At 34.8% G+C, this 69,345-nt stretch overlaps 5 protein-coding genes, 1 long non-coding RNA gene and 1 pseudogene across 6 annotated transcripts; 4 read left to right on the plus strand and 3 right to left on the minus strand.

Moving 5' to 3' along the window:
- Positions 1 to 2,083: 2,083 nt before the first annotated feature.
- LOC127904990 (uncharacterized) lies at positions 2,084 to 10,870 on the minus strand. Its single transcript, XR_008058520.1, has 2 exons — positions 9,605 to 10,870; positions 2,084 to 2,200 (listed from the first exon to the last, which is right to left on the minus strand). It is a non-coding gene; the product is annotated as an uncharacterized LOC127904990 (long non-coding RNA).
- Positions 10,871 to 12,247: 1,377 nt separating this feature from the next.
- On the plus strand, positions 12,248 to 14,917 carry LOC7453941 (squamosa promoter-binding-like protein 8). Its single transcript, XM_002301220.4, has 4 exons — positions 12,248 to 12,493; positions 12,764 to 13,479; positions 14,145 to 14,302; positions 14,518 to 14,917. Exons 2-4 carry the CDS (start codon positions 12,818 to 12,820, stop codon positions 14,673 to 14,675), a joined length of 978 nt encoding a protein of 325 aa, XP_002301256.2. The 5' UTR covers positions 12,248 to 12,493; positions 12,764 to 12,817; the 3' UTR covers positions 14,676 to 14,917.
- Positions 14,918 to 22,426: 7,509 nt separating this feature from the next.
- LOC7453942 (squamosa promoter-binding-like protein 7) lies at positions 22,427 to 25,334 on the minus strand. The gene is made up of 3 exons (XM_002302476.4): positions 24,387 to 25,334; positions 24,056 to 24,174; positions 22,427 to 23,118 (listed from the first exon to the last, which is right to left on the minus strand). Exons 1-3 carry the CDS (start codon positions 25,025 to 25,027, stop codon positions 22,682 to 22,684), a joined length of 1,197 nt encoding a protein of 398 aa, XP_002302512.1. The 5' UTR covers positions 25,028 to 25,334; the 3' UTR covers positions 22,427 to 22,681.
- Positions 25,335 to 29,623: 4,289 nt separating this feature from the next.
- On the plus strand, positions 29,624 to 34,309 carry LOC112326447 (metalloendoproteinase 4-MMP-like; annotated as a pseudogene).
- An 8,040-nt stretch (positions 34,310 to 42,349) lies between these two features.
- Positions 42,350 to 43,762, minus strand: LOC7453943 (uncharacterized). The gene is made up of 2 exons (XM_002302477.4): positions 43,354 to 43,762; positions 42,350 to 42,913 (listed from the first exon to the last, which is right to left on the minus strand). Exons 1-2 carry the CDS (start codon positions 43,449 to 43,451, stop codon positions 42,616 to 42,618), a joined length of 396 nt encoding a protein of 131 aa, XP_002302513.1. The 5' UTR covers positions 43,452 to 43,762; the 3' UTR covers positions 42,350 to 42,615.
- A 9,453-nt stretch (positions 43,763 to 53,215) lies between these two features.
- LOC7483818 (T-complex protein 1 subunit alpha) lies at positions 53,216 to 58,890 on the plus strand. The gene is made up of 17 exons (XM_002301221.4): positions 53,216 to 53,476; positions 53,569 to 53,633; positions 53,852 to 53,941; positions 54,054 to 54,140; positions 54,256 to 54,315; positions 54,456 to 54,506; positions 54,703 to 54,798; positions 55,443 to 55,508; positions 55,620 to 55,837; positions 56,047 to 56,143; positions 56,436 to 56,522; positions 56,982 to 57,116; positions 57,284 to 57,388; positions 57,494 to 57,622; positions 57,716 to 57,819; positions 58,182 to 58,272; positions 58,369 to 58,890. Exons 1-17 carry the CDS (start codon positions 53,404 to 53,406, stop codon positions 58,453 to 58,455), a joined length of 1,641 nt encoding a protein of 546 aa, XP_002301257.4. The 5' UTR covers positions 53,216 to 53,403; the 3' UTR covers positions 58,456 to 58,890.
- Positions 58,891 to 64,633: 5,743 nt separating this feature from the next.
- Positions 64,634 to 65,998, plus strand: LOC7453944 (GATA transcription factor 4). The gene is made up of 2 exons (XM_002301222.4): positions 64,634 to 65,205; positions 65,351 to 65,998. Exons 1-2 carry the CDS (start codon positions 64,975 to 64,977, stop codon positions 65,858 to 65,860), a joined length of 741 nt encoding a protein of 246 aa, XP_002301258.2. The 5' UTR covers positions 64,634 to 64,974; the 3' UTR covers positions 65,861 to 65,998.
- The last annotated feature ends 3,347 nt before the right edge of the window (positions 65,999 to 69,345 follow it).

Consider the following 69,345-nt stretch of genomic DNA (forward strand, 5'->3'; position numbering starts at 1 on the left):
TTTGGTGGCCATAATTGTTAATGAGAAGATTTAGACAGAAACTAGTTATTAGATTCACGCTTTGTCGCGAGTTGAGTATTTTTTTTCTTTCTTAAAAAAAAGTTTATATGTAGATTTTTACAACGTGTTTTTGTGTATAAAAAAATTTCAAAAGGAATTCAATGCATACATCTAATTACATAAATCGAGAACTATTTACGCAACAAAAAATTTATCAAGCCCGATCCCTACCTAACCAAAGTTAATCAGTCAAACATGTGACCCGGATCATGGACTCAATTGAGTTTAACAATTTTTTTTTATCTAAGATAGACAACTATTAAATCAAGAGTCGAAAAATATCAAAGTGATTGGAAAAAAAAATCAAACTGAAATAAATTACGTTGTTTAATTAATAATCCATCAAATATTAAGTGATGAAATTGAAAAAAAAAAAGAAAAAAATGCAATTGTAACGTATAAAAACAAAACAAAAAAGACCTCGTCTCTCTGGCTAGGAATGCCCAAATTTCCTAAGCCTTATTTTTTTATATAATTTTCTTAAAGCAATGCGTCATCTGTACTGCCTAGATTCTGGTGACCTCTGGTCGCTGAAAAATCAGGCTAGTCTGTTTCAGATCAAGAGAGGCTCATTTTAAACTATATTTCAACCCGAAAAAACAAAAAAAAAAAAGTTTACCTTGAACACTTTCTAAAACATATCCATAACTTCTAGCAACTTAAAAATTAGCTTGAAATCCTATAATCAACTTGAAATAAAAATTATTTTCGGATTCAGATATGCAATTTCAGGCAAGTTTAAGGAGGGAAAACATCGTATATAAACTTTTTCTGTTAAAAGGAACTCATTAACATCAAAACCACCTATTTTTATGATCAAAATCGGTCTCAACCGAGACTTTTTCTCTCTACCTTTGGAATCCAGCGACTTTCTCTCTCCTCTCTCAAAGGAGGACTAACAAATAAGAAAAATAAAGTTTATGATCAAAATTGAATTTCATAAATTTTTAAGAACCGAAAGTTTATAATTTAAAAAAGTTAAAGGCTCAAAATGTTTAGAAAAACTATCTTTTTTATTTGTTTTTCTAATCTTTGTCCGTTATCTTTAAATCTTCTTATTTCGTAATAAATATGCTGTCATTAATCTGGTCTAGAATGATGTAATAAACAAAGAAGAGGGGCTAAAAAAATCAAATCATTACAGCAATCTATAATGAATTGTTTTTTTTTTTTAATAGCGGCGTGGATAACAATATTTTTCCGACAGCTGTTATAGTATTTTTTAATATTTTGGGGTGAAACCAGTGCATATGCATACGGTGTTGGAGACTTTATTATTTAGAAATCTTTACAAGAATAGAGAATAAACAATAACTATCAATTGTTAACTTTCAAACGAGATATTTACATGGTTTTCACGTAGCCTCTTGGATTTCTTTCTTTACCTCTTTCATTTGTTGAACGTTGTTATTCAGCCTGCAACGAAGTGAACCTGATTTAGGTTTAATTAAACATGTCGAAGTTTAAGTTAATCTGCCCTGTCATCACCCAATTTTTGGTGATTCCCCAAAATTCACTTTTTTTCAAAATAAAAATCAAAAAAATAAAATAAAGGCTGGCAATGCGGAGAAAGCCGACCAAGAAAGGCTGCAAAAATAGGCGAAAATCAAGCTGCAATTTTCGGAGGAATTTCAAGGCCCAAGTGTACGCTGTTATGCCCAAAAATAGAAAAATGCAAATTCAAAGGTCAAATTAAATGAGTATTGGACGAATTTGCATAAAAATTAAGTCCAATGACATAATTAAATTTTTAATGGGTCAATTTGATTTAATCATGGGCCAAATTAAATTTTAATTATGTTCAAGTATTAATTTGGGTCCAATTGAAGGAGTTAATTAAGTGTAAGGACTTAATTATACTTTAAGCGGGTCAAATTAATTTGAGGGCTTAATTGGTGAAAAATTAAGTTTGTGAGCTTAATTTGGACTTAATTGAAAAATCAGAATTTTAAGATACCCAATTTAATTTTTACCAAGTGAATCGATTGAAATCTGGGGCCAAACACAAAACTTGAGGGACCAATTTTGAAGCCCGAAAAACTATTTTGCCTATAAATAGCCTTCATTTTCAGCTAAGTAGGGGGGGCAATTTTGACAACATCAGGAAAAAAATACAAAAAAACCCTAAACAAAAAAAACCCTAAAACCATCACTCTCTTCTCCATTTTTGGCAGTAGCCGCCGCCCCCCTGGAGGATTTTCGGTTTTTTTTTCCTCCTCAGCCCGGTCTTCTCCCCTTTTCCAGCCGCACACAAGACCCCCCTCCTCATCAGATTTTTCCCTTCTTCTCGCCGGCCAGGAGCTTGGCTTCTCCCTCTCCAGCCGGTTCCAGCATCTTCCTCTTCCCTCACCGGCCAGCGGTAGTCCTTCCTTCACCAGCAGCCACCGCAGCTCCCCTTTCTCCATTCTCCCCCCCAGCTGCTAGCCAAGACAAACCCATTTTCTTCATCATCTCCTTTGGCCGGCAGCAGACCCAGCTCACTGCTTCCAACAGCCTTCATCGTCTCCTTCGGTGCCGTCTCCAGCTCCTCCCCCAAGCGCAGCGGCAGCCCCGCAGTCTTCTTCTTCTCCTTCAACCGACCTCAGCAGTGGCAGTTTCTGCCCACGCGACAGACACAACCGCCCAACAACTCCTTTCTCCAGCCCAGCGGCGACGCCCCTCCTCGGTCGTTCCTCCTAGAAGCCGGCAGCCACCTGAAACAGAGGAGATTAGGAAAGGAAAAGAAACGAACAGATCTGCCGCAAAACGGAGAAAAAGAGCAGAACAGAAAAAAATAAAGAACAACTAAAACCGATTGCTTTGTGTGTGTTTTTCTTGCTGTTGCAGGTGACGGTGACTCTCACCGCCGGCGGAGGAAGACAGGGAAGAAGAAGACGTTCCCGATCCACTGATTTTTGGTCTCCATCAGCGGCGGCGCGTGGCCCCACGCGCCGCCAGTGACGGTGGCGCGTTGGAACACGCGCCGCAGCTGTTCCTGCCTCCAATTCCTGTGCAGAAGGGTTCCCTTGCAATTTCTGGAGTTTTGGGGGACTGACTTGTAAATTTGGATTATTTGATGTAGTTTTTGATTTATTTTTGAATTATTATATTTGTATTGTGGATGTAAAAAGAAACAGAAAAAAGAAAAAAAAAGAAAAAGAAAAAAGAAAACAAAAGAAGAAAAAAACATAATAAAAAAATGTGTGTTTGTGCTTGTTTTTTTATTATGTTATAAAAAATAAAAAAGGCAAGAAAGAAAACAAAAAAAAAAACAAAAAAATGCATGTTTATGTTTATTTCAGGGATCCTTTTATAATGAGACGACAAAAGAATAAAGAAAGATTTAATATTTTGATCGGATCACGGTGTAGAAGTACAAACTTGTACGAAAGTTGTATTTCTAAATTCCGACGAAAAGACAAAATTTTTAAAACTTCTTTAACACATCATATCCACAAAGCAGCTTACCTCAGGTAGGGTGTGTTAGGGGTGCTAACACCTTCCCTAACCACAATCAGTCCCTTACCCGCGAATTTCTGACAAGACCAGTCAACTTGGGTTTCCTAGTAACCCTCAATTAAATACTAGGTGGCGACTCCTAACAAAATCAATTTCAATAACAGAGAGAAAAAACCGTTATCGCCAGGACGGAGACGCCGCGCGGATTTTGACGTGCGACAGAATGGCGATTCCACTGGGGAGGTATTGTTTCTGACAATATTGGACTAAGCTTTGTGTATTTGATGTGTTTAAATTTTGCCATTTTTGTCTTGTTTTATTTTATCCATCTATTTTTAGAAATGTTTCATGCATCACTTGTATTTATTTTTGAAAGCACACACAAGCTTCTAAGCTAGGTGGGGAGTAGCGGTCTGCCTCATGACTTTCAGTCGGGGTTTAGATTCGTGAAACATCCAACTATGAGCTGAGTGTTTACTCGGTAATGGCGGTCACAGGGTGCCCTGACCATTCCTTGTAAACTCCTATACTGCCTTCACGAGTGGTGGTCACTGGGCAGCTCATAGACCCTTTTGAGACCAGGTAGAAAACCCATCCATGTTCACATAATGAATAAAACTTGTCCTGAGGTTGTATGTGCTATCATTTATCTGCATTAGGGCGAACCCTTCTTGAAGCATCTTGAATTCAAGACTTGTGGGTGACAGAATGATCGTCACTCTGAAAATTTTCATTGTAGAGTTTGGGCAAGAATCAAGATTCTTGTTTCATCATACAAAAGTGACGATCATATGTCACCCCTCGAAGGGCAAGTTCATCATATAGATTGCATGTTCATACATTTTCTCATGCATGCACCAGAATAAAAGGTGTGTCCCCTATGAATCTGCAACACCCAATTTTGAGCGAAAAACATGGGAGATAAAAAACGTGCTCGTCGCAGCACTCATTTTCAAAAAGAGTTGGAGTCTCTGAACGAAAGCTTGACTCGCCTCTAGCTTACTCGAGCAAACACTTAAAAATACCTTTGGTGAAGGTCCTTCCAACCGGTTTGCTATCTTTGTTCAAACCCCAACAACTCAACCCAAAGAAACTGGGGGGCAAACATGGTCAAAAGCCTCAACACAATCCGAAGGGGAATTGCACTGCAGAATGGAGCCAGTTTTTGTCCTGCTCAAAAAAAAAAAAAAAAAAAAATTCGAAGGCTACCCCTGCTTGACCATGCCTGCAAAAATTTCTTGATTTTTTCAACCTATTCCAGTTTTTGTCGATAATTTGGCTCAAAATTCCACAAGATTTTCCTTGTCCAATGAGCCTTTCCTGTTAATAAATCATGTGTTTTCTTTTTTTGTGTTCATGCAAATAACATATTGGGCACACCTTTGTACTTACAAAACCATTACGCCAAGAATCTTTGGGCGTGTTTTTCCTTTTTCCCAAAACAACAAGCATGACCCTATGTTTTCACAAGGATTTTTGGGAAATCAAAGTTTAGTACAAAAAACAGAAATCATGTTGGTGTTTGTTCAAACAAACAAGTTCTGGAAATTCAGGTGATTCCTTAGAGAGGTAACCATACACCTAAAAAACCCAAAAAAAAAACAATGAAGTGACTCCAAAAGCTGAGTTTTATTTGCATGAATAATGAGAAATCACTCTGCATACTCGCATGAAAGCAAGGCTTACCGATCCTAAATGCATGCATTTGAGATGAAGAAAGGCCATCTTTGATAATCCTTTCACAAGGCTGAAATATATCCTTTGCAGTCTCCTTTTGAGCCTAATGCATTTTTCTTGAAATAACCTTGACTAGGATCACACCCTACACTGGGGGGGCAAGTGCCAAAAATCCTTAATGATTGAAAGTGCCCAAACAATACTGGGGGGCATAAAAAGTCTTCAACGATGAAAGTGCCCAAATAACTCTTGGGGGCATGAAAAACCTCAACGATTGAAAGTGCCCATACAAAGCTGGGGGGCATGAAGAAAAATCCAAAGGATTCAAAACTTTTGAGCAAAAACAAAAAAAGAGTCAATGCAATGGTGCTCAAAATCAAATGAAGAAAACAAAAACAAAGAGAAAGAGCCCAAGCCCAACATTGGGGGGCACCGTGGACCATTTTACAAATCAAATTCCAAGGTCCAGAAATGTATGAAAAAAAAAGGTTGGGATATAAGCACAAGTGATCTTTAGTCTTGAAATCCCTTAAACACCTTTTGAGCCTACAAATATCCTTTTCTTCATAGCCAAGAGCCCAAGCCTACATTACGTGCCTAATCAAGCCCTTTCTAATCAAAGGCAAGCAATCTGGATTGGTAGGCAATGCTTTCTCATGCGAAACAAAATCATTATTCATGCAAATAAAATGAATGCTTTGAAACACAGTTCTCAATGACCCTCAAATTGAAATTTAAACCTTTTTGACCAACCTGATGTCACTTCGTGTTCTTCACATTTTCATCGAAACACGGTTCTCATTAACCCTCAAATTGAAATTTCAACCTTTTGTGACCAACCAAATGTCACTTCACATTTTCACCAAAATCAAAACAAAACGTTTTCATCATATCTGAAAAACTCTCCATAGGAATCATTTGAATTTCTTCAGAATGAGTCTGCTTTGAATCGATGTCAAAATGATTTCTGTTTGTGGAATAGCTTTGAAATTCCAAAAAATTCTGCATGAAAACAACTCCTTGTAAATAACCAAACCTTCCTTCATATAGCCTCATCCCCAAACCTGATTTGAATACTTGCGGACATGATCAAGCTAGGGGCAATCAAAAACATCTAGTATAGTTGGCTCCATGATTCCCTTTCTAAGAAACATCGGGCAAAATTGGCAACCCTTGAGATAAAAAGGCGGAGGACAAAGAAGTATGATGATATCAAGTCTTTCCCAGGGGTTAATATCACAAGAGATGACTCGAGTAAGCAAGAGCGAAAAGAGCCATCGAAGCTTACTATCAGAGACTCAAACTTTTGAGAAAATGAGAACTCCATGAAGAAAAGAGAACTCCATGTAGAAAAGGGAACTCCATGAAGAAAGGGGACCTACATTTCTCAGGTAAGTATACATGCATATTGATCATGATACATTACTTTCATCCTTGACAGATCAGTGTCTCACCATCACCTCTTTGAGCGGGCTGTTAAGCCCTCACCATTTAGATAGTATGCTTTCTAGCCCTATCTGCCTCCATTTTTTAGTGGGCTTTCGAGCCCTCACACCTTAGATAGTATGCTTTCTAGCCTTATCTACCCTCTTTAGTGGGCCTTCGAGCCCTCACACCTTAGGTAGTGTGTTTTCTAACCTTGCCTCCATTTTTGAGTGGGCTTGCGAGCCCTCACACCTTAGGTAGTGTGCTTTCAAGCCTTATCCACCTTCTTTTTGAGTGGGCCTTCGAGCCCTCACACCTTAGGTAGTGTGTTTTCTAACCTTGCCTCCTTTTTTAGTGGGCTTTCGAGCCCTCACATCTTAGGTAGTGTGCTTTCAAGCCTTATCTACCCTCCTTTTTTTAGTGGGCTTTCGAGCCCTCACTTCTTAGGTAGCGTGCCTTCTAGCCCTATCTACCTTCTTTTTAGTGGGCCTTCGAGCCCTCACACCTTAGGTAGTGTGTTTTCTAACCTTGCCTCCATTTTTGAGTGGGCTTTCGAGCCCTCACACCTTAGATAGTATGCTTTCTAGCCCTATCTACCTCCTTTTTTAATGCGCCTTAGAGCCCTCAACCACCTTAGGTAGTGTGTTTTCCAACCCTGCCTCCTTTGTTAGTGTGCCTTCAAGCCCTCACACCTTAGATAGTATGCTTTCTAGCCCTATCTACCTCCTTTTTTAATGCGCCTTAGAGCCCTCAACCACCTTAGGTAGTGTGTTTTCCAACCCTGCCTCCTTTGTTAGTGTGCCTTCAAGCCCTCACACCTTAGATAGTATGCTTTCTACCCCTATCTACCTTCTTTTTGAGTGGGCCTTCGAGCCCTCACATCTTAGGTAGTGTGTTTTCCAACCATACCTCCTTTTTAGTGGGCCTTCGAGCCCTCACATCTTAGGTAGTGTGTTTTCCAACCCTGCCTCCTTGTTAGTGCGTCTTAGGGCCATTAACCACCTTTTAGGTAGCGTGTTTTCCAACCCTGCCTCTCTTTTTTTTTAGTACGCCTTAGGGCCATCAACCACCTTAGGTAGTGTGTTTTCCAACCCTGCCTCTTTTTTTAGTGCGCCTTAGGGCCATCAACCATCTTAGGTAGTGAGTTTTCTAACCATACCTCCTCTTTTAATGTGCCTTCGAGCCCTCGCACCTTAGGTAGTGTGTTTTCCAACCATGCCTCCTTTTTAATGTGCCTTCGAGCCATCACACCTTAGGTAGCGTGTTTTCCTAACCCTGCCTCCTTTTTAATGTGCCTTCGAGCCATCAACCATCTTAGGTAGTGAGTTTTCTAACCATACCTCCTCTTTTAATGTGCCTTCGAGCCCTCGCACCTTAGGTAGTGTGTTTTCCAACCATGCCTCCTTTTTAATGTGCCTTCGAGCCATCACACCTTAGGTAGCGTGTTTTCCTAACCCTGCCTCCTTTTTAATGCTCCTTCGAGCCATCAACTACCTTAGGTAGTGAGTTTTCCAACCATACCTCCTTCTTAATGTGCCTTCGAGCCATCAACCATCTTAGGTAGTGAGTTTTCTAACCATACCTCCTCTTTTAATGTGCCTTCGAGCCCTCGCACCTTAGGTAGTGTGTTTTCCAACCATGCCTCCTTTTTAATGTGCCTTCGAGCCCTCACACCTTAGGTAGTGTGTTTCCTAACCATGCCTCCTTTTTTAGTGCGCCTTAGGGCCGTCAACCATTTTAGGTAGTGCGTTTTCCAACTATGCCTCCTTTTTAGTGTGCCTTCAAGCCGTCAACCACCTTAGGTAGTGTGTTTTCCAACCATGCCTCCTTTTTAATGTGCCTTCGAGCCATCACACCTTAGGTAGCGTGTTTTCCTAACCCTGCCTCCTTTTTAATGCTCCTTCGAGCCATCAACCACCTTAGGTAGTGAGTTTTCTAACCATACCTCCTCTTTTAAGTGCGCCTTAGAGCCAACAATCACCTTAGGTAGTGTGTTTTCTAACCATACCTCCTTTTTAATGTGCCTTCGAGCCATCACACCTTAGGTAGCGTGTTTTCCAACCCTGCCTCCTTTTTTGAATGTGCCTTCGAGCCCTCACCTCTTAGGTAGTGCGTTGTCCAACCCTGCCTCTTTTTAAGAGCTCTTTCGAGTCCTAACCTTAGGTAGTGTGTCTTTCTAACCCTACCTCCTTTCGAGTACGCTTTCTAACCCTCAAGAGGATTCATCATTCCTCAACAAGATGAGTCAATCATATTTCATCCTTGTTTTTCTTCTTTACAATGCTTACTATCTAAATTCTCTCACGAGACTTTCTACCGTAAGCATTGTAAAGAGGGGGGCAACTGTCATCACCCAATTTTTGGTGATTCCCCAAAATTCACTTTTTTTCAAAATAAAAATCAAAAAAATAAAATAAAGGCTGGCAATGCGGAGAAAGCCGACCAAGAAAGGCTGCAAAAATAGGCGAAAATCAAGCTGCAATTTTCGGAGGAATTTCAAGGCCCAAGTGTACGCTGTTATGCCCAAAAATAGAAAAATGCAAATTCAAAGGTCAAATTAAATGAGTATTGGACGAATTTGCATAAAAATTAAGTCCAATGACATAATTAAATTTTTAATGGGTCAATTTGATTTAATCATGGGCCAAATTAAATTTTAATTATGTTCAAGTATTAATTTGGGTCCAATTGAAGGAGTTAATTAAGTGTAAGGACTTAATTATACTTTAAGCGGGTCAAATTAATTTGAGGGCTTAATTGGTGAAAAATTAAGTTTGTGAGCTTAATTTGGACTTAATTGAAAAATCAGAATTTTAAGATACCCAATTTAATTTTTACCAAGTGAATCGATTGAAATCTGGGGCCAAACACAAAACTTGAGGGACCAATTTTGAAGCCCGAAAAACTATTTTGCCTATAAATAGCCTTCATTTTCAGCTAAGTAGGGGGGGCAATTTTGACAACATCAGGAAAAAAATACAAAAAAACCCTAAACAAAAAAAACCCTAAAACCATCACTCTCTTCTCCATTTTTGGCAGTAGCCGCCGCCCCCCTGGAGGATTTTCGGTTTTTTTTTCCTCCTCAGCCCGGTCTTCTCCCCTTTTCCAGCCGCACACAAGACCCCCCTCCTCATCAGATTTTTCCCTTCTTCTCGCCGGCCAGGAGCTTGGCTTCTCCCTCTCCAGCCGGTTCCAGCATCTTCCTCTTCCCTCACCGGCCAGCGGTAGTCCTTCCTTCACCAGCAGCCACCGCAGCTCCCCTTTCTCCATTCTCCCCCCCAGCTGCTAGCCAAGACAAACCCATTTTCTTCATCATCTCCTTTGGCCGGCAGCAGACCCAGCTCACTGCTTCCAACAGCCTTCATCGTCTCCTTCGGTGCCGTCTCCAGCTCCTCCCCCAAGCGCAGCGGCAGCCCCGCAGTCTTCTTCTTCTCCTTCAACCGACCTCAGCAGTGGCAGTTTCTGCCCACGCGACAGACACAACCGCCCAACAACTCCTTTCTCCAGCCCAGCGGCGACGCCCCTCCTCGGTCGTTCCTCCTAGAAGCCGGCAGCCACCTGAAACAGAGGAGATTAGGAAAGGAAAAGAAACGAACAGATCTGCCGCAAAACGGAGAAAAAGAGCAGAACAGAAAAAAATAAAGAACAACTAAAACCGATTGCTTTGTGTGTGTTTTTCTTGCTGTTGCAGGTGACGGTGACTCTCACCGCCGGCGGAGGAAGACAGGGAAGAAGAAGACGTTCCCGATCCACTGATTTTTGGTCTCCATCAGCGGCGGCGCGTGGCCCCACGCGCCGCCAGTGACGGTGGCGCGTTGGAACACGCGCCGCAGCTGTTCCTGCCTCCAATTCCTGTGCAGAAGGGTTCCCTTGCAATTTCTGGAGTTTTGGGGGACTGACTTGTAAATTTGGATTATTTGATGTAGTTTTTGATTTATTTTTGAATTATTATATTTGTATTGTGGATGTAAAAAGAAACAGAAAAAAGAAAGAAAAAGAAAAAGAAAAAAGAAAACAAAAGAAGAAAAAAACATAATAAAAAAATGTGTGTTTGTGCTTGTTTTTTTATTATGTTATAAAAAATAAAAAAGGCAAGAAAGAAAACAAAAAAAAAAACAAAAAAATGCATGTTTATGTTTATTTCAGGGATCCTTTTATAATGAGACGACAAAAGAATAAAGAAGGATTTAATATTTTGATCGGATCACGGTGTAGAAGTACAAACTTGTACGAAAGTTGTATTTCTAAATTCCGACGAAAAGACAAAATTTTTAAAACTTCTTTAACACATCATATCCACAAAGCAGCTTACCTCAGGTAGGGTGTGTTAGGGGTGCTAACACCTTCCCTAACCACAATCAGTCCCTTACCCGCGAATCTCTGACAAGACCAGTCAACTTGGGTTTCCTAGTAACCCTCAATTAAATACTAGGTGGCGACTCCTAACAAAATCAATTTCAATAACAGAGAGAAAAAACCGTTATCGCCAGGACGGGGACGCCGCGCGGATTTTGACGTGCGACATGCCCTATGGATTTCAAGGTTGTAATAGAAAGATCATTTAACAGAATATTTTGAAAACAGTTGATTCTAATCACGGTTTCTATACTGGGTGCATGATACGTCTCATTGATTCATAATAAACCAGAAGGACCATTTATAATTACAGGCATATATATCATGCACAAATAGTTTGGTTCTCAGCACAAAAGGTATTTAAAACAAGGGAAAATGTGGTTGCGAGAAGGGACAATCCCATCTTGCAATTATCTCAATTAATGTTCTTTTTTTCTTTTTAACGATGAAGTGTTTTTTTTTTTTTATTCGAGGAAACTCCACACCTCGGAAAACATATTTTATGGGCCCAGATGAACGAGTAAAACATTGATTGTCCCAGGATTTTACAAAAGATACACGCTCTGACTCGAACTCGAGACCTGTTATGCAGATCTCAAGCCCTTTACCATCACGTCACGCCTCTTTAAGACAGATGAAGTGTTTTTGCCCACTCCTTACAGTTATGGAATATGCTTGATAGAGTCATGGTGTTGTGCTTGTCCCTTTCGAAACACACAAGGTACGTAGAGTTTCTAAAATGAAAGCAGGGATTAGAAATAATAGATCAGTAGAGAATGTGGAGCAGAAACTTAAACACGGACAGTCACAATGACGACCCTTCCGTGCGACTTGATCAAGATCAGCAAGGGCAAAACAGCAAGTAGGCCCCCAAGTTCTTCAGCAAGAAACTGCGTTGCTTTTTAACCCTTTTACCAGAAACAACAACACTGTTGTTATTGTAGCTAGCTAAGCATTCACTGCAAGGTAGCAAACATCCAGATTTTCTATAATTAAATCCTTACTGGTTGGGGGCTTGGCTTGTGGGTTTTTATTCCATAACTTCCAGGTTATCATAACCTCAATTAAATTTAACTGAATTACAGGCACTAGGTTTATTTTTCCATAACAGAAGAGTGAAGCCACCGAATGACTTGAAATCATTGTAAAATCACCCTAATTTCTGACCCCAGCCATTTATTTTGAACTTCGGCACAGAATTTGATTTCAGTGGCTTTAACAACAAATATGTTGCCATCAAATGGGTAAAATGGTAGTTTTGATATTCACTTGCACACGACCCACCTACCTCTGCACAAGCCGCCTCATAACTCAGTTTCTCTCAGCCTCGGAGACTCTCACCTAGCTAGAGAGAGAGTGGTTTTTTTGTCTTGAAAGTCATAGACAGGGAGCTAAATGAAGAAAAGAGAGGGGACGGTAGAAGATTGAGACTTTGAGAGTTTAAATTATTGTGCACACAGCACACCCCAACCCCAGTTAAATAGAAATTCGCATCCTCTTCTTCTCTTTTTCAGTTCACTGACTGAGTTTTTCATAGGTGAGAGTTTTTTATTTATTTATTTATAACTTACAAACTGTTTGTGATATGCCATAAAAACCCACCTTAACTCCAACATGTCTCCTAAGGACACTCCTACCTCTCAGAAAGCAGAAACTCCACATCAACAAAAACCAATCAAAGCAAAATAATAATAATATTCAAGAAAGATCAAATCTTTCCAATCTCCTTTTCGTTTCTTTTCTTTATCATCTATAACCCCCCTCCTCTTGATCATAACTTCTTTCTTTCTTTCTGTGTCTTTTACAGGTAAGGTAGAGCTAGCTAGATTGATTAAGCTTTCGATATTATCTTGAAACAAAAATGTTGGAGTACGAATGGGGAAACCCATCAACAATGATGCTATCAGGAGGCGATGAACAAGCTGCGACCAACCAAGAAGTACAGCACCTAAATCGTCAAGCCAACATTTTCGATCACTACACGCACTCTTTCAACGACAACCACCTCATCCCTCAACAAACCTCTTCGACCTTAATGTTTCAGAACCACCCCACTGCCACCAACTCTGCACATCATAGTTTCAACTCTCTTTTCGACCCTCGCGCTTACACCGGTTCCGGTGCCTCCTCTTATTCCGCCAACGATACCTCCCTCCTTTCTCTTGACTCAATCCCAACAATCACATCAGTTGCAACTGCAACCCCTTATTTCCTTATACCAAAAGGCGAGGAAATTTCTCGGCCTTCTGATTTGATCACTTCAAGGATAGGACTGAATTTAGGGGGAAGAACTTATTTTTCTTCGGCTGAGGATGATTTTGTGAAGCGGCTATACCGCCGGTCTAGACCACTTGATCCCGGTTCTTCGTCAAATGCTTTAAGATGTCAAGCTGAAGGATGCAATGCTGATCTTACCCATGCTAAACACTACCATAGACGCCATAAAGTCTGTGAGTTTCACTCTAAAGCTTCTACTGTCATCGCAGCCGGGTTGACCCAGCGATTCTGCCAGCAGTGTAGCAGGTTCTTTTGAAATTACATTATTGCCCTCCCCACTAACTTTTCTCCATTTCACACCACGTTTTGTAGATGCTGACAGTAATGAACTGACGATGAGGATGACGACCCTGTGATGAAAATTACGGGAATACCCCTGTTATTATTTCATTTTTTAAGTGTTTATGATGTGGCCGATGACTGGTTCGGAATGCATGGGGTAATCCCGAGGGCATTTGAGTCCGTTGCGCATACCATTTTGTTTTTTTTTTTTTTCCTGTTTCCTTGTATAATAATGGCAGCATTACATATTTTGAATTAGTCTAATTTAATTAATAAAATGCAGTTTAGTAAATTGAAATTACAAAGACAACCTCCATATACTTTCTTATTTTCAATTGTCCCGTCGAGTCCTTTTCTGTCTTTGACATCCCGACATGCTCACAAAACGACTCACCTGACGATAATACCCCTGGACTTATGTTTTGCTGCCAATGATTGCTTGTGCCGTACATTTGGAAATCCCGAGGGCATTTGTGTCCGTATGTTCTTATAGAGACAACATGAGTTTCTTTTACGTACTACTGTTCGTTTTCTCTTTATATATATATAGACAATATATAACTAATTAACAATACTGAGTAAGGTTTTGATTAATTAATTGTGATTAGTTACATTAAGATCTTGTACAGGTTTCATATTCTCTCGGAATTTGATAATGGAAAGCGTAGTTGCAGAAAGAGATTGGCTGATCACAATCGTCGCAGGCGAAAATCACACCAAGTTAATCAAGAAAATCAGAGATCACAGCTAGAAAATGCTGCTAATCCCTCATCTGACATTCTCACAAGTAAGCTCCATTTGCAATGTTCACACACACGCACAGAGATATATATATCTAACAATTTCTTCTTTGCAACTAATGTCACATTGAATCATCTATTAGATATTTTTATGATTCGTTTATGTTTTTGTAAGATCAATAAATATATATATAGCCTCATAATCACAATCAACTTCGTGATTCTTTTTTTTTAACTTTGTTGGGGGTGGGGGTAATTATAGGGTCTCCACTTGACTCTGGTGCTCACTCTACTTCATCGGCGACTACCGTAGCGATATCGCCACCTCGAATGTCTTTGGATTGTTTCAAGCAAAGAGCATATCAAGCTACGGCTCCCTCTTTTACATCATCAAGCTCACCTTTTATCTCGAGAGGATAAAAAGGGTCAATGAAATGAAGAAGGATTTAGTGGATTAACTAAGCAGTAACATATATAGTGTTACTCTCAAGTGTTATATACTTACTTTTCCTTCTTAACTTGCCCTCTCTTTATTGATTATTGTTCATTTAATGCTCACTCTTAGATTGTGTTAGTAAAATCAAATGTAGTATCTGCTCTCTGCTAATGTTTTTTCTCTCCTCAAACGATAAAATAACTATTTATGTAGAATACCTTCCATATGTTTTTCTGTATTTACTAGAAGGAATCTCCAGAAAGGAAAAGGGTTTTCATTGCCGGGAGGACTTTTCAAATAGAAGTATCTGTTTCTTTCAGAAATGGTTAGGTAGGCACGGGGATGCACGATTAGCTAGTATCATTCTGGGCATTCCATTATTATCCCTTTGTCGGATCCTGACCTTGGAAAAGGGCAGGAATTAAACATGCATAAGTAAACACAAAACAAGATGCGTTGCAATAGAAATTTAAAAGAAGATCAAGTCGTCTCTGTGAGCTTGTGAGTAGGGATAAAAATTTAATCTACACCTATAGGAATGAATGAGTGGTTTTTTTGGATTGTTATATTAAAGTAGTGAACAAGTATAAATATTGTTTTGGTAGTGATGAAGTATAAGTATGGTGAAATTCAATTCGAAACTTAATCAATTCATTATAATCCATATTTGTGATATGCTGCAGTAAAGCATATTTAGAGGGTGTGTGGCACAATTTTGTTTTTGTTTTTAGGTAATTTTCAAAATTATTTGTGGTTTGAAAAAATATTAAATTAATATTTTTTTAGTGTTTTTTATAGTTTTGATATGATGATATAAAATATATAAAAAAAAATTGAATAAAATTTCGTTTTAAGTGTATTGATTAATTAATTAATACCAATCAATGATTAGAGCTTAGAACAAATGAGCTCATCTCCCTTTTAGCTATCTTTTTCGCTCTCTCTACGTGGTTTTTTTCCCTCCGTGTGGAATTTAGTGCTGTAAATGTTAAGACAGCCTATTATTAGCCACGTTACCTCTAGCTAGCTGCACCTACCAGGCCAGGGGAAAGTCTTGCAAGGTTGGGTTTAGTCTTTCGGCTTTTGGCTCAAGTCTTGCAAGATCGTGTTTAGTCATTCGGCTATTGGCTTATAGATGTTGGACACCAAATTCAGTGGCATTATCGGACAAGAGATTTTGCCTACCTCTTTTGCAATTTTCTTGGCTTGGAGGTGACATTTGATCATGTGAGGTTTTATTGACGCATCGATCCTTTGGTCTGTAGCAAAGAATAATTACAAGTGAATTCAAAAAAACTATCTGACCATAATCATATGATTACTTACTTCGCGATGGCTAGTAAGTATCCACCCATCAAAGTGTTTTGGTGAAACATAATCCAGGTCGGGTGATAATTGTGGGTCCTTACCTCCTCCTTTTTGTGCTTGTTTTAGTATTGTTTATTATGATTTCTTGGCACCGTATTTTAAGAAATTATTGTAATTATAAGAAACTCTAAAAGACAGGTTTTTCATTGTAGCAATTCGATGTTTCTCTAGTTTTTTTTTTTAATTTGGTCTTTAATCTTTGTTTTTCTTTAATTGTGTCCTTCTATCCCAAAAAATCATGGCTAATTTATTAATAATTGTTAAGGAGGGATAAAATTTAAACAAAAGGAAAAAAAAGTGTAAAACAAGGAGGAAAAGGTGGCGGTTTCAAAAAAGAAACCAAAAGTATACTTCGGTCCTCTTAAATAACAAATGATAACTTTTCGATCCCTAAAAATTTTAAAAATTCAATTGTAGTACAAAATGTCATTTTTCTTATTCTTTTAGTTTCTAGTTTGAGGTAGAAGATAGAAAGTCACTAGATTCTGTTGATTGGAAAAAAAAATATCGTTTGATAAAGATTTTGACCATCAAAATAGTCGATCTTGGTGTCTACACATTATATTTGATGAGAAGAGTTACAGTAAAATGTTTTTTCACCTTCAGATTGTCTGGAAAAAAAAAGTAGATCTAACCAAAGAAAGCTTTTGGGTTTTAGATTGATTTTTTTTTTGTTATTGGACTTTTATTTGTATTATTTGAAACATAAATGGGTTTATTTAGGTCACCAGAATGTTTTTGGGTCAAAAAATGGTTAAAATAGATTTTTTGGGTGTTAAACACCCTGATCGACTTTCTTGTAACATCTTGTCGCTAGAATCTAGGTAGAGTAGGCGAAGCGTCACCTTTTTTTTCAAAAAAAAAAACAAGGGCGGACGACTTAGAAAAAAAAAGTAGGCCTAGGCATGCGAGCTGCCTCAACCACTGCACGAGGGCCTTTTTTTGGGAGCCCAAGCACACGGGGCCACCCGAGCCTACATGTTATGCCTTTTTCCCCTTCTTTTTATTATTTTTTCTAGATTTTTTTATAATTTGATCATTCATAATCGGGCTTTTCTTCATTTTTTGGATTGGTTTTTTTCCCAATTTGATCCTTTCCAGTTGGCCTTTTTCCCTTTCTTTCAAATTGATCATTCAAAATTGGGTTTTTTTAGTTTTCATCCTTATTGTTTTCTAATTTTATCCTTTAATATTATATTATTTTTTATTAGAAAACATAATTTGTTTCAGTTTGATATTTTTAGATTTATCGCGATCACAAACAAATGCCTCGATATTTAGTTAGTTCTCTGTTTTGCGAGTGTCTATTTTTCTATTGTTAAACCCGATTGAGTTCATGACCTGAGTCATGGATTTGACTGGTTAACTTTAATTGGTTAGGAATTGGATTTCATAATTTATTTTGGTTGCACAAATAATTCTTGATTTATTTAATTAAATTCATGCATAAACTTTTCATTTCAATTGAGATTTTTCTCAAGTCACAAAATGTGTAGGAAATGCTGACATATTCATTTTTTTGTATTGAAAAAAAAGAAGAATTTATCTCATTCATGGTGGAACACCAATTAGATATCTAGTTACCTTAATAGTTAAAACAAAATGGGATTGAATAATGTAGATATTATAGCTTTTTGTTTCTTGTCTTCAATTTTATTTTCAACTCAATTTGTAAATTTTTGTTGATGAAGGAAAAATTCAATGACAGGGGTTAAAAGTGGAGGACAAAGAGAAAAGTCATAGCGGACCTATGTTTTGGGGATAAATATCATTTTCTTCCTTTTACTTATATTTTTTAACCTTGATAATCCATCAAATTCTTCAAAATTCAATTTTAATCCAAAAATTTATTTGTCTTATTTTTCAATGAATGGGTTTTAAAGAGGTGGGAGAAACTTGTCAAATTCTAGTTAAGAAGAGAGAGAAAAGTTGGTTGAAACAAATTCAGCAATAAAAAAGGTCTATCATGGTGTCAACAAATTCAATTAAGAGAGCTTGATAATGATTGTTTTTGTATCTAAACATCCATAGAAAAGAAGATCGGGTTCAGATTATATTTTTTCCAGTTAATTTGGTTATTTCAAGTGACTTTTGATTTCTTAAGGTTATTAGAATGTTTACAAAGGGTTTTATGGTGTTTTGAGGTGTTTTTGGGTAAAAAATGATTGGAAAGTGAAATATTTAGTAAAAAAAATCAGCTCCCCTTATTGTTCAGCCACTTCTTTTGTGATTGGATTCTAAGCAACAAATAGGTTCGGTTTTTTTGGTTATTTCTTTTTTATTTTTCTCGATTTAATCGGTTTTTTTCTCACCCCAACTTTATATATATATATATATCAAGCCTAGGCACTTTCAAGTTTTCTTTGAACATGCTTGCTTTCATTTTATTTTATTTTGTCATCTAAGTTTTTTTTTTTTTTTTCATTTTTTGCTAAAATTTTTTTATCTAACCTCCATCATATAGCACGTGAAGATTTCCCGTTTGGTACTAAAAGAGAAGACAAGAAACTTAAGAAGATTTGAAACGGAATCATTATCTCTTAGTGATTCTAACACACGTGGTTATTTTTAACCCGAAATACAATGTCTCAATTACGAGAAATTGTTTTGAAGCTTGATTTGGCCCAACATCATTGGCCCCCAAAAGACGTCATAAAACAAAAGGTGTAAAAAGCCTCTGTCAAATTAATTCCTAGCTAGCAATATGATGAGATCGAAGTATTTTTTGTATTCGGAGGAAGATTCAATGAACTTTAAACTTATATATATATATATATATATATATATATATATATATATATGCATGAATGAAAAAATAACCTGAAAAGAACTGATGGGATAGGCCTCCATTAATTAGATACTGGTAAGAAACTTCTGCATGAATTCATCTCCCACGTGATATTAGGTCCTTTTTAAATATTTATAGAGAAATTACAATATTTAACTATTATAATTAATTATATAAACAAGAATTCTAATTAACTGGACCAGACAGCTACTATTTAACAAAGATTCGTATAACAGGGGGTTAGGTCCTTGTTCCTTAACGCGGTTTGTTTGACCAATCAAGTATCAAGTTTGAAAAGGGAAGTACTTCACTGCAATTCAAACAGTTCTCCTCTTATGCTTTTTTTATTTTTTAAAAAATAAGGGGATAAAGTTCTTCAGTGCCGTTCGGTTGCCCAAATAGAATTTTACAAAATTTTAAGTTTTTTTTTAATATTTTTTATGTTTTTAAATCCTTTGAATATACTATTATTTAAAAAAATAGAATAAACAGTTCTTAAGTGTCCAGATCCAAGGCTTTTAATTATTATTTTTAAGAAGAGCGAGTGTGGATATTGCTACAGTTAATTTGCCTTCAGTGAGAAGTGATGGAAACAGATACCTTCGATTGGTCAATACAAATAAATAAAAATAAATAAATAAAAGATGTGCAACTGAGTCCACATTCTGCAATGGACAAAATAGCTAGCTAGTAGGTGAAATTAATTTAACAAGTCACGGATCCTCTCTCAACTATCAGTAGCTAGTAGTGATCGACAAGTTTCAGTCGAAGACGTGGCCACGATTTTGGTGCCTTTTTTTTACACGAAACCTCTTTGTCATACAGAGGCATGAAAGGCACATTTGCCTTGCCTTGCCTAACCTCTGGTGTGAAAGCTCCATTTGTCCTCTGCCTAACCTCTTTGTTTTACAGTGGTGTGAAAAGTACATTTGCTTGTCTTGCCCTGCCTCATGAAACGACTGCAGCATTTGCATTAGCTCCCTCATCCCCGACTTCCGACTTCTAATTTTTTTCTTTTATTTTTGGAATAGCATGAATGTTGGATTGTTTGTATATATTTTGATTAATTTTATAGTTTTTAAAGATAACGATCATATAAGATTTTAATGATTTTAAAGTTTGTAGGACTCGAACTGGTGATCTCTGGAGAGCAAACCCAGAGTCTGACCAGTTAAGCTACACCCTCAGAGTTTTCTGACTTCTAATGTTTGTCGATATAATAACGATTATTTTTTAAAATATTTTTTGTTTTATATTAAAATAATATTTTTTATTTTTAAAAAATTATTTTTGATATAATATATTAAAACAATATAAAAATACAAAAGAATTAATTTTAAAAAAAAATTCAAATTCTTTTAATAATATTTTTAAAAAGTACTCTTGATTTTATTTTTTTTCCTCTTTCACCGACGCGGCTGGGCCTTTACTCTGATCATCATAAACTTTGTGAGGAGAATGTGGAGCCCATTAATAAATGCGACTGCGACCTCCGTTGCCTCAGTCCATGGAGAAGGAGAATACTTTTCAAAGCCTTTGCACGTGGAGCCTTCTGCAGGGTTGCAACTGATTTCTTGGGTGATACGTGTTTGAAGGTTCACGTGTACCGCACGTGATCAAGAACTTAGTGATTGTCCTCTGCCTCCTTCGTGTTGGCGGGACTTGGTCCACAGCTGGAGAGAAATGTGGCAGTTTGTGAGAGGTCTCTGTACCTTAGTTATCTAGATACAACCTAGGAGGAGGAGATCAGGGTCTATTTCTATTTCTATTTCTATTTTAATTTTATTTGTTAGTGGCATCTTATCTGTGTTTTTTGTTTTTTTTATTTTTCCAAGTGTTAAGATATCTTCAAATTAGTTTTCAAGCATTAATACTGAATTCCTATGGGTGATGAAAAAGAAACGTTTCTTTTTAGATGTGAGATGATATCATGGAAAATAGATTTATTTATTATTCAAGGATAAAATATATTTAAATTGTAGATTTAGGGAAAGATCTTGTTTAGATCCTGAAGTTGTCTAGGATGAGGTTTTGTTCAAGTTATGGCAAGAGTTTCTTAACTTCTACAAAAATGGGTTTGATCTTCAGGCCTTAGCATGCTATCATCGGCAATTGAACTAACTTGGTTAGAATAGTAAGGTGAGACTTTCAAAGATGCAAATAATTAGAGACTGTTTGGCCTCTCTTTTTTTTTTAGTTTCCATTTTTTTTTTTAAGCAAAAAAAAGCCCAAGAGTTTTTGGTCAAGATTTTAAAAATTAGCTGCTTAATTTTTAAAAATGAAACGTGCTTTCTATATATATGTAAAAAAAAAAACAGCCTAAAGCTTCTATTTTGAAAAGTATGGGAAGTGAAGGTTTTTTAGAAGAAAAGTAGCTTACTTTATTTAAAAATATAAGGATAATTACCTTAAATACATTAAAATCTAAGAAATTATCCCATGAGTCATTAAATTTTATAAATTCAAGTTTCAGGTGGTAGGATTTAAGTAAGAGAATTAATTTCCCTAAATAAATTAGATATATTCAAGGAGATGAATCCTTAAAATCGTTTGTAAATAATACTAAATTAGACTCCATCAATACACAAAGTTGACAAAAAAAAACTATTCCCACCCATGAGAACGAACTCCTATTAGATTTCAGTGATGTAAGATTTCAGCAGAAATTGATTTGAAACAGTTGATCAGGCCCTGCAAATTCAACAATCTTTCTCATAGGTACATAATTGCTAGGTTGTCAGTAATCAAGTGCATTTTTGTTTTTATATTTTAAAAATATTTTAAAAAATATTAATTTTTTCTAGTATTTATATTTTTTCAATATCTTATTAAATAAAAAAATTTAAAAATAATCACTATCACATTTCAAATCAACCCGTAAAGCAATTATTGCTTTCAAAATTCATGTACAGGGATTCATTTTGTTGGCAGGTAGCATCTGTGCGCAATCTCTCTCTCTCTTGTACCGTAAAATGTAATACTGTGGTCCATATATACTCCACAATATTGATCAAATGAGTGCAGTATATACCATTAGCGACATGACAAAGATCAACAACGCATGGTGTGTGGCCACACTACAGTTGTTTTTTTGTAGACATGTGATGATAATTTCCAAGAACGAAGCGACTTGCAACCAGCCAACCACCTAGTCTTGTAACTGTCAACATACTACTTCTGGTTAGCGAGGACACTTACTCAACTTTGCAACTGTAGGCATGACTTTGAGAAAGAAACTTGGCTGCCTCTAATGAATTTTTGCTACGTAACGTTCCTATTTTTAATTTCTTAAATAACATCTGGTTACTGATTGAGAGTATTGATTGCTAATTTGATCTTACATGACCGAGGAAGGTAAGGAAAGAAAAGATGACGGTGATGCGAGAGAGAGCAGGGGAAGGATCTAATTTCTTAGATGGGCTTGACTCCGGGTCTAGGCCTAATTCTTTCTACCTTTCCAAGAAGAGACTTGCATGTAATTTCTTGGAGCCCCAGAGGCATGAAACCTAGCAATTGAGACTTGGACTCAACGAAACCTTGGAATTACTGACAGGATGTATGAACGATAAGAGATTATCCTTTATGAGGAAATTCGGAGCTCATTGGGCCTTTCATTAAAATAAAATAAAATTATAAAGGGAGAGTGCAAGACTTTATCTCAGGCTAGAAAGAAATACAGAGATTCAGCTGGCAATTTGTTCCAAATGCATTGATTATTACAATCACTCTGATATTTGAATTGAAGAATGAAACTTGCGGTACAAAGAATTATACAAGTAGATCAACTCAATGATCCACCCGCCTAAATGCAAGAGAATGGAAGTGTTGCAGATCTTAAACTGCATGGGCTCCTTCCAATGTACTCCATAACTGGGAACACTCTCCTCCCTCTTCTTTATTCTTCCCTCTTGCGGACAAGAAGCCGAATGCTGAGCTTGGAGCCTGCATGAGGTCCAAAGTCACATGCATGGTGGTGCCGTTGAACCGGCCCCAATTGTGCGGCTCGGACAACATTTGTTGCTGATGGGTTATGAAAAAATTGGAGCTCGGTTGGGACTCACCCATTGCATGGTTGTGCGAGTGTTTTTCAAGGATAAGCTGCCTAGCTGGGATGGCTGCGCGGTGTTCTGCGATCAATTCGCGTAGCGCAGCACTTGATCTTGAGGAGAGATCAGATGGAGAAACCCAAGAATCAGCCTTGGATGACAGAAGAGAGAGAGCACATCCTGTCGGTGACGCTATGTATGGAAATCTCCCAGCTATCAACTTGTCTGATGAGGAGGAAATTGGATATTCAGATAGTTTCATGTTCATAGATTTTCAACTGCATTATGTCCATATCAATGCAATTCCACTGATGATTAATGAAAGCAAATAAAGCATAAACATTATTAATACATTTAATCACCAAAATCACTTGTCAGCTCCCCCTCGGAGTACACTTCTACTTTAGCTGATTAATGTAACACATCTGGATAATAAGGTTTGCCAAGCAATCTCTGCAACTTGAGCCTTAAACTTAACCTAGTTTGCATCCTCACCTTCCCCGTTAGGTTAGGCGAAAGCCAGTAGTTCATAATTGGAGGTTGAAAATTTAAACCTCTGCTCTTCGAATGCTCAAGGGGAAAAGGTAAAATCTCTTCCCTCCCTAGTGTGCACTATGAACAGAGTTGAACCCAGGTCAATTGATATCATCCCAGTTCAAAACTAAGTAGTCATAATTGCACTGATACCATACAGGGAGGCTATCCAACCAGCCTAACCATAACTAAATGCGAGTATTCCATTGACAAATTTAATTATTAAACATAAAGTTTCCTACTTTAATGGCTCATCTTTTTGTGATAGGCATCCATACAAGCAGTCTCAAGTACACAAGCAACAAATGTCATGAACGAAAATACTGCATTATCAGTTATCATCTTTTTATTACAAGGAAACCCTCACAAAAGCAGTGCTGGAGACCTTTGATTCAAAATCTGATGCACCTAATGGATACTTCATTTTTATATTCTCTGCTTCATGTTTGGAATCATTTTCAAACTAATTAAATGTTGGACTTTAAAGCTAAAACATGATTTGAGAAATACAAGGGGAAAATGGGGCCTTTTTCATTTTCCTGATCAAACAACAAAAGGGTTTTTCTTCAAAGAGCTGTCAATAAAATTGCATAAAAACAAGTTAATTTAAAGGAGATCACATACGTACCATGAGAAGCATTCCTTGAAACAGAATCTAGAGAGCCCTTTCTTCTTCTTTCATTGTGCCCTGCCAATCTCCTCCTGCAACTCCTCTTTGCGTCATCAAATTCTGAAACTACATGAAACCTACAAAATAACCAGCCAAACCCACTTTAGTCTCATCACAAGCCCATCATGCAATTACCATTACAGGCTAAAATGTTGCTTTACATCAAATTTTGTGAAGATGAGAGAGCTGAAGAAAATCCCAAAAATCCAGGAACAGTTACTATAGGTTAAAACAAGACAGCTGACTGTAATTGAGAATCTGTGAGAAGCGCCAGTAGGCCCAGTACTACCTGCTACACTGCTGACAGAAACGCTGCTCCAAACCTAGAACAATTACTTTAGCAGCCTTTGAGTGCATTTCACATACTTTGTGCCTCCTGTGATAACCCTTAGCATTTACCAAAGCCACATGGCACCCCTCCACCTGACACCTCGGCACATTCACCGACGAGGAAGAGGAGGGTTCGTCGTTAGCACCACCACTGACGGTGTAGTAGGGTTTGCCTCTCTTGCCTACAGAGAACCCACCAACAACGTGTCGATCACTTATTGGGTTGATATTGTTATTACTAGTACTGTCTTCAAAGTAGTGTCGCTTCCCTAGCTTTAAGCACATTAGATGCGGGTCCGGGTGCAAGATGGACCCGTCTCCAGCATAGAGAGAGAGCTGCTGATAGCTGTTACTGTTGTTGTGGTGGTAAAGCCAACTGTTTCGGTTCGGAAACAAGAATCCATGTGCAGAATTGGCTTCTGGGTGGGTGGAGCTGCCGTTCTCCACCACACTAGCAGTGGTGGTGTTAGTAGTAATTCCAGCAGCAGCAGTAGTGTTATTACTGTCAACCAAGTCAAATCTGGAAGTATTAAGCTCCCATATGTCCCAAGCAAGATTTGCATGATCATTTTCTTGACCTTTGTTCCCGCCATTTTCCATTTTTCTTTCTATAACAAATTTTGTACTGCTGCTTGTTTCCAGTGTCCCTTCACTCTCTTTCCAGGACAGTACAGTTGTATGGGATTTTGCTGTTTTTGAGTATAGGAAAGATGTAAGGATTTAGGAAGGATGTAAATTGGTAGAGAATTGGTTGGGTTTATTAATGAAAGAAGAAAGCAGTGAGAGAGACAGAGCATTGAATGAATGAAAGAGTGTTGTCCTCAAACGAGTGATAAGAGAGCTCATCAGCTTCGAATTAAAAAGCTGTGATATCACAGAAGAAAGTAAAAGCTACAGAGGTGGCATGTGTGAGGGAGGAAGTGGTACACGTGGGAAGATTTAAGAGGGGACTACCCAAGTGCATTCAAGTGTCAAGTTAGGGAGAAAGAATCAGTTCTTGTTACGGTATATACTATATACAGCATGTTTTGTAATTGTGATATTGTTTTTTATTTATAAATATAATAAAATATTTTTTTATTTTATAAAATTTATTTTTATATCAGCCTATTAAATCATTTAAAAATTAAAAAAAAAATTGATATTATATCATGAACCATGTATCCGGATGCATTTAATAATTTTTAAAAAAAATTAATTATTAATTTTAACTTAATAAACAATTACGAGAATGTGATCGAATAATTTTTTTTCAAAAAAAGAACCCTATTTAGGGTTGCATAAAAAAATCATGTTATAATATTAAAAAAAATAATAACCTTATTTGAAAAAACAGGTAAAAACTAAATGATATTATAGGAGATATTGTTGACAATAATAAACGGGCTGTAGCACGGTGCTTTACTTTAAGATCCAGGTGATCTTTCATCGAGCCTTGTAAACTGGGGAAGATCAAGCAGCAGCAGCAGCAGCAGCATCATCATTTAATTATTTATTGTGTTGTATGCTAAATGTTATGTAAAGTTTGGCTTTTGGAATGGACCAAACAGATCAAACTGGTTCTGGCTCTCAACATAACATGATTAAATAGTTTCTATTTTTAAAAAATACCCGTATTGATGGACTCTTGTATGCTTTGCTAATAACTAGCACGATTTACATGTAAGAAAATTATAAAATAAACTAAAACTTATGGAAATTTCCCACAATAATTCACACAGCTGTTTTTATTTTATTTTTGTCATCAAATTTCTTTTCATCTTGATTGGGTCTTTTTATGGCCAAATTAAAGTATGATTACTTCTAATTTGTTGAACAAAAAAAAAATTAAAAAATATAAAACTAAATTAAAAAATATAGAGAAACTATTTTGCCATTTCAAAATTGACTTTTAAAGTTGACTTCGAATCTTTTACTTTTGAAACTTACTTATTTTTAGTTTTTTTAATTTTCAGAAATTCATTTTTCATCCCATCCTTTATTTTTCCTTAGAACCATAGAACCAAAGGTCTAGATACATAGAACCATAGTTTTTAAACCAGACCCGGTGGTCGACCCGATATAATAATCGGGTCACGGGTCAGATGGGTTGATCTGGGTGAACCCAGGTCAACCCAGGTCAACCCTATAAAACATTCCAATGCAACGCCTTACCAGCAGCTTCAAGCATTCATGGTCTTAGTGTTTAGTCATTTTACTCTTTCATCAATATGTACATGTTGAACAATAACAAATTATTAAACTACATCTTATATATTTTGCGCTTTTATTGTTGAAGACAGAAATAGAAATTATGATGAGTTCCTTGTAATAAAATGGTTTAGATCCCCTTGTTTCGTGTTTAGATTATTCCATTAAAGAGGACTTGCGTTTCTACTTTCGCACATTTGAGCAACACAAACAAAAACCAGCAATTAAAGTGAGCAATTTAATTGATGGCTTCTTGAAACAGGTATGGCGAATCAGAGACTAATTTGCCCAAAACCGGGGAGATGCAGGTAAAGAACTAATTCATGAAACATGAATTTCCCATGCAATTAAATAACAACAAATTAATTATCAAAAAAACCAGAAATCAAAAAAAGCCAAAAAGCCACAACAAAGATCCATTGGTGATTTAGTAACCGTGGAAGAATCAAGCAATGAAAAACAGAAAACTAAAGAGAAAACATGTAACAACAAATGGTTTTGTCATTTGTGTATTATCCATAACTTAGGATCTGTCGGCTCTGCACCTTTTAACTATGGCAGCATCTTGTTAGCATCTCTCTTCTCATTGCATGCTGAGAAGATTTTAAGATTTGAGGAGGAAACAAAGACAAATAGGCAGGCTTTGAAGACTAAAAGATTAGGTTTTCTGTGATTCTTTTTATGTTGCAAATGGTTTGATAAATCAATAGTTAAAAGCTAAAACGCTAACATTTTATTTCTATATATATAAAAAAATCATTCGGGTCTAGTCGGGGTTTACCCGGGTCAGCTGGGTTCCTGGTCGACCCTCCGTGTCGACCGGGTTTGGCTGGGCCAAATCCTTGGCTATTTTTCTTAAACCCGGCCCGGTTCCAGCTCCGGGTCGACCTGGTTCCAGGGCGACCCGCGGGGCCGGGTTTTAAAACCATGCATAGAACTAAGCTTACAAACTTGCATGTTTGGGCCTCTTTATATTAAGACCCAAACATTCTTTTAATTTTATTTTTTAATATTTAATTTATTTTTAATTGATCTTCATGATTTTTTTTATAGAGTTATAACAATCTCAAATAAACATCTTATTATTTTGTTAGTGCTTCATTTTACAAATTTTTTTTATGTTAATTTTTTTTTTGTTTTTTAAATTATTTTTAAACTCACAAAGTCGAATAAGTTAAATTGAATTAACTCTTATATAATTGTTTTTTTCTAGAAAACATTAGCAATTACTATCTATATTTTTTTATTTTTAAAAAAATAATCTAGGCTACCACATGAGCCAACAATTTAATTCTTCACTATAGAGAATGAAAAATTAATTAGTAAAACTTTGGAATTTGATGTTAAATTGTTCACACAATAATGAATTATCAAATTGTGAACCATTGTTTCGGAAATATTTGAAATTGTGGTACATTCTTTACCGTAAAAAGAAAAGGTAAACATTGTGAGTAACAAACCTTTTTTTATCGAATAGCACTGTGAGAGTATCAGTTTTGGTGCAATGTTGGATTGGAGGAGGCCATACACGTGTTGCTAAAGTGGGTTCCACCTATAGATCTAGACCGCAGAGATTGACCAGATAGGCTTGATGGTACTGACCACACTTTCTTGTTCATCTTGATCTCCAAAACGAATAAGATATTTTACGAAGCTAAAACGATAATTATTGGGATCTGTTACAAACTTTCAGTTTAATTTTAGATTAATTTTAGGGTTTATAGAATTAATTGTGTTATGCGTAAACTAAACTAAATATTTATATTAAACTATAAAAAAAAATCTGAAAAATCAACCATCATTTAGGTGGCACAGAGCTCACTAACATTAATGGCTACCGTAGACTTTTCTAGTTGGTAGTTTTAGAACAAATAAAAAGTAGTTGTACGAAGATAATAGGAGACCCTATCATTGGATGAAGCTTAAACGTTATCGAATGATTCTGCATGAAGTTTTCCTGTGAGAAGCATTGTGTTATTTATTGGCCTTTATATTTAAATTAGGTTCAGAAGTTATTATTTAGATTAATTTTGTTATTTTTCTTGATTTTTATTTTTATTTCAATTTTATATTAAATTTAATATTTATTAGGACAATCACAACATTTAAGAAAGTTATAATTATTTAAAAGTTGTTATAATTCAAAACCACGGTATCATGAGTTGTCGTGAACAACTTATAATACTGGGGTTTATAATGATATCTTGTATAAACAGTACAATTTTTTTTTTTTTAAGTTATACTAATTCATCAATATTTTTATTTTACTATTCCAATTTAAATTTTTAAAAATTATAGTTTCAACCATGTTTCTAAATATATTTTTTCACCATGACATTGATGATGGTAGATGGCTGTTTGCTGATGGTAGTAATTATTGATATTTTTTAAAATATTTTTTATTAAAAAATTAAAAGTGAAACCCAATAAAGCTGCGCGTTGCTGCTGTTTGGTTAAACATTTATTGTTTCTGGAAAATAAAGGACTTTGCAGCAGTTTTTCCTAGCAATGGGATAAAAAAAAGCAAACAGAGTAGCTGACATTGATGGACACTAGTCAATATCAGGCGCTTAACTCAAAGTAAATTCACTACTTTTCAGTGGGGTGAATAGTCGCTTTTATTTTAATAATTCACCAATTAACTATTTCGTGTTTATCAGTGATCTGAAAGAAACAATCAAAACATGTAGAAGATGGCGCGGAAAAAGATTTCTGGAAACGCACGCATCTAAATAATTTGGTCTTGATATGCTAAGAACTCGTGAAAAAAACTTGATTTCGATGTGCTAAATAAAGTCTAAAAACACCCGAACAGCGAAATTAAATAAACATATAAGCATAAGCTATGCATAACTGGATGCTTTGAATTTAAATTACAAGCACAACAAATTATTGGAGGATCTTCTGGCATTGGGTATTCGATCTTGTGGGATCCATCTGGTGGATCAGTGCTGTGCAAGAAAAAAAGAAGAAGAAAACGCTGGCAAGATCCCTTAAACAAGGGAGATGAATGTTGCTGTGTACGTGGTTAAACGGGGGTTTGACACATGTAACTCAGCAAACTTGATTCCCAGATTCTTGTATCTCTGTACGAACTAGAAGCTTAGTCTCTTCAGCTTTAATATTGCAACTGAGATATACCAACTACAAAAAAGATTGCAAGAGGAAGGAAAGGAGATAATAAGAGGGGACCAGCTTTAATCTCTCCAGCTTTCTTGTATGTTAGAGGGGACCATTTATAAGGAATAATCGTATTGTGAACTCAGAGCATTCACAAATACAGGTTCTGAGGAAGGTGAAAGAGGATATCTCATGGAAGGAATTTGTCGAGCACATAAATTCATTAGTAATCGTGACAGGATCAATATTCAATGGTTCTCTATCAAGAATCAGATTCTCAGCAATATTCAATTGGAATTCAAGGTGATGAAGCTGCAAAATCCAGAATGTCAGGGGAAGTTATTTTTCGCAATGTTTGGATGATAAATGATCATGTTTTCATGTTTATTTTCTATTTTTCATAATCAAGGATTTTTATAAGTTGGTGATGTAAGCTAGATTTCTTGCAAAATAATTATTTTTTGAGATTTTAGAGATCATCTGATAATTAAATCAGTGATTTTATTATAATACGTAGCAATAGATGAACATTAAATTTTAAAAATAATTTTTTTTCCAGTATTATAAGGGTTGGACCTGATATTTTACCAGATTTCCTTACTACGAGTCTTGATCTTTATTGAGCTTCTATAATGGATCTTCTTTCTCTTGATTGATGCATCAATGTAACTTAGAGCATGTTTGAAAATATGACATCGCAAATCATGTTTCTTTAAATTTTAAATTTTTTTTGTTAAAAATTATTTTTATATATATATTTTAAGATTATTTTGATACGTTGATATCAAAAATAATTTTTAAAAAATAAAAAAAATATTATTTTGATTTTTTAAGCAAAAATAACTTTGAACTGCAATCGCTATCACAATCCCAAAGACACTCTTAATCACTTTAATCACCAGACTCCGAAAAGACTTTCCTTTTCTGCAAGCTTAGGAATTGAAAACTCAGCTGGTCGATTTGTACAAAATAAGATTTCAACCATTTTTTATTCCAAAACTTCACACTCGATTTGTAATGTCAAAACATAATTTAAACAAAAAAAAACGAGTTCAATTTTTATTTTAATCAGAGGGATGTGGTGTAATTTGAGCTTACTAATTTTTTAATAAAAAAACACTGATATCATATTAAAATTCATAGTATAAAGTTGAATAACGAAAAAGAATTATGAAAGAAAAGGTAAAGAAGAGAGAATATGAGAGCATTCTTATCAGAAGTATTGCTTGCTGGAAAAGAAGAGAAGTGCCCAGGAAGTTCCATCAAAGCCGAGTCAAGATGGGGGGCCTGCCTCTTTTTATTGCATCGGTCAGTGAACTCATAAAAGAAAAAAAACTGGGCGTTGATTTATCTGTACAGATGGATCTGACGATCATAATGGGCCCATCTTCTTCTAGCACTATTATATGATCACCATGAAGGAAAATTGCCTCCATGATTTCTCTCCAGGCTGGTCCCTTACTAGTTCTTCCCCTGTATGGAGGCTAAGAGGAAAATCGTTGCCCAGACCACATGAATTCTGTTGATCAGATGCCAGAGTGTTTTTATTGAAGTCAACTAGTGAATTGTAAGGTCATGATTGATTAAAAGTAACAAGTATGGTCAGATCTTCAGCAAGAAACTACAGCACTGTGTGCGCTCTGTTTATGCATGCTGTTACTTGTGTATTTTCTTGCAGTGCACATCAATAGCCATCAACAAGATAAGATGTCATGGATATTTTATAGATAAATTTCTTTAAAATATGAAAAAGGTGGAAAATATAAAATCATTGATATTAAGATGTGGTTGTGGAATATGACTATTGTATCTATTTACAATATCAAATTATATCAAAATAATAAAATCAAGAGATGGGTTTGGTAGTTGAGAAAAAAATAAATATATTTTTTAAATCTCTTGATTTAATATATATATATATATTAGGAAAATTTATAACATTTAGGACAGTTTAGGTAGATCGAACATAAAATCATCATTAATAATGATAAAATCTTTTAGAGATTCACAAGCTTAATTATCATGGATGACAAGTGATTTTGTTTTCTAAATTATTATTTTAGATTTGAGTCGGAGAAATGACGTGAGAATTCTCATGGATAAATCAATCTAAATTGTTTGTAATCCAAGCTAGGTGAGATTTAGTCTCAGGTCATGAAAAATAAATTGGGTTCGTTAGAAATAATAAAAGGAGATTTGGGTTTTATCCGAAATTGTTATTTGGATTTTAGAAGCGGACCGTTTTGTATAGACAGTTGTCTACTTTGACCTAAAAGGATCTCACAATATCAAGAAGAAATTTTATTATTTGGATGTTGCTCGGTTTGAAAAAATAAAATTTTATTTTATTAATTTAAAAAGGTTGAAATTTATTGAAAATAAAAGAATTGGAAAACTAATAACTAAAATAGGATAAGTGGCAAAGTGGAAGGATCTTTTTTAAATAAATAAAACTCCCTTTTAATGATACCATGAGTTTTGAAAAAAAAAATCAAATGCACCAAAATGACATTGTTTTGGTGCATGACTAAAAAGAGCTCTGCTTCTTTCTTGGTCATTTGTGCATGCTTGTTTCGTTTTCATTTCCTTCATTGTTTTGAGACACATTTTGGCTTTTGTTTGTCTCACCCATGCCACCCACAAATGCTAAACAAGACAGCAATCTCCTCACATGCATGTCTAAATTTAATTTGAGAAGGTGAATGACATGTTGTTTGTTAGTTTACACCTATGTTATTTACAGTTTTGGTTGATTAAGATGGAAACTTTAAAGGTGTGAATGTGGAGATATATATTTTCAAATTGAGCAAGGCTAAATCCAAATGAAAAGTGTGCATCCACTCTACCAACTTCAAGTAGTCTCAGGAGATGATGACATTGAAAGTGCTTCGATGAGACCTCGAAAGTGGACAACTCAGTCAGACACGACAGTATAACTATCATGCAAAAAATGATTTGGTTTTCGTGTGTTCATATATAAAGGCTCCTCAATGAGTTCTTATTAAGGGTTCACAATAAGGATCTTTTTATTAAGAATAACTTTTCTTAACAGTTAGAAAACACAATTATTTCTTAGTTTATATCAGACAAATAAATACAATTTATCTCAGGTAAGGCGTATTAAATGCGCTAACACCTATTTTTTACACAATCAATTATCTTTTCCAGATTTTAAGATTAGTTTAGGTTTTTAATGATCAGAATATTAGATAACGACTTTCATTTTATTTTTTCTATGTATCAATAAAAATAAATATTCCTTTTGTTTTATACTCGCATTATTCCCGACTAACCTGATTCAAAAACATAATCGGTGCACCGCCGCACAAGTGAGAGCACAAAGTCCCCAACATCAACTGATTACCTTACCAAGCTTCTGTATTTTATTTTCTCCACCTTTCTTCCCCACTACTAGACACCATGCACGGCCGCCCGACCAACGTCTACATTCACCACCACGCCTGCAAAAGAAGCTGTAACTGTCAAAGATGTCAGCTATACGTGGCAAAACTTTGCGAGCTTCCTCGGTGCAAAACAAATACAGCCATGTCAATGGAATATCGGAGCTGAAAAGATACGTCCATCATTTTGGCTACCTCCCATCACAAGTTCTCGAACATAACAGATATATTCGATGCCCGGTTTGAAGCAGCGATTGTTCGATATCAAGCTAAACTAGGCCTTCAAATCACTGGTAAGCTTGATTTTGACACCCTAAATCAAATAATGGCACCAACGTGTGGCGTGCCTGATAATATAATGTTTCATAAATTTCACGCATCTAGACATTAGGTGTATTTTCCTGGAAAACCTCGGTGGACGCGTAGCATATATACCGATGGCTTTGACATACTCATTCTCTAAAGAGAATTTGATCAAGTCATTGCGTTTTCGGATGTCAAAGAAGTGTTTAAAAGTGCTTTTGCAAAATGGGGATCGGTAATACCAGTGAGTTTTGTGCAGACAGATGATTATGTTTTCGCTGATATTAAAACAGGGTTCTATAGTGAAGATCATGGTGACGGAGAACCATTTGATGGGGTTTCAGGAGTTTGGGCTCATTCATTTTCACCTGAAAGCGGGAAATTTCATCTTGATGTAGACGAAACATGGGCCTTTGATTTTGGTTAGGAGAAGTCAAAGGTAGCTGTTGATTTGGAATCAGTGGTTGTCCATGAAATTGGTCATTTGTTAGGATTGGGCCACGCTTCTGTTGAAGAGGCTGTCATGCACCCTAGTTTGAAACCTGGAAAAAAGAAGTTGGATTTGACTATTGATGATATACAAGGAGTGCAAGCTCTTTACGGATCAAACCCTAATTTCATACTTGGGTATTTATTAGAGTCTGATATTTCTACAAACCATGCTGTTGATTTAATTAGAATCAAATTATCTAAGTGGTGGGTCACAGTGATTATGGCATTGATGCTGAGTTTCGGCGATTTTTTTTTTCTTTGTAATGGTCAATATCATAGTGGCAGGAGCTTATAAATAGACCATTCACACTTAAATTAGCTTTCCACTATTCTTAGGGACCATAGACAGGGCCTTGATTACACCACAAAAATCTGATCCAATATCATGTCAGATGATGTCACATGATTTTATCTACTAAACTAACTTGCCACAGCGCCCCTCGTCTTCTTCTTCTTCTTCTTCTTCTATTTTTTTTTATTTTTAATTTGGTGTTAACCTTGTTGTACGAGGGACATATGCACATTCATGGATAATTGCAATTTGTAATTTTATCCGATGATCATATTAACAATATATATGGTGGATTTGTTTGAATTAATCCCATAAAAAATGCACTTCAACACCTAAAAAACCAACTTTAGGTCAATTTTCCTTTTTCAAATACAATCAATCTCATCACTTTTGGTTTATGAAGAAATAAAACATCTTATCTTGTAAGATTTCAGTTGGTTTATTCTTAACTAGATTAGACATCATATTTGTCTCTGGTCTTGGGATCCCCCAACAAAGTAGTTGTTTCTATCCCAAATGCTAGCTCCAATGTGACTAATTAACTAGGGTGATCGAATATAGATGTCATTTATGCATGCCTAGCCAATTTCTTAAACTACAAAAATTGGGTTGATCAAATGCAAAAGGGATGGATGCTAGCAAATTCACTTGGTTGATGAAGTTATTAAATCTACCCAAGTTGTTGGCTTTAAATTGAACACCATGATCTTGTCTACACAATATAATTAATGAATGATTTTTTTATTATTAACAAGAGTGTGCGGATCAGTTTACGCAAACTTGGACTAATCCTACAAATCCTGAAGTTAACAACTATGTAAATTTTCAGTGACCCTGAGATTTGTGAGACTCGAACTAGTGATTTCTAAAAAGTAAATTTAGAACCTCACCAGTTAAGTTACACTCCTTGAGATTATTTTCTAATGAATGGATATGAATCTCAACCACTTAACAAAAAATAAATAAATTCAATGGGTAAATTTATAGAACATGACTAGCTAGATCGTTCTTAAGAAAGAAAAAAAAAAAGAACATGAAATAAAATCCTCATTTTTCAGTTTTGAAATCCGACAATATTTTTTTCTTACCTTCTAATATATTAAAATAAGGAAAAGCAACATAACTATCAAATCTCAGCAACAGTTTCAAATTAGATTTTAAAATGCCTGTCTTCTATATTTTTAATCCCTCAAAATTTTAAATCAATGTTTTTTATTTTTTATTTTTTCACAACTTTTAAAAAGTATTTTTTATTTAAAATGAAAAAAATATTTTTCTAGAAATTAAATAAGGTTTTTTTAACTGTGAAATATTTTCTATTAACCAACTGTTTAAATGATAAATAAATAAATAAAAATTTAGAAAATAATATTGATGAAACAACTTTCTTGAAAACAAACCGACCTGGTGGGTTCAAACTTTCTGTTGTGGCAAACGGTCTCTATCTTACATAATGGGAAACACATGGATGAAGCTACTCATGATCAAAAACTCCTTGCGTAGAGGACTTGAACTCTTTATAATCTCCAATACCAGGTAAGACGGTGAAAATAAAGAAAATTTATTTTGTTTTACATGTTCATTCAATCTGGAAATTAAGAAAATTTCCATCCTCTCTACATGTTTTACATGTGTTTTTTCTTTTTCTCGTAGAAATCGTTTTCCAGAAAAAATCAAATTTAAAGATTTTTTTCCTAAAAAGGAAGTTCTTTTATATTTGAATATTACTCTAATTCATGTATTTACGAGGATTGGAGCTGTTAAATATATTTTTATAACTTTTTATGTATCCGAGTTTTTAGTATATACTTGAGAGTCATCTTATAAGTCATGGAACACGTATATGTACTATAAATATTGTAAATGAAATATTCTCATAATTAGAGTTTTAGTTACGAGTTTTGAAATAATGCTTACGATTTTTTAAGTACACTATATTTTCTTTATTGAATTTTGTCTAGTTATTTACATATTCCTAATCTAGTTTAACTCGTTACTATAAATATCATAAATATTTCACTTGTAATATAGTTTAACTCATCATTATATGTTTTATTCCTTACAATTTTAAAATTGATTGGTCTCCATTAAACACTTTGATACAATGTCCTTTTTCACAATGTTGTTATTTCATAACTACTATTTCCACTCCATGAATATATTCAATTTATGTTAATATTATTATTTCATAACTCATGGAATTTACTCCATAATTCATTTCCTCAACACACATATAAATCATATGATCTTTTCCTCTCTCAACTAGTTTTAATATATATCGTAACTCATTGCATAAGTATATCTAATATTTTACATAATTATTTAATTTACAACATATTTAATTTATATTGTCTTTTTACTTCCCCAACATTTATTTTATCTATAATACATTATACTTCAGTTCATGTAACATCTTTGTTATGTTGAGAAATTCTCTCAATTCATTATTTATTCCACTTATTTCATGTTCATTTATATTATTTATAATTTATCACATAACCTTCCATTACTTTTATACTTGTAAGACATGTTCAAATCATCTTTCTTTCACAAACTTTATCGGTATTGAATAGTCACTCATTAACATGTCAACACAATCAAACTCATATGCACCTTACTCCATTACATGTTATTGTTAATACCAAATACATGATCTATTACATGGCACGATACTGCGAGGTACCTGAAAATTTATTTAATATAGAATATAATCAGCTTTATACACAATAATTATTTGATATGATCTCTTCTATATATTTACCACATCAATTAACAAACAAATAATTTTTTATTTTACCCTTAACCTTACAAATCAATACAATTAGCACAATTTAAAGACTCGCCAATGCCCTCTCTAGCTCAAACTGGGCATTTGTTCCATTACTAAATTAATAGATTTCTCTCATTGTCCATTTACCAAAGCACTAGTTCCATTAACTAGGGTAACTAGTTTCTTCGATTATTCATTAACCAAGGCAGTAGTCTCATTAATCAGGGTAACTAATTTATATGATTACCCATTAACCAGAGCACTTGTTCATTAACTAAGGTAATTGATTTCTCCAATGACTCATTAACCAGGGCACTAGTTTCATTAATTATGGTAACTAATTTCACACATATTAATATGAAAATAAGAACATATCACATTTAACGTATTTTTTTCATTACTTGACATAATGAATTTGTTGAATAAGGTATCTAGGTGTCAAACACCTTTTCCATAACAATACATGCTTACGTGTCAGTTATCTCACACGTCAGTTATTTTAAAGTTTTTGTTGTATATTATTTTTTTCTAATATTAATTTTGTTGTAGTGGTCTAATATGAATTACACACGATTTCTATTGTTTCAATCGGTAATAGATCACACATCAGATCATGTTAATGCGGTCGATAATAACTCTTGCATAACAATTCTGTCATTGCAGTCAAAAGTAATACATACAAGATTTTTCCTCTGTTGAAATTTCCTACATAGTATTTCCCTTATCATCATCATCAAAGGGTTTACATGCCTCATTTCTCAACCAATAGTTATTTCTCGTTAGTGTGTCACTTACATTCACTAACCTCTCAATTAATAACAATGGAAAACACTACAATCGATGGTGGGTACTAACATTTCCACCAATCAATTGTAACACTACTCTTCACATTCAAGGTGAGATTTCTTAAACAAGGTTGATAAATATCTTGGGTCAATAGGTAAATAGAACAAGCTTCCTAAGCCACAAAACTCAATCTCTTTTTTCTTTAACATTACACTCACTCTCAATGTTCTTTTATATTACACTTACTCTAAATTTTTTATCAAGTTTTTCTTATATTATTTCTCTCAAATAATTATTGAATTAAGCATTAGAGAGTCCCTCGTTCCATAAGAGACTTATTTTTTTAGCAATACTTAAGCCCATACAGAAGCCTAAACATGAAGCTCAACTCATTTATCTTGTCCCAAATTCGTTAATCGTGGAAAGCTTAATTTTTATGTGAATTTTCCCCCTACTTCATCAATTGTAATATACAATTTCCCTTTTTAAGAATATTTCTTTGTGTTATGATTAAAAAGTGGCTTCTAAATTATGAATGGATTGTAAGCATATCAATTTTTTTTTTCAACAATTATATTATATACATTCTATAATCATAAAAAAAATATCAATTTGATATATGTTCAACTCAAACATATTTTTATAAAAAATAATATATGTACCATATTATTAAATTCACATAAGTATACTATTCTTCTTTAAATTTTAAAAACACTCATTCTTCTTATGAGAGAAAAAAAAAAGAGCAATAATCCTTTATAACCTTTACTAAAATTTTCACCTAAAAACAATCTAGACACCCAATTGAACCAGCATTCATATACAATCGCGGATAACCTCACCTCCCTTTCCTTTTAATCTCCTTTGTCAATTACAATCGAGCACAACCACCCCAAGCCTCGTCTCTGCCAGAAACTGAGTTGCCAGTATAAACTCGTTATCATTCTCCTATTTTTAATTGTGGTTTTTGACCGATTACCAGCTGTCGTAGGGGACATCTAGGCGAACTAAGGGAAAAAAATATAAAATAAAGAGATGCTACCTAGTTTTATGTTAACTATAATCCTAGATGGTCTTCAAAGTTCTAGGTAAAGAGCTAGTAATGTGATAAATAAAATAGTTATCACCCTATACATATATGTTTAAGATAAGCTGCATTGCGCTTATTTTTAATGATAAAAATTTCTATTGTGCTATTGTTTAAATTTTCCAAAAAAGAATTTATGATAAAAGACTAGCATTCTTAAGATAATAATTATAACTTGGCCCAGCGTCGTGGCCTAATCCTTACTTTTAGAATATAAATGTTGGACCCGAAAGAATATGAATGAAAAACTAGGCTTTTAGTTTATTTCTTGGGCTATATTTCCAAAGACCACTACTCGCACTCGATAGGCCTTGGCTGCTCACAACAATAAGCATATGGAAAAACCAATAACATTTACAAAATGGTATTTACATAATATATATATATATATATATATGGAAAAAATAACAAAATTTTCACTTCATTGTTTGTTAAGAAAATAAAGTTTCATACATAAAAAAGTAAGTGCGTAAAGTATTCTCATTTTGTTAAATCACATAATGTTTTTAGTTATTTGCTCATTTTTATTATGATTGAGTAAAAAGTGTTTGTATTTTAGCATCTTCATTATTATATTAAAACCATTTCCTCTGCGTGAGATCGATTTGTTAATTCCTGTCGTATCTTCCTCAAATTACGTTTGTGTTCTATTGGGTTTCCAAGCTCATTTTCGATATTAAAAACTCCCACAATATGTATATTACTATAACATACTACAAGTGAGACGTGTAGCTGAAAATAAGTCATGGCATTTGGCAACAAAGGAGATTCTCACTGTGTATATAAGAATAATTAAGAGACTACGAAATGTGATGCCTAAGATATTCAAATTTCCAAGAAAGGAATCATATTCCTTCATAAATAGCTTTTATGTGGTATTGGAGAACATTGGATTCTTGAAATTAAATTTGATAGTGTTTTTTTATTTTATCTTATTTTTACCATTTCTTGATTTGTGCATGTCGTCCCCGTGATAGTTCTGATTTTTTCGAATGTAGTGAAAGGAACAACCAAGTTTTATGGGGTTTTTTTTTTTTTTTTTGCAAACTAAACAATGGAATTTTAATATAATTAATTCTCTCAAAAAAGAAGAAAATAGCCAATTTAAAATTAAATTGATCCTAATTATACCAAACACCAGGAGTTTAAATTGGTGAATTTAACTCACTTTTTTCTTAGCCATGGGTACACGATTAATTATAGAATTCCATTACAAGAAAAGAATAGATGCAGTTAGCCAGTTCTTATCTGCTAGCTATATATTTAAAAACAAAAATTTCAATTTAAATCTGATATCTACCATATCATAATAAAAGTTTGGCTAAGTTTAGCACGCAATGCACAACTTCAATATTCTTCTACTTATAAAAGTTCTCTAGCTAGAGATGATTAAAAATTCTGAAAACGGGAATATATATAGGCGAAGGAGGACTAAAACAAAAAAAAAGAAGAAAACTTTAAGCTGGTTATTCAAAGATCAATAATTAAAGCATGAATAATGAAAACCACCTAGGCCTGAAATTATTGATCCTTCAATATTTTATATTTTGATTATACTTCCTAAGGCCACGCACTTACTTTATTGGGAGTTTGGAGGTATAGATAATGAAAGCAAGGTTTCAAGGAAAACGCAACCAACCTTGTCCTAGGAAAATGTATTAATCTTGCTTTGAGATATCCATTTTCCCATACCAAGATAGAACAAGGGTTATGCTTTATGTATATCTACTATAGATAAACATTTAGGACAGTGAGAATAGGAAATAAGCTAAGATATTAATTAGGATGCTTGAGGTAACAAAATAAACAAAACTACGTACGTGTTCCCATTGATAAGATCTGTGCTAGCTTGAGAACATGTATCTCATGTTCTTGTCTAAACAGTTGCTAGTTTTGTCAAAGCAAAAACGATGGAAGTCAAAACCAAGCAACCATGTGACGCTTGATGATATATGGTTTGGAGTCGAAGAAAAGTGTGGACAGCTACACTGGGTCATCATGAGTTATTTATAGCTAGTACTTTCCTTCAGCTTCAAACGAGGTCACATGAAGATCAGACAAGCCATGAGGAATAGAAAGAAGAGGAGGTCATGAAAGAAGAAGGAATTGGGGGAAGGAGGGCTGAGAGGTGAGTGTAGCTGACGCAGATAACAGTCTGCATGAATTTCCTTGCACAATCAGCCTATAAGGGATCAGGTCTAACAAAAAGAAAATAATAGAAAGAGGGGGAGAAAGGGAAAGGGAAAGAGATTTGGTAGATAAAGGTCATCGATTCATTGTCAATTCAGGATCCCCAGTTAGAAGGGGGCTTTTTTGGTTTGTCATAAATAGCCAAAACAGATACTGTAGAGAAAACCTATCAGTTTGTGTACTTTTTGGAGATATCACACAACAACGGGTCAACACAGTACAGTCTTGCAAAGAAATATCTACAGCTTAATTAGGACTTGAATGAATGAAAGGCCTAGAACCTGGCCACAACTAGGAGCTAGCTACTTGAGCTCTTCTTTCCCTTTCTCCTGTGCTCAGGCATCGGAGAGCCAAAAAAAAAAAGGTCATTTAGCTTTTTATTTATTTATTTTGCAGCGTCAATAGTATAGCTATATGAAAAGTTAAATTGTTTTTTTCTAAAATCATTCCTCCTTGTGTAACAAAATATTAATACAAATTATTTGAGTCATTCTTATATGTTTATTATTAAAATCTAAAAATATTAAAATAAATTATTTAAAGATTTCTTGTTTCATCTCAACAACTTTTTTTAATGGTTTTTCTTTAAAACGCTAAATATATTAAAATACAAATAGATACGTTAAAATGATTTTTTTCAATTAGAGTGTGCCATGAACTATTCAAAAAACTATACCAACAATTTGACTCATCTGAATGAGTTTTGTTATTAGAGATGCTCTAATTATAAATCATTTTTTCCTTAGAAAGCATTAAACATTCATTTATTTCTAAAACCATACACTGCAATTTTTTTTCCACTCAGAGAGTTATGTTTCTTTTTCGGCTTAAAGTTTATTTCGGCCAACAATAATAGAGGGCCTAGCTATTAAAGGCCTTCAATGAATCTGTAAAAGCTTGCAGGGTTTAGGTACTATGAATTCTTTGGCCTCAAGGAATACATCCAAGTGCATTCAATACCTGCTTAAGAGACTCGACAAAGCAAATGAGGAGGTGCAACACCTCCCAAGAACACTGCAGCTACTATAACAGAGACAAACTCCACACGAAAAGGCTCTCAATATCGCCAAAACCCTTCCAACTAGCCAGCTAGGTCACTTATAGAACACACCCATGTGTAAAAAAATATATATATATATATTCACTCGACAGTCACACACAACTGATGTATTGTACCTTCATACTTATCCAACAGTTTTTCTTACTTATTTAATTATGTGTTTAATATATATATATATATTAAGAAACCTAGTTGATTACATGGAGCAATTTCTTTCTAGGCAAGGATCCGTGTCGCAAATTAAACAAATACAGATCACGAGCACCAAAGGAATTGTACAGATTAAAGAAGAAGAAGAAGAAGAAGAAGAAGAGCTTAAGAATTTGTGCCACCGATCATTCCAGAAAGTTTTACATTATTTTATTAACAACTTACTGAAAACATGGCACAAATTTAAAAAGAACACTTAAAAGATAACCAACTTACAATTGATTAGCTTTCTTCCAATCTATCAACACAAAACTAAAGTGGAACTGTACTTTCGACACTCTTTTCTTCTAACACATGACATCCTTGAGAAGCTTATACCTGCGTGTAGAAGGCCTTGGAGAAGGAATCCCACTTGGGTTCTTTCCCTTTTGATCACTACTGGTTGTGCTATTCTCTTCACGATCATGTTGTTTGATTTTGTGATCACCTGTATACTCTGATCGTTTTGTGACTACTATTCCACCATCATGTCCAGCTCCTGATTTCTTCGAAGAGTTTCCATGTCTTGCATTTCTCTCTTCACTTTGACACCAATCACACAGTTCAATTGGCTCCGAAAATTCGCTGTAGTAGTTGCTACAATACCTATATTTAAAGCAACAAAAAAAACTCAAAATCAAGATTTTAGCGTATGATAACATGACGGGATGGTATATACATGATTATAATGATGAGGTGGCATTGGTGGTTGGTGGGTATGGCCATGGCATGGAAATCCATTTTTCCTTTCCGGCCCAATACACAAGAAGACTGTAAACCCAAATCGAATATATAGGATTGAGAGGGTGAACTTAATCTCAGTATACAGATAAGGAATACCACCCCAGTCATAAAACTACAACTTGCCTGAGAAAATCAATCCTTGGATGAGAAAGAGATGGATTGATCAGTTATGGGAACCTATGCAAGTCGATGATGCAAGGAATGTGATATGTTTGGACATGTATGATCGTGTGTGTGATGCCATGATGGTGATGAATTAGGAGGCGTAGCTAAAAAAGGCAAGAAAAGAAAGAAAGCATTACGAGTGTTGAAAGCGGTTGCGGCATTTGTTGCAACGGAAGAGTTTGTCAGGAAAACCAACATCGCCGCACATGCAACATACAGTTTGAAGATCCACCATTTGATCAAGCTTTGATAAGACTGGAAATATAAAAGAGAACCCAAGAAAGGAAAACAAAGAGAGAGACAACTACAATAAACAAAAGAGAGGCAAGAGCTGTGGTTTTTGAGTCGGTGTGTGAATCCCACAGAAAGAAACTAAATGATAAATTACAGAAGAAGAGGGCGAGAAAGGAAATATCTATACAGGTAGACCACAGGTTGCTTGCAGTCGTTTTCAGTTAGGAGTGAGAGGGAGAGAGGGGAGAGAGAGAGAGTTGTGAACCTTAAAATTTAAGATGGGAAAATGACAATTGTGTCCCGTTCTGAGTTTGCCAGCTTTTAATTTCACCCATTCTTTTTTTCTTTCCCTTTCTTTTGTCTTCTTCTGTTTATGCTTCACCTTTTAATAATTGCCGGTTATAATTTCTACCACGCGCTTTCTCGCGTGGTGTTCATTAACCAACAAACCAGTGTAGAATCTTTTCTAGTCCTGGTTTTAGCTAACAAACACCATAAATTAGGCTAGTAATTATGGATTTGCTCTGGTGTAAAATCTTTTCCGGCTCTACATTATAATGAGTCCTTCCTAGGTACGCTGCGGGCCAAGAAAAAAAAAATGACGTAAAAAAACGATGAGTTAGCTGCTGCTGCTAATGTATTTTAGAGAAGGAAATAAAAAATGCATGATTTTAGTTATAAATCCGACTAACTTTAATAAAATAATTTTATTTAATTATATAATGCAACCAAAAAATTAAAAAAATAATCAGTGACCTGCATAAAAAAATTATATATAAAAAAACAATCACCGAACTTAATTTAACCATCATTCTTTTGATTTCTTTTTTCTTTTGTTAAAGTTTTTTTCTTTTCAATTTAACTCTCCAATTAATTTTTTTATGCCTTCTAATTTATTTTTTATTTCGATTTTTACTCTCATTCTTTTAATTATAATTTTTTGTTTGATTGATTTTATTTTCGATTTCATCATTCAATATTTGATTTGTTGAAAATTGGACTTCGTAATTTTTATAGTGCTTCCAATCTAATGACATGAATAACGAGTTTGGAAAGTTAATGCCCCTCAGCATCCTTTTGTCTTAATTTGTTTTATAATTTTATCATTTTATATTATTATTTTTAAAAAAAAAATTAGTTTTATGGTTATTTTCAATTTCTTTTATATCATTTTATCTCAGTATTATGATTTAGGCCGTATATTTTGCAAGCCGCTTTTCAATAAATATTTTTTAAATATTTTTTTTATATATAATTTTTGAAGATTTTTTTTAGTTTATATAGATGAGCTTTATTTTATAAATAATATTTATTTTAAAATAATATTTTTAATATGTTCATCCTTTTATAATGTTGTTTTTTTCATTTTAATTTATTCAATTAGTTTCATATATGTTTTTATTTTCATTACTTTTTATTGATTTTAATAAATAAATTTAGTAAACATAAACGAGTAAATATTTACCTCTATCACTTAATTTTTTCTTTTTTTTAGTAATTATTAATGTTGATTAGATACTTGTATAAATATTTTAATTTATTATTTTTATTTTAAGAAAATCTGTGCTGGTTACCTTTATTGGGAGAGAGTAGGAGTACTATTTTATAATAATAATAATAATAATAATAATAATAATACAATGACACCAAGGTTGAAAGGGGAGGAGGAAGGAGGATAATGAGAAAGAAGAAAGGGTGATTACACGTGCATTTTGGGAGAGTGGATTTGTTTTTCTCGGGAATCAGTACGTGGTGAAAATTGAACTGAAAGAACAGTTTTTTTTTTTTTTGAAAAATAAAAAAGGTAATTGGTCAACTTCGTTCCTGGTCTTGCCTGTAACTGAGCATGGGATAAAGTTGTCATTATACCCTTAAAATGAGATGTCTATAACACCTTATATCGTAAAATAATAGGAAAAAAAATAATAAAAAAGCAGCCTCAAGTACGTTTGTTACCATGCTTCGCACTATATTGTGTACGCTGAAATTTGTTTAACTTCTTTTATGCTGAGGCAGCATCTTGTCTTAATTTTCCTTTTTCCTTGTTGGGATTAAAACTCTATTTATACATACTGATTTATTTCCCATGCTAAGCTGCCGGAAAAAGTTTTTTTTTTTCATTGCAAAAAGAAATAATACTGGCATTGTTAATTCTTTTATCATCAAGATTTCTTTTTACTGTAATCTAAAAGTTTATATATGTATTTAATAAAATAAATTAAAAATTATATGTATTAATAAATAATAATAAACTTGTTGATTATAACTAAAGATTGATCAAAATAAAATAATAAAAAAAAGCAAAAGATTTTAGTTTTCAAAACTCGTTCTGAAGTAGGAACGTTGAGAATCGAGGAGAGAGTATCTCCTCGAGTATGAAGTGAAGCGAGAGATGAGAGATCTCAACCGCTATAGAAGTCAAGAAAAGGTTCCAAACTCTCGACGAGAGTTCTACTTGTTACACGGTCAGGATTAATTAGGACACATGACTATCGTATGATTGAGTACACAGTAGTTAGCGAAAGCGGATAAGCATCAGGTACGTGGGGCCATGGCTCTTACCAACTGCTTTTCGTTTAAATTCACAATTTAATCACAAAAGAGAGAGACAATCTGTTGCTCTCAAGTTACTATAACTTAATCAATTGGATTTCATAACCACTGTGCAGAGAAATTAGTGTAAGAAATTGCCGAGTATTTGGTCATTTCCTGTCTTGTAAAGAATCGTGGGCACGACTTGAATTCTAGAGTTTTCTATTTCAAAATCACCATCAATCTATCATAAATTATAGCATTAGTGGTAGCCGTGAATTAAAAGATTTTGTGTCCATATTTATATTGTTTGTGCTCAATTAGTACAAGTGGGAAGATTTAATTAGTAGATAATTAGAGAAAAGACGATACGCAGTCAACTCTATACGATAGTTAATTATATCTTTATTTATTTATTTATTTATTTATTGAATTTCCTTTCTAGAAAAGTTGAACAATTTTTAAATTATACTAAGAAGATCCCCTAGTTCATGCATGAGATTTTTCAAAAATACTATTATATATCTATATAAAATAAACAGTACCCACCTTAAAAATACGATAGGGCAAACCCATCTTCGTGTCCCTCATGTTGAACCTTAAATGACAAAAATACTCATATTAAATTTTACCTGTATGATCACATTATTTTAACATGCTGTACGTGTAATTTCTTTACGCTTTTTTTTTGGGGGGGGGGGGGGTCCAAAGCTTATAGCATACGCCACACCACCTTTTCCTCCTTTTTGATACCACTGAAAAACATGTAGCATATGCCGCCTTATCTGGATTTTTTATTTTGTGAAAGTGAACTTGTGGAGTAAACTATCAGCCTGTTTGGCTCTGCAATTGAACTTGTATTTGATCAAATTTTAAAATTTTTTTTGTTAAAATTAAGTGTGGTTTGTACCTTTTGGATCGTTTTGATGTGCTGATATCAAAAATGATTTTTAAAAAATAAAAAAACATCATTAATATGTATTTCGGCACAAAAAGCTATTTGAAAAGTAACCACCACCACACTACCAAACACGCTATATATATAAGTAGAACCAGTTGACGAAGGATGAAGTTGAAAGATATCCAACTTCATGGGTAAGGCATGCTCTTTTTTGAAGGCTTGATTGTGTTTGTAGCTGTGCTTGCTCTCTTTTATTGAAAAATTATAGTTTGTCTTGATTAATTTCTCTTTATGGTCAGTCTTTGTCAAGGAAATCGTCAAATAATATTGTAACTTGTCAGTCTTCTTCATCGAAACGGGTAGCTCCTCTTTACTAGTGACTGTTCTCGTTGATCAAATGCTTTTGCTAATTGATGGAGTAGTGTATTTCATATAAATAATTCTTTTCTTCTTAAGGTCTTTGTCTATAAGCGCCGAGAGGGAAAAAAAAATCTAACATTAGAGCTCAACAAAAGCCAAAGCCTATAGAAAAAAAGTTTAGAATTTTTTTTTGAATCGAACACGCTATATGTCTAAATACTTGTTATTCTTGCAAGATACCAAATCTAATTTTTCTTGGACTTGGCAACACGTTAGGCTTAAAACACATATGAATTTAACAAAATATAATACCTAACTCTTTAGAGCTCAGCTATGTCACAAACCCAAAACATCTATAAGTCTGGAAAAATATCAAACTTAATTTTCTTGGACCTAGTTATAAGCTCAGCTCCAGCATCCGTGGGTCTAACAAGGTGCGGGACTTAACATCCTTGAGCAAAAGATTATTTCAAATCTAAACATCCAATATGAAAATCTAAAGTCATTATTACATTAAAGTTGATCGTAAGGGTTTATCCACTAGTGTTAATATTTATAAATAGTCAATATATTAATTTAACTTTAATTCATTTTTTATTTTATATTATGTTTGTGCTAATTATATGAGATTGATTTTTTTATACACATACATATTAAGTTATTACTGTGAATTGGTTAAATAAACTTTTTAGGTTAATTAATTATTTTGTAAGGAAGGGGTCCTTTATTGATCCTGTTGAAAAAAATAATACTGGCGAGGCCGCTGCTTAGCTAGTCTTGGGTCTTAAAATTATATTTGTACTTTGATAGCCCACAATTATCTCTTTCTTCTAGGAAAAATGAAAAGAAAAGCCTCAGAAATTTTCAAAAACCTGCAATATTGGTCAGGGATGTGAAAGAAAAACTTCCCCAAGCACTTAATTTTAACATTTCATTGCGAGTTACTATATATATATATATTAGAGTATATATGGAGTCCTCAATCCATCATAAGATTCAGTTTTTTTTGTATGAAACTCAATATGCATGATATTGAAGCATTATTTAAGAGGTCCAAACTCAATAAAGATGAAAATAATTATAAAAATACAAAGAAATATATAAAATACTTATGAGCCACCCATCAGGAAATCTTTTGCATGAAACTGGGACTCTAGAGAAATAAGATCACACATCTACCAAGATGTTGAAAATAAATAAATCAGAGTGACAAATTAGGTAAATCGACTTGGATCACATCTGTCATTTGATTATTTGTTGACTAGGAAAGGCATTGCATCAAGTTCTGTAGATGTGAGGACGACATCCATGAAAATGGATGGATGCGAGGGGGGCTAATCGACATTGATGGTGGCGATTGATGGAGGCAGAAAAAGGCCTAGCTATGTGGATTTGGCGAGGCTGTCTTCTTTTTTGGAGGGGTTAGGCGGGGTATTGTTGATCGATGACTAAAATTTAAATTATTGTTAATATTAATTTACATTCCAGGCTAACAAGTTTATCAATGTTGACTAACACAACAATAATTATTTTCATCCCTACAAGACCTTCCTCACATTTTGTAACTTTGCCATCATTAAGGCAATCACATTTATCGATGCATAACTAGTGGGAGGCCTACCCGTTGATTGGACGGTCCATCATAATTTTTTTCTAAGAATATTTAATAAGACACTCCTCTAGTATTAATCACTCAATCAATTCTATCTTCACTCAATTCGGAGTTCTTGCAAACACAAGGTTGTTTTCCAAAGAAATATTATAAAATCGTATCACATGATTTCTACTTTCTTGTTTACAATATTATAAATTAAACCATTTTTTAAAAAGCACAGAATATATATATTCTACTATATAAATTAAATATTTAACAAGTAGCTAGAGAATAAATTGTCCATTTTGGAGGGTGAAAAAGATGGAAGTATGGTCCAATCTCTACGTATTCCTTGCTGCTGCAAGGAGCAACACTTGATTACCAAGAGCATTCTGAGATTTGAGAAAATTAATTATTAGCCAAAATGAGTTTTTGTAATTATAGTAATCTCAAGAGATATGATGAAGTTATAGAGATCATTTCAGTCGTTGAAATTATGAAAGAGAAACCGGGCACAGCCTACAACTTCCTAGTTCCTTCAATGCTACATAATGAGGACGTCATCATGCATGGGGCTCCATAGTAGACATTATCAAATTCCACTGCACAGGCGTGATTAATTATAAAAGGAATTCCTAGATGACATAAGCATTACGCGCATATATGTGTGTGTGTGTGTGTGAGCTACCATGAATATAACTGTGTTATATAGGGATTAAAGATTTGAACAATTGCTGTTTGTCTGACCAGCTGCACAAGATGGTTGGTCAATATATACATGAATGGCAGAGCACGGCGCGTTGTTAAGCCTCGTTGCCAAAACCTTAACACCTTTAACTTGCACAGTGTATATATATTTAACAGTAGGTGTCCGGTTAGCTCATGCGCATCTCGACTAATCTCCTGATGTCCTGAAGTTAACAATCATATTACATCTAGTGATCTTGAGGTTTATAACACTTGAACTAGCTAGTGGTCTTTGAAAAACAAACTCAAGATTTGACCAGTTAAATTATATTTCTCCATGTTAACATGTGCATAGTAGTAATGGAACGGGTCCATGAAATTCCCTTTTCTTATACTAACTTGAAATCCATTGCTTGCTAACCTTGCCTAAACTGAACATTGAGGTTTTAACTAATTACAGCTTAAAATCGTAAAACAATTATTTCATTATTATACATCCATTATTTTTGTTTTCTTAATGATGAAATTACATAATGATTTCATGTTTTCACACATCTCTATCTCTATTTAGTACCTGTTGAGTATTAAAAAAAAGAAGAAAAAGGTATCGGTTTGTGCTGCTTCACAGCCAAGACCGAGCAGGCTCTCTGTCAACCAAGCTTAGTCTAGCCGAGATTTTTCTTCTCTCCTCAGTTTTTTTACACGCAATCCTATAATCTTTAAAAAAATACTCACACAATTCAATAAAAATATTTTCAAACCTACACTCTTTATTGAACGATAAAACAAGCTCGCTCTCTTGTTTCACAAGTCAAGACAAAAACATCTAGCCACCTTACCAGCCACACTTGTAGATGGGATTATAGCGTATCTATGCAAAGATGCAATTCAATATGTCTTCTTCAAAACAAGCACTGCTGGCAAATTAACATGAAGGGAAGCGATCATGAGTCAGTCGGAAGAAGGACACCATGCGTACCAAACAAGAGGACAGGGCGTCTTAATTTTGTGCACGTCAACACACGCAAGTGTGTCCGTAAAGGAAAACATAAACCCCACCGCTCCTTTAATTCTCTCCTCTCTCACTCCCTATAACCATGGATCACCGGGACCACCGAAGATCTGCGCCAGAAATCCATAAATGGGGTCTCCCCGCTGTCCTATCTCCGATGACGTATATTTATCACACCTGAATCATAAGAGAGACCTCTACCGTTCACGTGGTGATTCGTGCTGTACCAAACATTTAGAACGTGGCAGAAGGTGTAAAAGGAAAGCTCGCTGATGGTTTACTTGAAAGAACGTAGGCGAAAGTGTTTAACGAGCAACCTTCGAGAGTACATTAGATAAACTTAAACCAATAGACAGAACTTAGCCAACTCAATAAAATTATCAGTTGATGTGAAATCTGTAGATCCAATTGGCGACAGTACATAAGGATAAAAGAAGAGGATTAACTCTTAAATAAATTCAAAAAAAAATTGAACCATGGTCTTACAAATTCTTATGCCACCTCTCAGCCTGATCTGTACATAAAAGTTTGATCAATGCGGTACCGTCGTGCACATATCCCAAAATTTGAAGAAAAAAATCGCACAGTATTTTTCTTTTTCTTTTAATCTTCTAAAAAGACTTTCGTGGTCTTTGAAATTGATAATGGAAGGAAGGAAATTATCTCAATTATTCATTGAAAGTTATCACACTCATGGGCCAGACAACGTCATGATCATGACATGACTCAATTGACTTCCATGAAGATCCCTTAAGTTCGCATCGAAAAGGACAGATCAATGGAAGTTCCGAAATCCAAAATGCGATTTTACAGCTGCATGACGATAGCTTGATAGCAACAATTCTTGAAGATCCAAAACATTGATCAAGAGAACACAATGGTCATGCATCAATTCTTTGAAAGGCATCCTTATATATGGTTTCTTATTTCAGGAAATTAAGAGGGATATTGGTTTTTAACAATCCTAGCTAAGATTCATTATTCAATCCTGTATGTGTATGGGCGCAGTATGTGTATGTGCGCGTGCGCTTGTGGAATATATAAGTTAAAATTAAATATTATTTCAAATATGTATATATATGCCCGTGAAAATTGAACATTATTTCAAGATTCATTTGAATCTTATTGAACTAAAACAAGCTAAGGGATGTATAATAGTTGAATTAAAACCTGTGTGACACTACGTAATTTCACAGCAAGAACTAAATTATTATAGGAAGATGTACATCACTGTCAAGAAAACACAACATGCCACCATCAATTAAGTCTTTTGGGCCCAATGAATTGAGACAAGTCAGCCCCACACAAAATCCCCTGAAGTCTAAAACACACATTTTCTGAGGTCCACATCCACCCACCACTCTGCTAGCCTCATCCCTCCAAAAATTCTTTTCACAACTTTTCTTTCCTTCCCCACTACTTACCATGATGTGCCCACAAGCCCAACAGCCAGACACTTTGCTTTTTGCATTTCTGGGATTTATTCCGTACTCCAACACCCCCCTGAGTATACCCTGCACCGTCATTGTGGGACCAAAGAAATGAGAAAATGTTTCAGGCAATCCGGGCCCGCCACCCTGAGAATCATACATCGGCGGTGGGACTCGCTGGATTTGGGCAAGCGGGAGCGCGGGTCCTGTCCAGATTCTCCGCGCAGGATGCAATAGGGTGGATCTAATTTTTAAAATTAGTTCCATATTCAAGAAAGTATAATCAGGCTTAGATCTCGTGAAATAAGAGTCTCGTAAATATCCTTATCGTAATATAAATATTTATAGCTTTTACGCTAAATTGTGAGCAGTATTCTAAATTATTTTTTAATGCAAAAGAAAAAACATCTACATTATTGATATGTTTTTTGGAATTTTTTAATTAAAAAAATAAAAGAATTATATCTGAACAATAAGAATAAATTAAAAGAATATAAACCGCTAAATCATAATAATAATTATTAATGCTAATTAAATACTAAAGCAGAAAGTTGATATTCATTATATATATATAAAAAACTAGATATATATACATATATTTTTTAATTTTTTTTAAGCAAATCACTCATTTGACATTAGTACTTCTAAGAATAAGATAAAAACTACTTAATTTATAAATATATTTTGGACAAATTAAATGGATCCCAAGTCTCATCAATGAATATTTTTAGTTAATAACACATTTTTCACACCGACTTGATGCAATCATAGAAATAATTTTATTGAATGTTGACCTCCATACATGAACTTGAAAAGTCCAAGGATGATATATTAACCCAACTATAATTTCTTTCCCAATTCTTCTAAGAAATTAGAAAACATATATACCCACAATTTCAATAAAAATTTAAAATCATTTAAAATCTTTATTATTTAATTTATGATAATTCAAATTAATATATGCATTTTTATAACTGAAATGTAGAAATTGAACAAAATTAGGGACCAAAGTGTAGAAATTAAAGCTTCTTGAATAGTAAAAATATACAAAGTGACCCTTCTTTTTGATGATGTTAATTTTTCCCATCTCGTACAAATGTACAATGTATAATGGGTTTGGGCCCTGGAGGGGAGGCCATGAATTTCGAAAAAATATACAGGGAACTGGGAATACATTAAACTAAAAACAACACCTCATCGTAAAACGACAGCGTGCAGACTCTTAAACTAAAAACAACACCCCTTCTTTGAATGAACGAGAGATCCTTCGAGCCTCGAGGGCCCTTATTTCCTTTCCTTGCCTTTCCTTTTTGTAGAAGAATAGCAGAACAGAGAACTTCGTGGTTCTTCACTTGCTAGAAGTCACTCGTCACTCCCTCTCCTTTTACCTCAAGTCACTAACAGATCCGATCTAGGGTTTCATTTCTTCCACTAAAAATGGCAATCGCCGCACAGACACCTGATATTCTCGGCGACAGACAGTCCGGCCAGGACGTTCGCACTCAAAATGGTACCCTCTCTTTCTCTCTGATCATATTGCGTTTAGAAACTTCACTAATGGTGATGATGATGATCATGTTTGATATTTTTGGTGCTTTACAGTGGTGGCCTGTCAAGCAGTCGCCAATATCGTTAAATCCTCACTCGGTCCTGTTGGTCTCGACAAGGTATAGTAATTGAGTTCCACCACTCTCTCTTCTCGCTTTTCATTTTGCATTGTCGTCGCTGCTACTGCTATTTCTGTAAGAAACTCTTATGGCTTTGATTCGTATTGTTAATTGAAATTGAATTCGGCAGCGATATGTGAAATGTGTTGATTTTGTTTTTACAGTTTTAGGAGAGGATTCTTATTCGAGATTTTTTTTTTTTTTTTTGGTTATTGTAGATGCTTGTAGATGATATCGGAGACGTAACAATTACCAATGATGGTGCTACTATTCTTAAGATGTTAGAAGTCGAGCACCCTGCTGCTAAGGTGGATGGATACAGTCCAAATTCTGCTCCTTTTTTATTAATTATTCAAGTTGCTGCTCTGTTTAACGACTATTCTTACGTTTGTTTCATATTTTCTATTTTGAGGTCTACAGGTTCTAGTGGAGTTGGCTGAGCTGCAAGACCGAGAAGTTGGAGACGGGACAACTTCGGTTGTTATTGTAGCTTCAGAGTTGCTCAAGGTAATTGCAGCTAGCGGACTCTGTTTTTCCCTTTCCCAATCAAGTTATTTTTCATTGTTATAATATTAAAGGATGATGCTGTGGAAGTATATAATTGGACGATATTCTTTTGCAGAGAGCAAATGATCTAGTGAGGAATGGGATTCACCCAACTTCAATAATCAGTGGATATAGAGTGAGAATTTGTTTTCCAGCATGTTTATAGCACCCCCCTTTATTTGGATTTATTTGTGTGCAACACCAAGACCTTGGATATCATATCTCTGAATGTTTCCATTACTGACATTCACCCATATTTTGTACTTATCTGAACAGCTTGCTATGAGGGAAGCATGCAAATATGTTGAAGAAAAATTGGCTGTGAAGGTAATAGCCTCTCCATTTAATATTATTATTTTCTTGAAAAGGCATCAATAATTACACACGGTATGGGATGGATGGGAAACTATTCAGTCTTAACATGCAAGAATTAGATAGAATTAATCCAACTGGTACAGCATGCACTGGGCACTCTGTCCACTATGTAATGTTCTTAATTACAGTGTTTTTGTGATTTTATCAGGTTGAAAAGCTCGGAAAAGTCTCTCTAGTAAACTGTGCCAAGACAAGTATGTCTTCAAAGTTGATAGGAAGTGACAGTGACTTTTTTGCAAATATGGTATGCTTATTTTTTCGAGTGTATTATGTTGGTAAAAAATGAAACATTTAAATGAGTTTATGCTCTATTTTATAGAGCTGTATATTTTCGTCTGTCCAAAATCAGTTGGATGCGTTGGGCTTTTGTTTGTCGCAAATCATTTGTGCCTTAGCATGGATTATTCCTCTGGGTTAAAAGTTAAATAGGAAACTTCTTTTTCAGCTAATGTGTTTTTGCTGACACCTAATTTGGCCTTAGTACTTTGGTTCCCTTTGTCAGACTCACTTCTCTAGCTTCCAGAATTTTATAGATCCATTAGACATTGATTTTACAGCAGCTAGTGTCTTTTCAGTTTGCTGGTTCGTTCTTACTTTAGCAATTTATTTCTTCCTTTTCTCTTGTTTTTGGATGAAGCATGTGAAAACAACTCCAAGTTGTTATTATGTTAAATTTCTTTGCAACTTGGTCTGTCTAGCTGTGCACGACTGGTTTTGAGAGGCCTGCTCATAGATGTCTTAGTTTTGGCTTTGCTTTGTACAGTACTTTCTGGAAACAATAACTGAGAGAACCTTTTTGTTTTCAATGTTATGCTGGCTCAGACAAGATGAAAGGCCTGGCACTTTAATTTCTCTACATTAATATATTTGTATTCAACTTTGTTTTAGGTTGTTGACGCTGTACAAGCAGTGAAGATGACCAATGTAAGAGGGGAAGTCAGATACCCCATCAAGGTCAGTTGTTCTTATTGTGCAATAACTTGCTTCATAAAGTATTCTTGATACAGGCCAATCTGCATTGCTCAGTGATGGTTGTAATGTCCTGTTGCTTTGTCTGAATTTCAGGTGATCAATATTTTGAAAGCTCATGGAAAGAGCGCAAAAGATAGCTACCTTTTGAATGGCTATGCACTAAATACTGGCCGTGCTGCTCAAGGAATGCCTATGAAAGTTGCAGCTGCAAGGATTGCATGCCTTGACTTCAATCTTCAGAAGACAAAGATGCAGTTGGGTGTACAAGTCTTAGTCACTGATCCCAGGGAGCTCGAGAAAATTCGTCAAAGGTGATTAGATTATACTTTGGCTGCGATGTTCAAGAATGTACTACAATAACCATTTTGCTTTGGTAATTGGTCTTTGGAGTTGTGTAACTGATTTTTATTTCAACCCAGCCATGTGCTGATGGCAATCAAAATGATAATGATCTTCTGATGTATTTATTTGTTTATTTTCTTATTAACATGGCCATGATGTTGCCCTTGTGCCATCACAGAGAAGCTGATATGACAAAGGAGCGCATTGGGAAACTCTTGAAAGCTGGAGCCAATGTTGTTTTAACAACAAAAGGAATTGATGACATGGCTCTTAAGGTAAGTGTTTGCGACTTGTGCTTCTAGATTCTGATAGCATTGCTGGAGTTGTTATCCAATCGCTGTGTTGTACATTACTTTATCCTGGTATTGACAAGTTTGTGGTAGCTGTATGTTGTCTGATAAATTAATTTGTCCATAAGTGGCTCAAACATTCACGACTAAGATTTTTGTGCATGTGAATCTGTGTTAATATGTAGTTATATTTTATGGCCATCTGATAAGATAGTGATTTGTTTAACTCTTTAACCTTTTTGTTGGTTAATGTAATTTGCACTACTATTTGTTTCAGTACTTTGTCGAGGCGGGGGCTATTGCTGTGAGACGTGTTCGGAAGGAGGATATGCGTCATGTTGCCAAGGCGACTGGTGCAACCTTGGTATGTCCTATCCTTTAAGCAATCATTCTATTTGTCAATACCTTACATATATCATTTTTGCTGTTCCTGGTTCAAAGAAAGTTCACCCAGCCACCTGTTTAGTTCTGGGGTTGTCAAACAAAGTTGGACGTGAGAATCCTCTGTAATTGCATTCCATCCAAGCAATAAGAATGTGCATATTCCCTATCAATTGATCAACTTAGAATTGAGTCTGAAATTTCTAAACAAAGACGATGCATATTATCATTTCATTTTACTTTTCTGCCAGTGTTCTTTATTTAGTATTTCCTTTTTTTCCTGAAAGGGCATAGGGGAATCTTTTATTTCTGCCTTGTGTTTCAATTCAAATGTGTCCTCTTAATTTTGCCATGCATTCTATGTAGTTGTCCGGTGCTTCCCTTTTCTTTGTAGTACCTATGATATCTTTTTGACCCCGTTCTCTTACTGGTTGGTTCATAGGTTTCAACATTTGCTGATATGGAAGGGGAGGAAACATTTGAGTCATCGCTTCTGGGGTATGCTGATGAAGTTGCAGAGGAGCGAATTGCTGATGATGATGTAATTATGATTAAGGGTACAAAAACTACAAGCGCGGTATGTGATTCCACTTATTTAGGTCTCCTGAACTTCAGCAGTTAATTTTTCTTGGCCTGTGCTAAATCCTTAGAGCTCCTATTAACATAGAATGGTTGTGCGCTGCAAATGGTAAACATTTTTCTCCTTGACAGCTGCTGATTAATTTGTTTGTTGTGTTTGCTTAGGTCTCCTTGATTCTCCGGGGTGCAAATGATTATATGCTTGATGAGATGGAGAGGGCGTTGCATGATGCCTTATCTATTGTTAAGAGGACCCTTGAATCTAATATGGTAAATTTGGATGCTTTCTAGTTACATCTTTGAATTGTGCTTAGAGTCCGAAAACCCAGTATGCACTTGAAAATTGATAGCCATGCCCTGACATTGCCATTGCAGGTAGTAGCAGGAGGAGGGGCAGTTGAGTCTGCACTATCTGTGTATTTGGAGTGCCTTGCTACAACTCTGGGATCACGGGAACAGTTGGCAATTGCAGAGTTTGCTGAATCTTTATTAATTATACCAAAGGTGTGTTATTGATTATTGACTATGTGAAATTAATTTTCTGATGCCTCCAGTGTGGAACTTTTTATGTGTAAGTGCTGACTTGTAGTAGTACAGGTGCTTGCTGTCAATGCTGCCAAGGACGCCACCGAGTTAGTTGCAAAACTACGGGCTTACCACCACACAGCACAGACAAAGGCCGATAAGAAGCAGTTTTCCAGGTATATTGGTTTCCTAAGTGTGAGAATGTTGAGAGCACCATTCGTGGATTGACTAGGCATATTTGTTCCTATCATCCTTGGTCCACTTGTTTCTTCCTCTTGATATACAAAGATGGGGAGGGTAGTGGGTTTCAATAAAGATCTCCAATCACACTACTGCCGTTATTCTTTCTATATCATGGGCTGTGGTTTCCATTCGCATGCATAAGTAATTGCATATATGATGTCCTCTTCCATTAATGCAGAAAAGAAACATAGATAAGCAGCCAATGTTGTTTTCCCCCCTTTATTTCCCTTTTTTTAATTTAATAATAATCAGTTTTACTGTGTTTTCTTGGTGAATATTTATGGTATTGTTGCAGTATGGGACTAGATCTTTCAAAGGGGACTGTACGCAACAACTTAGAAGCTGGAGTCATCGAGCCAGCCATGAGCAAAGTGAAGATAATTCAGGTAACAGCTGTGGAATATGCAAATGCAGTCATAAATTGATAGTTAAGTTCTCCACTAAGCTGCCTCTAATTCAAATGAATTTCTTTTGTATACTAGTTTGCCACTGAAGCAGCCATAACTATCCTTCGAATTGATGAAATGATCAAGCTTGTCAAAGATGAGAGTCAGAATGATGAGCAATAGGGTCAGTCTAGTTGGAAATGCCCGTATCAACTTTCTTGGTTTCCTTTTTTAGTTTTCTCTGTCTATGAGGAGAGGAGAAGGGGATTGGGGGATGAGTTTTTTGTTGTTTATAATTGGCTTGGCATTGAAAGGGGTCTGTTGGCGTTTGGTACCTTTTTATTGTGCCGTTTTTAGTCTTTACTCTGAAGGGTAGTAGTGTAGGTTTTAGATAGAGCCAAGGCTGGAAGTGAGTCAGTATTTTAAGGATGTTGACTGATGATCGGGGCTTGTGATAGCTAAAGCTCTTTCATCTTTGTCAATCCCAACCATCGTGATGTTCATTAGCTAGTAATTCATTGTGTGGAAAAAAGGACCTTGAACAGGTGTTACAACATCAATTAGAATGTTCGAATTGGATCTTACGAGTCTATATTTCTATGAAATCGTTTCTGGGCCTCCTTGTATTCTCCACTACTGGCACGTATTTTTCAAAGGCAACCAATCGCCATTACCTCTTCTCCAGCACAGGTTAGTCTCATTTCTCTCGTCAGTCTTTTGAGTCAAATGTTTTGAACTGCCTTGATAAATCTAGTTTAGCATACCTTTTCTCTTGAACAAGTCCCCATGCTCTACCGCCCGTGTAAATGATCATGACCTGAGACTTGACTATTTGTAGAAGGAAGGAGCTTTTTAGCCAATCGCAACTGGCGGAAAAAGGGGGATGTAAGTTCATTGGCAGGCACGAGTGTTTCTTATGAGATACCCGTCTCCCTCCTCCACGATGAGTGCTCTAGATATCCCCCTCCTCCCCTAATCATTCTGGCCCCACAACCCATATTTACAAAACCTATTAAATATGTTTCACGTGAGTTAGTTCACTATTTCATTATATTGAGACCGTTTCTTATTACCTTAAACCTTATTATTAAACACAATAAAATATTGTTAGATATGGAGTCACACTAGCTTGCAGCAATTTCCTTCTTGGATGTGACCGCTAATTTTGTAGCATAAAAAATGATGGCATCTTATAAATTGCAATGTGATCCATGCATTTATTGAAACTTCTCCCTTTTGTTATTGTAACTATATTTTATAGATGACGTGTAATCAATTCGGTTTCTTTTCTTTTTATTTGGGAATGGTTGCGACCGACATTGGAAAATCAACCAGATCATGAAGTGAAAATTAAGTAGCATTGTTTTTACACTGCAAAAAAACCAAGTAACAAAAACATTCAAGTGATTCCTCATAATAGACATCATCATAAAATTACGGACAATTCGTTAGAGCATGATATTAAGTAACTTGGCGACAATTGTCACCAATACTTAATAATAGATATGTTTATGAAGTGATCGTACACTCACATCATTAATGGGTTTGTAGCTCAAACGGTATTCTGACAACACAATAAGGGTGGTATTTCAAGTTCATGTTTTAAATGCTACAACCAATCACTAATCTACACGACAAAAGGAAAACGAAAAAGAAAAAGAAAAAGAAAACACACATTAACAAAACGAAATTCATTGTACCATCTTACAGTTATCATTTGGCTCTTCAGTTGAAAAAATGATTATCTTTGTGTTGGGGTAATTTTATCTTTTTTAATTGTCCATTGATCACGAAGTAGGTATATGCATTTTATCCGATCTTTTTCAAAAATAAAATGACTTGATTACCTTTAAGTTAAAAAAATAAAATTGTTTCTGTCTTTTCATTTCTTAGGATACAGTAAAAATGTATTTTTCCCCTTGAAAACAAATAAAAAATAAGGCATGTTTAGGGGCATTTGTTTACACAAATAAAAAAAAATTCAGTTTCACTTTTTAGTTATTGGTAATGATTTATTTATTTATTCACAGAAATAATTTTTAAATTATTTAATTAGATGCTTGCATATGTTTTATGATTTATATTTAGATTTTTTATGTAAAAAAATATATCGAAATAAATTGTATATTTAATTTTTTTTGAAAAGAAAATACAACACTGGTCAAATAACTAACTATATTTATAGCGTGTAGATTAAATTAAAGGGAGAAAAAAAGTGATTTTTCATTTTAGTTGTCCTGATTAATTATAACACTCGACATTGTCAGATGATAAGTCACGGATTACTGTATAAATGATGATAATTTATACTATAAACATGGGCACATGATCACCCACGTGCATTTGCCTTTGCTGTGGGATCACCACACCTTATCATGTGACGCGATTCAAGGTCATCTCCCACCAGTGCCAAAACCATATTTCTTATTCTGACTTTTCCTGTACTATAAACATGAATCTCCAACTAATATGGCAGTGCTAATTGACAAGAAGACAATTTATGCGAGAAGAGTTGTGATTCTGGGCTAGATTGTCCCTTGATTATATTAAAGGAACGTTTGGGAACGCGGCTGCGGCTGCGTTCCCAAAAAATTTAATTTTTTTTTAATTAAAATTTAATATGATTTATATGTTTTGAATCGTTTTGATGTGCTGATGTCAAAAATGATTTTTAAAAAATGAAAAAACATCATTGACATGCATTTTGGCACGAAAAGTTATTTGAAAAGCACCCGCAACCACACTGCCAAACACGCTCTAAGACACGCTTGCATTTTCCTCAAGAACAAGATCTTAAGGAATTACTTTGCGGAGAACTTACCATTGCCCTCAAATCTGGCCCCATGAAGAGGCGGCCAGGAATTCAGTGTCAAGAAACGGAGTTTGTGTAAGGGATAAGAAATTCAGAATTTCCTGCAAGAGCTCAAATCCATATCAATGCCAGGTTTTATGCCAAAGAGAAAGAGAAAGCAGAATTATAACTACAGTTGTATTATTTGTTTCAAATTAGATCTGGAAGAATAATGCATGTCACTGTTGTTTCTCGATCCATCATGAACGAACTTCAAGAATTTTGCTGTATCATCACTTCTAGTAGGAAGGGAAGCAGAGAGAGCCGTGTTTGAGCTCGAAAACACATTCAAAGTTAGCTGCGATCACAGTAAAATCATTACCAGGGTTAATTATTAAGCGTTTTTATTTATTAATATGAATGTTCAGACAGCTTTCATATCTCGATTAATTCTATGAGTTCTGAAATTAACGACCATGTAAGTGTTATTTTTATAAGATAGGTGTGCGAATTGTGCTGCTAAAAGTATTTCTAATTTCTTCCATCAGCATCTCTTATTTATTCTATGCCCAAAGCATTCGCATTCATTTTAACTGCTACTAAGAAAAAAGTTCCCAGCATTAGTAGCAGTTATCTTGATTACTCAGTCTCAATCCTTTTAACACCTTTCGATACTACGTACGTGCTAGCTATAGCACATGCATAATTGTATTAAAAAAAAATTGTACAAATTTGTTGGGCATTGTGGACGTACCAATAATTGAGACCGAACCGTTGCCTATATCATTTTTCTATTTTGGGTATATAATTTATTAAGTGCTGGTTCATATAAGTTTTTTTGTTTTTATTTAGCACTGTAGTTTAACTGTATTTTGTTTTACTTTTTAGTTTTATATTTTTTTAATTTTTTGGATTGTTTTGACATGCTGAATTAAAATAAATTTTAAAAGTTATTATTTTAATATATTTTTAAATAAATAAACATTTTAAAAAATAAACTCTGCAAGAATGCGTTATGTTTTAATCTCATGCAATGTATCTAAAAAGTCTCTTTCACACCTTCATGTGCTCGCACTACGTATTTATATAAAAACCGAAGCTGCAGCGACTCAATGTGACAAGAGAATTAATCTCAAGTTTAGCACATCTTGCTCAAGGCAACAGTACTGGATTCACACAGACGTGCTGCACATATGTAATATCTTTAGTTTAATTTTATTTATATTAACAATGGATTGAGAAAGAAGGGACATTAATAATTGAGTGTGTGTTTAATATTATTCTGTTCACACTTCTCAGAAATGTTTTTTTTTAAAATATATATTAAAATAATCTTTTTTTTTAATATAAGCTAGAATTATGTAAATTAATTAATCCAAACATCGACAGCGGGGATACATGGAACGGGGACTGGAATTCCATGCCCAAACAAAATTTAAAGAAACAACATTCATGGGTCGGTCCAGCTTCCATATCATGCAAAATGATGAAGTAGAAAAGGCCGTTCATATACCTCTCAAACAATCAATCAATCAAATCAAGAGAAAAGGTCATCGTAATTGTACTTACAGAGTGCATGCACCGTACGTTCAGCAGTACTTTTGCAATCTTTCTTCCTGCTCTTCTTTATATATATATATATATATATATATATAGAGAGAGAGAGAGAGAGAGAGAGAGAGAGAGAGCCAGCTTCAGGACTCACCGTCCCATGCACCTTTACACGTGCATCCAAATTATTAATTACAAATAGGATAGGATTCTCTTAACATCATCACACTTCAAATTCTAGTAAAAGACAGTGCCAGCTGGTTACAGTTGTAAGGATAGCAGTCCTTCTGTTTTGTGCAATTAGTCATGTTTGAAAGCTATCTGTAACACCCGAATTTATTAACTTATTCTTGTTTTTTTTTTTTGCCTTCCAATTCCACCCAGTTGGATAGAATTGTAAACAGCATAATCTATCCTTGTTAATATAAATTATCACAATTTGTTTACAATTTTGTTTAAGTGAATTGAATTGACATTATGTTAAATAAAGTAAATTTGAGGAATGTTTTAATGTTTTCAAACAAGTTAATTTGCTGAATAAACATAATGCAATGATTATATTAAGGAATATAATGAGGGATATTAATGAATCCATTGTTCCAAGATTACAACCTCGGGTGATTTCTCGGCAAGTTTAACAGGACAGTGCTTCATTTCCCTATTAGAATAACATTAGATGAGACCAATTATCCCTCATGATCTCAACTTATAGAGACACAGATTGGCACCCGTAACAAACTTGGATATTTCACCAAAACCACAATGAAACTAGCCTAAGAATATGCAAGTAATGACACATTGATTGTTGAGCGTAACCAAGACTAGGTATCACATCAATATATATGTGTCTGTCAGAATCGTGTGCGTTTACTATTAATGAATTATCCTCTATATTTATTCTTAGTAGTGTGCATGACGTGCTAGCTAACCCGGAGAGGACAAAGGCGCCAATGAACGAAGAAATGGAGGCCTGGTAGAGGAATTCCAAATGGGAACTTATTCCATGAACCTAAGAAGAAAGAACAATAACATGATGCAAATGAGTGTTCATAATAAAATTCAATGTGAATGGTAGCACTTGTAGATACATAGCCTACAATATAAGTGTATAAGCTAGTTTATATACACAATCCAGTGAAGAATATATGAATGCAATTTCTCAAATCTTAACATACTTGGATTTTGCTCTAAAAGAGGGATTATTATTTCTAAAAGGTGATTTTAACATCAAAGGATATTAAGACATTGATTGGGTAGATACCAAGCAAATAGAAGATCTACTTTTAGATATTTCATGTAAACATAGTAGGAAATTTGGTAACTTAAAAGATCAAGAAATAGAAATCGGTGGCTAGATCGAGCGTAGAGGTAGAATCTTAAGGCATGACCCATAGGGTGTTCGAGTTATTAAGATTGTTCTAAACGTGATTAATTATTGATATTAATAGTAAGTATGAAGTAAAACTACAAATTATGTGGTTGCTGCACAAGCACTCTTTCAAGTAAACTTTAGTTAGCATTGCCGACGAAAGAAAAGTACGTGAATAGCGGTGATGTGTGATTAATAAGAAGGCAACTTCAATGATGAGATGTATAAGCAATAAGGAAGGAGGAGGGCATTTATCTCCAATTCCCTTGTCTCAATTAGTCAATATCTTTCAGCTGGAGGGCACTTGCCGTCCAAGTTTACAAGTATTTTATCCATTACAGATTTAAACATCAGATATAAAGATGTGAAATTCCCATGATTTTTTTTTTAATTCAGGAGAGGGGGGGTTCTAATACTGGACCCCCATTGAAATTAAAAATATCCATGCCTCCATTTTTTGATAAAAAAAAACTATGGCTTTGAATATAAAAGCTGAGCCTAACCCTCTCTTCCTTAATGGCAACACTGCTTCATAACCAATTAGGGACCATTGTTTTCAGTGCTTATAATTAATAACTAATTAAACTATCTAATCACACAAACTAATGCCACCCATAACTGGCAACAGTACCCCATAATTAAGAAGCCAGCTGATAAGCTAAACTACAGCCTGCCTATGGGCAGCATAAATGCATTAACCCCATATCTTCACAACTAGTCAAGCATGTGTATCCATGTGTCCATCAGTGCATGAAAACCTCCACTCTTACTTGACCCTTTAAAATTCCTACTCTCTCCTCCATTTTGCCCCCTTCAGAGAGAGAGAGAGAGAGAGAGAGAGAGAGATGGGGAGCAACTCAATCCTCTAGTTTTCTGTAGCTAGGCTCTCTCTTGGGTTTCTCTATCCTATGCATCCTTCATCTCCAAGAGTAAGAGCTGGAGAGGGAAATAATGAAAGCCCATATCAAATAATAAAAACACACAAAAAAAAATGGATGTCTATGGAGGAGTCTCTACCAGCGCACCTGATTATTTTCTCATTGATGACCTTTTAGACTTCTCTAATGATGACCTTCTCACCTCCTCCACCGACCACCACCACCTTCCTCCACCTGAAACCTCCTCCATCCACCACCACCACCACTTCTTCCCTTCTCCCACCACCTATATTAATAACACTTCTTCTCTCTCCACTGACTTCACAGACCATCTCTCAGTCCCAGTAGGCCACTCTTCAACACTCCCTCTCCATCTCTCGCTCTCTATTTCTTTTTTTCTTTTTTAATTCAGAATCATTTCTTAATTAAATTATATGTAAAAAAAATAACTTCACTAAAATGTTTTATACTTATCTTCTTTTTTTGCAGAGTGATGACGTGGCAGAGCTAGAGTGGCTATCGCAATTCATGGAGGACTCGTTCACTGACTTTCCGAGCACCATTAATATTCCAACCGACACGTCGTCTCGCATCAAATCTTGTAGCAAACGTTCACGAACCACCACCACCGCGACATCCTCCTCGGCAGATATCGAGACTGCGGTGACCGGGGAATCGAGAGTGAAGAAGGAAAATAACGGAGCGCCACATTCTTCGGCGGAGACGGAAGGAGGAGCTCGGAGGTGCACTCACTGCGCGTCGGAGAAGACGCCGCAGTGGAGGACGGGTCCGCTGGGGCCGAAAACGCTATGTAATGCTTGTGGAGTAAGGTACAAGTCGGGTCGGCTCGTACCCGAATACCGACCCGCAGCGAGCCCGACTTTTGTGCTGACTCAGCATTCGAACTCGCACCGTAAAGTTTTGGAGCTCCGGAGACAGAAAGAGATGATGTTGAGGCAGCAGCAACAGCACGGTTATCAAGGTTATGAAGTTTGCTAACGTGTAATGATCTAAGCGGTTAAGGAGTCAGTAGTATAGTAACTGGTGGTTATTTTATCAAATTCCCTTTTTTTATTGTTAAAAAACCCTGAAAAAAGGAGATTAGTAGTGCAGCGGTGCAGCCTGTTAGTAATTGAATCTTGGCTTTAATTTCTTTCGAAGACATTATTCCGGGTTTAAAGTTTTAACGATCACTTTTCAAGGCAGCTTGACTCTGACGTATAAGAACAATACTTCAGCAATTTTAAACATCTATCTGTAAAAGAAAACGCCGCTAATCTGAGTAATTAAATTTGAATTTTGTGTTTTTTGCTCCCATGGATTTTAATGTTTCAACTACCATTTTGAATTTGCGTGCCTCTTGTGAGAGGAGATTACATGGTGCGAGAGTGACTTTACACGTGATTCACTGCCATATGAGACGGAGGGAATATTCTTTTTCCTATTTTTGCTCCCACTTTATGAAATTTTGTTATTCAGAGGGGAGGGGGAGAAGGAAGGGAGACAGAGAGAGTTTGAAATTTGAAGATTGGGGGTAAAATGAATTGAACTTGCAGTCTTTATTACAGTTAAGTGACTGGCTGCTAAGTTCAGAGGGGGACAGTTACGGGTGACGATGTGGCCCAATTTTTTATGGACGTGATTGTGATTGTGGAGAACTGGATGACTAGTCTCAATCAGACTGGTTTGTGTTTTTAGGGCAGAGTAGAGAACTGCTTCGGAGAGGGACGACTCGGATGTTTTTTTTTAAAAAAAAAATTAGCATAGTTAATATAAAAAATTAGTGGAATAATATCGTTTAAATTTTTTTTGGTAAAATAGCATGTTTTCACCTAATCACATTTCAAAAGTGCTATATTTATTAAATGTTGGTATTCCTAAGCGCGACAACTATATTGTTGTGCTTCAGACTAGCGACATTAAGTAAATGCCGCGCTTTTGAAGCGCGACAACGTGAAAGTCCAACAATCTGACTCAACTGGTCAGCTGGATAGATCTAGTTGTATTAATCGGTCGATTGTTTCATATAAAAATCATAATTTTATGATTTTTTTCTTCTAAATATGTTTTATGCATCAAAATATACATTTTTGTCCAACTTATATACTGAAAAATAGTTGTCCTCTATTTCTTAATGTCACTGATGTAGTCGGGCTTGTGATAACAAATGATTCTGCGTAGTCAAATGTAGTTATGTCATAGCAAATGAGGATTTGCCCCCAAAGAGATCATTTGAATGGTCTTACATGTGCATTTATGGATTAGTGATAATAGGTGATGCGGTGCATGACGATCCATCTATGCTTGATGAATGCTTAAGCTCTCCTTGAAGTCAGAGAGAGGGGGAAAGTTTTTGAGTTTGATGCTTTGATTCCAAAAACGAGATACATGAGGTATTTTTTTATCTTGTGCTTCTGTTATCTTCATTTTTTTTCCTTTTTTTTTAGCCTTGCAAGATTTACTATGAAAAGAAAATATAAATATAAGTTGAGTTACAAGTTCTTAATTTTAATATACTAAATGGTTTATTAAAATTAGAAAAGAAAAATGATAGTTCTTCACTTTCTAGTTATTAATGTTATGAGCAAAGTTTGTAAAATCTTTGATTTTTTATGTGTAATACTAATCAAAGATTTATTTTTATTGCAGGGAAAACTTTGATGTAAATAGTATTAAGAAATCATGGAGCATTATTCTTAATGTGCTTCTTGGTATGATGTGTTTTATGATAATATTATTTGTTGTTTCTTTTTACATCATTTGAATGCAATGATTTGTAAATTTAAATTTTATTAACTAACTGGTGTTTGTTATTAAATCATCTCGCTCACTTAAACAAATAAGAAGAAGAAATATTAGGAAGTTCTTATAGGATTGGCATTGACAATTTAAACTAGGTTGCAAGAAATATTTTATATACTTCTGGAATTAACTATAAGAAATTGGATAATTAGAAATTCAATGTTGCGCTTATGAGATTTCACAATTGGCTCCTCTTTCAAGTATTGATCCTATAATAAAAATGAAAGAAGCGTTGCTTTTAGAGCTCACTTGAAATTTGGACAATTAAAATATGTTTTTTACATCAAATACAAGCTCATTAAAAGCCCATGAGAAGTCACAAAAAGCTCAAAAAAGCCCAAAAAAATAATATAGATTTTTCCAGTTTTTAACATAGATTAACCAAATTGAACTGAAATTGGTTGGTTGGAACCGGTTTCAGTTTGGTTTTGGTTTTGGTTTTAATTTTTTTTTAAAATGGTGTGGTTGTTTTTTAGACAAAAACCAAACTGAACAAAAAATAATCACCTCTTATTGAAAATATGTCTGCATAAGGAATGTTTTTGAAAAATGACACGGTTAGAATAAGATTTTAGGGAAATGATCCAGTTTGAAAAAGTTTTGGAAAAATAACATAGTTTGAATAGAATTGCTATCCTGATTTGTGTTTTTATTAAAACCATGATTTAAAATCATGATTCGAAATCCCATGTTTGATAATTTAATTAGAAATTCATTGTTGATGATGCATTTGGTGTCTTATGTTGAAAAATGACAAAAATGGTTATTATTTGGTGCCTTGTCTTCCATCATCATCCCAATCTACTCTTTATTTTTCTTCTTAAAATTTTGCACCCTTCTCATTTTGTAGTGCATCTACATTCTTCTTAATTCTCTTTAAAACAACTTACTTCATTTCTCTATCTTCCATGCCTTTTCACTATAAATTCATTAATAAACTCTAAAAACCTCACTAAATCTCTAGTAACTGATGTTTTTCCATCTTTGATCATAGAATTATGTTACCCTACAAAAGAAACCCACAAATCATAATCTCATAAAGAATATTACAACAAAATTTAAAAGAGACCCATTAATGATATACCTTAATGGAGTCAAGTTGGAGGAGAAGTCCATGGCTTTATGAGAAATAACATTAAAATCAAAACAGATGTTTATGGCTGTTTTGTTTGTTAAGACAAGGAGATAAGAGATGGGGTTGGGGTTGGGGTTGGTGTTGGTGTTGCTATCACTGTTATTGCTACTGTTAAAGGAGAGTAACAAAGGATTATCGTATATTCATGCAGTCCATGTAAAATAATTAAGTTAATCCTATTTATCAATTATTCAACACCCTTGAACTACAAGGTAACCCATTAAAAATAATAGTTACTTTCCAATGAAAATACAATCGCTAATGACAATAGCGGTTGTTTAAGACAATTGCTATTTCTATTAGCAGTTTATTAATAAAATTATGATTCTCGTTAGTGGTTGAGTAAAAGTATGTTATTTCCCCAATACTTGTTTATCATGTGATATATCCTGAAATCTTTTACCAAACTATGTTAGTTTCATAAAAAGATCTTTCCATAAGAGTTTTTTTTTTTATTTTAGCATAGTTTGGATAGTTGAATGCCTCATTAATGATTCGCAAATTACATATTACTCCAAGCGAATTAAAACATCATACCTAATTTTCT

The sequence above is a fragment of the Populus trichocarpa genome, chromosome 2, assembly GCF_000002775.5.
Source record: "Populus trichocarpa isolate Nisqually-1 chromosome 2, P.trichocarpa_v4.1, whole genome shotgun sequence".
Lineage (NCBI taxonomy): Eukaryota > Viridiplantae > Streptophyta > Magnoliopsida > Malpighiales > Salicaceae > Populus > Populus trichocarpa.

Coding starts and splice junctions, on each gene's coding strand:
- LOC7453941 (XM_002301220.4), top strand. CDS start 12,818: ATGTTGGAGTACGAATGGGGAAACCCATCAACAATGATGCTATCAGGA. Junction 13,480..14,144: donor TTCTGCCAGCAGTGTAGCAG/GTTCTTTTGAAA, acceptor GATCTTGTACAG/GTTTCATATTCTCTCGGAAT. Junction 14,303..14,517: donor CTCATCTGACATTCTCACAA/GTAAGCTCCATT, acceptor GGGTAATTATAG/GGTCTCCACTTGACTCTGGT.
- LOC7453942 (XM_002302476.4), bottom strand. CDS start 25,027: ATGGAAAATGGCGGGAACAAAGGTCAAGAAAATGATCATGCAAATCTT. Junction 24,175..24,386: donor TTCTGTCAGCAGTGTAGCAG/GTAGTACTGGGC, acceptor GTTATTTTGTAG/GTTTCATGTAGTTTCAGAAT. Junction 23,119..24,055: donor TTCAAGGAATGCTTCTCATG/GTACGTATGTGA, acceptor CCTCCTCATCAG/ACAAGTTGATAGCTGGGAGA.
- LOC7453943 (XM_002302477.4), bottom strand. CDS start 43,451: ATGGTGGATCTTCAAACTGTATGTTGCATGTGCGGCGATGTTGGTTTT. Junction 42,914..43,353: donor CGCAACCGCTTTCAACACTC/GTAATGCTTTCT, acceptor CTTTAAATATAG/GTATTGTAGCAACTACTACA.
- LOC7483818 (XM_002301221.4), top strand. CDS start 53,404: ATGGCAATCGCCGCACAGACACCTGATATTCTCGGCGACAGACAGTCC. Junction 55,838..56,046: donor CTCGAGAAAATTCGTCAAAG/GTGATTAGATTA, acceptor GTGCCATCACAG/AGAAGCTGATATGACAAAGG. Junction 58,273..58,368: donor GCAAAGTGAAGATAATTCAG/GTAACAGCTGTG, acceptor TTTGTATACTAG/TTTGCCACTGAAGCAGCCAT.
- LOC7453944 (XM_002301222.4), top strand. CDS start 64,975: ATGGATGTCTATGGAGGAGTCTCTACCAGCGCACCTGATTATTTTCTC. Junction 65,206..65,350: donor CAGACCATCTCTCAGTCCCA/GTAGGCCACTCT, acceptor CTTTTTTTGCAG/AGTGATGACGTGGCAGAGCT.